The sequence below is a fragment of the Theropithecus gelada genome, chromosome 9 (genome assembly GCF_003255815.1).
Source record: "Theropithecus gelada isolate Dixy chromosome 9, Tgel_1.0, whole genome shotgun sequence".
NCBI classification, from domain to species: domain Eukaryota; kingdom Metazoa; phylum Chordata; class Mammalia; order Primates; family Cercopithecidae; genus Theropithecus; species Theropithecus gelada.
The window spans coordinates 5190629-5262717 of record NC_037677.1 but is presented as its reverse complement, the minus strand read 5'-3'; the positions used below and the strand labels follow the sequence as shown (position 1 = coordinate 5262717).

The 72089-nt window shown below is 42.6% G+C and overlaps 1 protein-coding gene and 1 pseudogene across 1 annotated transcript; both read left to right on the top strand.

Moving 5' to 3' along the window:
• Window positions 1-39473: 39473 nt before the first annotated feature.
• LOC112631753 lies at window positions 39474-39934 on the top strand (annotated as a pseudogene).
• A 15759-nt stretch (window positions 39935-55693) lies between these two features.
• Window positions 55694-69573, top strand: LOC112631613 (putative aldo-keto reductase family 1 member C8). Its single transcript, XM_025397021.1, has 7 exons — window positions 55694-55780; window positions 58154-58321; window positions 59244-59360; window positions 60395-60472; window positions 61291-61413; window positions 67504-67669; window positions 69542-69573. The coding sequence occupies exons 1-6, from the start codon at window positions 55694-55696 to the stop codon at window positions 67516-67518; spliced, it is 588 nt and encodes a 195-aa protein (XP_025252806.1). The 3' UTR covers window positions 67519-67669; window positions 69542-69573.
• Window positions 69574-72089: the final 2516 nt, after the last annotated feature.

Here is a 72089-nt window from a genome sequence, read left to right as displayed (position 1 = left end):
ATGTTTAAGAATCTAAGGTGTGCTCAGAAATTTTTGTTTTTCAGATCAGATTAAGCTTGTTAAGTGTAAGTTAAATTGGATTTTCTTTTTTTTTGACAGCCGGGAACTGAAGGCTGGAAAGGATGGCTCTGTGTGTGTGGGGGGGGGGGGGGCTGGGCCATGCAGGGCCTGCTTGAGCTGAGGCCCGGCAGTGGCAGCTCCCTGCTGCGATGTGTCCTCTCCCACGCTGGGCCTCACTCACCTTTCTGTTCTCATCCCCTTCTTCTCCATCTTTATTCTCTCTCCTTCCTGCCCACCACCCACTTTTTTTTTTTTTTTTAATTCTTATAGCTTCTTTCCCCTATTAGTACAATTTTTAAAACATTTAGATCCAGGGGGTAGATGTGTAGGTTTTATTACCTGGGTATACTGCGTGATGCTGAGGCTTGGGCTTCTAATAATCCTGTCACCCAAATAGTGAACACAGTACCCGATAGGAATTTTTTAGTTTTCAACCTTTGCTCCCCTCTTTCCCCATATTTGGAGTCCCCCATGTCTATTGTTCTCGTCTTTATTGGGTCCATTGTACCCAATGTTTAGCTCCAACTTATACCTGAGGATATGCATTATTTGGTTTTCTGTTTCTGTGTTAATTCACTTAGGATAAAGCCCTCCAGTTGCTTCCATATTGCTGCAAAAGTCATGATGTCATTTTTTCATGGCCATGTTATAATCCATGCCACCACGCACATTCAACCTGGTGAATTTTGTTTGTTTGTTTCTTGGGTAGAGGAGACCCTCATTTTGACTCTTTATGATTTTCCTAAGCCTTGGTTTTATTTCCTCTATTCTCTTTTATGTTTGGGTCTCTAGAAACCAAAGCCAGGAGGAAGACTTCTTGTTTATCTGCCTAACCCATCCCTCCCTAGAGTTTACTGCTAGCCCAACTGATGGGAAAGCAGATGAGGAGAGAAAAGTGACATCATGATATTATCGCTCTGCACACATTATGGAGATATGGGAGGGCAAGACCTTTGCTCAGGAGTCTCTGTCGCTCACTTGCTTAATTTGCAGAGGGATTAACTTCCTTATGGTTATAAGTGTGGTAAATAAAAATGTACCGTAATTCATATACAGGATATTGATTATTTGAACGGTAGACTGAAAGTAATAAGGGGAAAATTATCCCAGGAGCAGGAGCTTTTTCTAGACTATCCTAACCCTCATCCTCTAGTGGAGCAGGCCTCATGCCTGTGCCTCCCACGGAAAGGAACCCTCCATCGAAGAATTAGGAACTACTGCTGCAGTAAGTGAAGAAACCCGTGAGGGGCTCCATTTTCCATCTGAAAGATGAACTCAGAAACATACTGCAAAGGTCAAAATCGATATTTGCAAATGTATCCTCAGGAGATAGGATGCTTGATACTTTCCTTTGTAAAGTTTTTCTATTGCAAAAGTTTTCAAGTCTGGTGTCCTCATTAAGAGGGGGAAAGAAGAGCTCTAGATCACAGAATAATGAAAAATACAAGGCTCATTTATTTTAGCATGCTGTGAAGCATGTACGTATTCAGAGCATGGTTTGCATGTGTGTATGTGTGTATGTGTGTGTGTGTGTGTGTGTGTGTATGTGTGATCTATTTGAAATGATGTTGATAAACGAGCTTGATTCAAAAAGACAGAATAAGATGATGAAGGACCTGAAAATATATCACAGTGGCTAAGTAAACTGGAGAGATCTGTCTGAACAAGAGAGGATAGAGGAGAGAAATGTTAGCCCATATTGGAAGCGCTTCATTTGAAAGAGGTAGTACTTTTTTTAAAAATGTGATTCCACTTGATAGAAATTGGTTTAATAAATAAGAATTACCAAGGAACAAAATTTTTTTTAGAATGGAACCTTTAGATTCCTCCTCCCTCACCAAAAAAAGTGCAACGTGTCTGTCCCTGTCACTGAAAGTGAACAGTGACCCAGTGACCATCTACCAGGATACCGAAGCTTTCTAAGTGGGGTTGGGTGGGAGTGGAAGCGAGGGGGTGTCGAGGAGGTGGACTTTCAGGTTGCCTTCACGCTATAATCAAGATGTCGACTTTTCTCTGTTTTATATACTGGGGCTTTGCACAAAATTTTATTTGGAACTAGGCTTTTATTACTATGTCAAATTAAATGAAATAAACCCAAACCAAAATGAAACAAGCAACCCTTCCAAGCCACCAGTCTGAAAAAGCAGATGCTGGAAAGAGAATTGGGTCAATGTGAGCAGTGCCATGGTGGGTGCTAGAGGTGGTTTCGTGTCTGTGTGTGCGCATGTGTGCATGTGTGTGCATGCAGCTGTCATTGAATATCAGTCACACTGGGAGTCCATTGTGGACTATGAAAGGGATGCAAGTCTCTTGGTTGCTAGACCTGTGTGCTAGATATTTTCGTCTGTTTACTCTGTAAAATCTAGAATGAGATAGAACTAGCAAAATTATGCACAGCTGACCCTTGAACAACACAAATTTGAACTGCATAGCTTCACTCACTCTCACACTTTTTTCTTTCTCTGCCACCCCCGAGATAGCAAGATCCACCCCTACCCTTTCTTCTACTCATCAACCTGCTCATTGTGGAGATGAGTGGGATAAAGACTTTTATGATGATCCATTTCTATTTAATGAATAGTAAATATGTTTTCTCTTCCTTCTGATTTTCTTAATAACATTTTCTTTTCTCTAGCTTGCTTTATTGTAAAAATGCAGTGTATTATACATATAACATGCAAAATGCATGTGAATCAATTGTTTGTGTTATTAGTAAGGCTTCTGGTCAATAGTAGGGTATTAGTAGGTAAGTTTTTGGGAGGTAAAAGTTATACAAAGATTTTGGACAGCACGATGGGTAGGCACCCCTCACCCCCACATTGTTCAAAAGTCAACTGTGTATGTTAGTTGCAATCACATGTACCTGAACAGATACTCTTCTGATATTTTACATGTTTTTGTTTTTTGTTAACTTTTCTAGAATCATAGAATGTTTAGCCTAATAGGGACCTCATCATCTAGTTCAGTCTCTTCATTTTTCAGAAGAGGACACTGAGGCCCAGATGCGTTAAATCACTTGGATGGCGCTGCAGTCAGGCTATGGTCACAGTACAGGGCTCCTGACATCAGCATGTCTGAGGGTCATGCCTTTTGCTGGATGACTGCGTTTCTGACTGCAAGGAGAGAACAGAACTCTACGGCAAGAGTGAGTGATTATTTTAGACATGGAGACTGTAATTGAAGATAACATTATAGAAATGAAATAAAAATGAGATTATTAGATATTTATTAAGAAAGACAAGTATGGGGAGCCAGATGATACTGAGATTATATTTTATCTCTAACAACCGAGGGAGGCTGAAGGATGTGCGTTTTGTTCTATGAAGATCCAGGGCTAGGTTAAAAGGTAGCAGCACCACTAATAGTTTGCTTTCAATAGTGCAAAACCATGAAAAATTAATTTTCATTGTAAAAGCAGAAGGAGCAATTTAAATGGAAAGGATTATGCTTGTGTGTGTGTATGTGTGTGCATGTGTTCCAACAGGGAGAGTAAGGAAGGGTAAAGAATGACTAAATCTGCAATTTTTGCCAGTAATATTTTTTTTTTTTGAGATAGAGCCTCACTCTGTCGCCCAGGTTGGAGTGCAATGGTACAATCTCGGCTCACTGCAACCTCTGCCTCTTGGGTTCAAGTGATTCTCCTGCCTGAGCCTCCCAAGTAGCTGGGTCTACAGGCATGTGCCACCATGCCTGGCTAATTTTTGTATTTTTAGTAGAGATGGGGTTTCACCATGTTGCCTAGGTTTGTCTTGAAATCCTGACCTCAAGTGATCTGCTGGCCTTGGCCTCCCAAAGTGCTGGGATTACAGGGGTGAGCCACTGCACCGGGTCTTTGCCAGTAATTATATTATGAGGATAGGGAGAGAAGCTGCTGTAAGTTGGGAAAACAGGCTCCTAGGATACCACAACCCCAGGCGGAACAGACAGCCCTCAACTACTGATGTTCTGCCTGGCTTTCCTCCATACCCCTTTGCTAGTTGTGCTTCCAGCCAGCAATGCTCCAGTCTCATAACTCCAAGGAAAAAGCAGAACATGAGTAGGATGGAAAGCAGATATCTTGACAAGGCTTTTCTTCTTTATTCTACCATTGTAGAAACTTTCAATAAATTGAGGCATCCCTTCAAAACACGTTTATTAAATATCTACTATGTATGAGAAGTGTAGGTACTAAATACGCTAGTATTTAGTCCTAAGTATTCCAGGATCTGGCTACTCAAAGTGTGGTCCATGGACCAGCATCATCAGCATCACTGGAAACGTGTTAGAAGGTCCCACTGCAGACCTACGGAGTCTTAATCTGTATTCTGTCAAAAACCTTAGGCAAGAAGTGCAGCTATAGGAAGCACTGACCAGTGGCTTTATTATAGGACTGTTTTTGAAGACTGACTTGAGAATCACACAATATAATGAGAAATGAGCCCTCAAGAAGATTAGAAATGGTCAGCTTTTTAATTCTTCATGGAACTCAGCTTGACTTCACTCCAGTAAAAACGAGTGAGAATAATACCACTTTGGTCAGCTTTTTAATTCTTCATGGAACTCAGCTTGACTTCACCCCAGTAAAAACGGATGAGGATAATATCACTTTGATCCATTAGGGTGTGTGGTTTTGGAAAGGACATCCGAAGTATGGAAGTGGGAGGACGCAGCAGTGCTGCTTAGCAGCTCATGTAAGACTTCCCCAGAAATACAGGAGTCCCAAGTTATTGAGGCGAGGGCAGGAGCAAAAGGAACTTTTAGCCTGAGGATGCTTGGGTTCCATGCATTTGTAGCCATAGCACAGCTATTATTTGATATTCTGCCTTTTATTTTCATCCACACTGCATTTTCAAACATTAAAAAAGTCGACTCTTTTTGCTCACTTGAGACCGATTTTCCCATTCGGTATCGTGTGAGTAATTGCATTACTGTTCTCATTTCACACTCTGCGTGTCAGGTGGATGGCCCACGGCGCCTCCGGGGCTCCTCAAACTCCCTGCAGCAAAGGCGCTTGAACACTCATCTTGGTTAGCAGTGGGCATGCGGGCAGGTCCTGGTGTTTGCGGAAAGTTCACTGACATCAAGCCCACATGAAACGCAGAGAAATCTGGGCTGAACCCGAGCTGCAAATGAGAACATCACTGCTTTCTAGATTCTCTCTCTGCAGCTCAGGAGTGAAAATGAGATTTCCTAAAACAAGCATTCATTGTCCATTCCCGACTTGCTTATCTTTCTCTCCTAGGCTTATTTTCAAACATTCACATTTTGTTATGAAGAGAGACTAAACCCGTCTCCATTCTTTTAACATTGTCTTTTGAAAGATAGAAGTTCTACATTTTGTCTAGGCACGGTGGCTCATGCCTGTAGTCCCAGCACTTTGGAAGGCTGAGGCAGGCAGATCACCTAAGGTCAGGAGTTCAACACCAGCCTGGTCAACATGGTGAAACCCCGTCTCCACTAAAAATAAAACAATTAGCCAGGTGCAGTGGTGGGTGCCTGTAGTCCCAGCTACTTAGGAGGCTGAGGCAGGACAATGGCTTGAATCCGGGAGGCGGAGGTTGCAGTGAGCTGAGATTGTACCATTGCACTCTAGCCTGGGCAACAGAGAAAGGCTCGATCTTGGAAAAAAAAAAAAAAAATTCCCAGTTTTAATGTTGATTATGGTAAGTATTGATAGATATAGCCCCCATAAACAAGAGCTCTTTGGGGTCCTCTTCAGAGTGTAAAGGGGTCCTGAGACCAAAAGTTCCAGAACCACTGCTATCAACAGTGGATATTATAGGACGTGAGCACCAGCATTTTCTATAATTGTATGAGTCAAGTGCTCTGTGGGGAAAGATCCTTGTGCAAGTTAAGGAAAGGTTGTTTTAAGATCAGTTTGGCTTTAATTAAATACTTGGGTTGAGTCAGGCTTTCCAATGGACACTAACGACAATTTCTCCCTGTTGGGTACCATTATTTATTAGACTCACAGGCAATGCCACTTATTCCAGCAGGTGCTTTAGACCCACTTTATTCTGGAGTGGTACTCAGTGAGAGGAAGGTGAGCCTTGCCAGATGAGTCGGGAATACCCCCAAGGCTCTGGTTTCTGGCTGGTTGATGAGTGTCATTGGGTGCTCACTGGTTCAGGTGCCACTTTATTATTTTTTGAACTTGGTTTGTGTCCATGGATCTGGAGTCCCAGACTAAAAACCTGTTTTCTTTGTCACCAGTCATGGGGATCGTTCTTTGCTGAGTGCTAAAGCAGACCTCTGATTCCTTTACTTCTCTTTTCCTGCTGAGGAATTGCTGACGGAAGCTCTGTTCTCACCTGGCTCTGTGGTTGTCAGTCATGGCTCCTCTTCCCTAACCTTTCCTAGCACTCCTCCAGAGAGTGTGGTCAGGGGAGCATTAGATGCAAATGAGGATACCTCAATCTCTGAAATAGACTTTGTGCAGAAATATTTGCAAGGGGGGGAGCAGGTGGGAAAAAAGCCTAAATGTCAGTAATAAATACGTTGTAGTTTTCAACAAAGGACGGGGTTCAGAGATGTCCGGTGTGGTCGTTTGCATTTCAAAATTACAGGGCTGGTTAATTGTCCCACTTGAAAGAAGAATATGATGGGTTTTCTAAAAGTGGATTTTACGTAACAAAAGAAGTCTGAGTTCTTGGTAAGGTCACTTATTTGCATAAATATTGATTGAGTGGCTGTGGGTGTGAGAGGCAGCCCTGACCTCTGGGGATTGAGACAGTCTTCACGGTCAAGATGCTTGCTCCCAGAAGAGCATCTCTCAGAATAATCTAGAAATTTATTTCCTGTTGAAATGGATAATTTCTATTCATTTCTTAGTCCTCACATTACATGTCAGGTTATGTGTCTAAGAACTGTTGGATCAAGGTAGCTATACTTTGATACTTTATAAAACTAATGTAATATTTAATGAAGATTGCCAGTTTTCCCTCTTCAGTGGTTGTGCCAATTTACAGTGCAGGCAGCACTAACAAGACCACGATTTAAGATCCATTGAATCCAATCTTTGGGAAGACAGCTGGTGGGACAGTGAGGAGACTGCCCGCAGCTATGGAGGGGAGCCCACCTGCTAGGAGGATGTCCAGGAGGGGCCCCTATCCAGTCTTGGGGCCAGGGAGAGATTCTTGGACACCTAGGCTGGTATTTAATATGATAATTGGAGGAGGATTATCCATTTCCAATGGGAAAGAAGTTCATCGTTTACTTGGAGCAGTGCTGCTGTCTTCTTGTCTCAAATTCCTTTCTCTTAATATCTGTTATCTGTTTTTATTGATGCCTGATAATTGGGGTACATGCACTATGTACCCGTAAGTAGCAATGGGGTTTCGATACACGCATACACTGTGCAATGATCAAATCATAGTATTTAGGATATCCATCAGCTCAAGCATGTATCATTTCTTTGTGTTGGGAACATGTAGAATGTTTTCTTCTGGCTACTTGGAAATATACTGTAAGTTGTTGTTAACGCTAGTCACCCTACTGTGCTATAGAACACTAGACCTTATTCTTTCTATTTAACTGTGTTTCTGTGCCCATTAACCAATCTCTCTTTAACCCCCACTCCTTCACAGCCTCTGGTGACCATTAACTACTGTCCTTTCTATACAAGTGCTTCTATATTTAATACTTCCTTCCAGAGAAGAAGGCAGGGAAAAGGATTGTGAAAGCTTGGTAAACTGAAAGATGTGTTACTTGTTGTATCATTGACAGAGGTAATATGCAATCTAAAATTATTTACTTGAATAAGTAACTCATCTGTATGTTTAAAAATATGAGAGGTATACAAAGGCACCCTGTGAAAAATCTACCTTCCACCCTTGTCCCCTGGCTGCCTAGTTCTCTCCTGGGAGGAAATCAGACTTACATATTTCTTGTGCTTTCTTCTGGAGACACTAAAAAATAACATATATATAATATGTATATATACATGTATATTCTTTTGCCTCCCCTTTTCCCACAATGATAAAAAACACTTCCTGAATCTTTCATACTCCAACTTAAGATGTCTCATAATTAATTAAAGCAGTCCCATGTTGTCGGTCATTTGAGATGTTTCCAATCCTTTGCAATTACAAGTAAGGTTCTGCATATGTATATCTGTAGGATAAGTTCCTAGGAGAGGAATGACTATATCAAAGGATCTGTACTTTTTACAATTTTGAAAACTATTGCCAGATCTCCCCCATGGATTATGCCAATTTATACTCTTCAATGGGAATATATGAAAATGCAACCCAAGGCCCACAGAGTAGAATTCTGGGGATAAAGACAGGAGGCAATAATTATGCAGTAGCAGCAGCAGCTGCTTGGCCTCCTGGTAAGCCTGACACAGCACTGGACAACCATTCCCATGTGGCTGAGCCCGAGAGGTACCTGCCGGCGCCAGCCCAGTACGGATGTTATGGCCACCACAGAATCTTCATGAGAGCCAACCCTGTAGTTATGTGATCATGACACTCAGAGAACAAAGGACAAGTACGATGCAAATTTTGTAATAAAGTTATATTTGTATATCATTATAATCAAAGATTTCAGGCTTACCAGCTGGGGGAGTTTAGATGGATTCCCATTAATATTAATACAAAATTCTCACTTCCCATAAGCTCCCATCCAACTGAAAAAAGTGGGTCTTTTACAGGCCGCCTCCCCAAATATTTCTGGGCTTCTGCTGGGGTGTGTGCATGTGGTAACCAATCACTCCTGCCCACTGCTCACGGCTTCTCTTGCCAGCCGTGACTCTGGGCCATGACTTATAGAATCCGCAGAGGAGCTCTGCTGCTCCAGGATGGTGTCCTATTCATGCCACAGGTCTGCCGGTCCGGGAACACCACTAACAATTTACACACCGTGAAAACCACTAACGAGTTCTCAGTCTTGGCTGCCCATTGAAATCATCATCTAGAGAGACTTAAAAAATAGTCCTCCCTGGCTCCACCAGCTCAGAATCTCATTTAAAAAGTTTGGAGTGCATCCTCAGATATCAGGGTTTCTTAAGAGTTACACAGGTGATTATAATGTGTAGCCAAGGCTGAAAATCACGGAACCAACCCCCCTAAAATCCTTCTCCAAATTTCCCCCTACAGGCTCTGTGCTCCAAATTCATAATCCCTAAGTGGACCATGTCTTCGCCCAGCTATGTTTGCCCTTGACCTCTCCATTAGGACACCCCAGCTAAACCTTCCGAGTTTACTTCCACCAGCAAATTCATGGGCACTCTCACTTTCTGCGGGGCTCATACCCGGCCACACCTCCATCCTAGCTTGCACTGTGATCGTTGGTTTCCTTATTCCATTTCCTATATATAATAATGTTTTGTGATCCTAAATGTCTCGAAATGGAGTCACTTCTGACAAGTGACTCAACTGTGAAAAGAAAATAAATCTCAGGACCCCAAAATCACTAAGCCAAAGGGCAAATCAAGCTAGGAACTGCGTCAGGCAAACGTGCCTCCAATGGTATTCCTAAATAAGATAGCTACGAAGATAAAAAAAGCTACATGCTTCTCTTGCAGTTTTCCCACTAGGAAATGCCTTGTGGGCCCCAAGATCGTTACCCAAAAATCGTTCAGTTGAATTTTACCTTGACAATGTAAATGATAGCTTCTATTCACAGGCACAGGACAAAGAATGGAACTCAAAGTTAGCCCTCTGCTCAGCTGAGACAAGGGTGCATCTGACTGCCTCCTCTGATGTAAAAATGCAGATTCGCTGAGCTAGAGAAAGGCCTAGGTGGGTGTTACTCTACCCTTCTTTCACATGTAAATTGTATTTTGGTGAATGGAATCATCTGTCTTTTATCTACCTACATCTTTAAAACATTTCTTCCTCTTTCTCCAACATCTGCCCTTTCCCCTTTAAATTTTGAATCCCTCAACATCATCTTTGGAGAAAGGCACCTGCCTCCCGGGTGTGCATCCTGAACCTTGGCCAAATAAGCTTTCTAAATTGATTGAGAACTGTCTCTGATACTTTTTGGTTGACATGGCCCACCGTGAATTGCTGACCCCTGAAAGTGACAAGCATGTGTGTGGTGGACTGAGATGATGACACCTGCTGTGGCCACTTGCCCCGGAGACCTGACAGGAAAGTGAAGCTAAAACGTGGCTGAGTTAATGACCATGGACTCTCCTGTGGAGGCCAAAAAACAGCAAAGAGACTGACCCTGGCCAAGATGCCTGCAGAAGCTCTGCCCCTGAGAATTCTGAGGCCTTCTCTTGATGGGATTTTGGAGGGAAATTTGGACCTGCCTGTCTGGTCAGTTAGTGTGCTGGTTTCCCCACCTACTTACTGCCACGGTTTGTTCCCCCTCTCTCTTATCACTGCCTGTCTATTGAATATATTTGCACGATTGTTGATGTGTGAAAGTCTCACAATAAACTGAAAACATCTAATTGGACACTGAGTCATTACAATGCCCCTTAGACTCCCATCAGAGTTAGCAGAACTAGGCTGATTTGAACCTGACGTGATAGTTTCTCAACCAGAGAAGGATCTGTGTCTTGTTCATCTCTGTGTCATAGTGCATGGAAAGTAATAGGTATTTAAAAACGGTTTGTTAAATGAATAGTTCTTTATGCAGCTGTTACATTGCAGGTGAGATGCCTGAATGGAAAAGGCATCATGTCGTGAAGAGAGAACTGAACTAAGAACCAAAGGGTTTTGGTTGTAGCCTTGGCTGATGCCTTAGGACTTTGGGGCTAGTTTTGAGGGGGTTGTTTTCATTCATTAATTCACTCCTCCCTACAACCCTACAGGGCAGATATTATCCATCTCAAAGATAAAGAGAATTGAATGATAGTTTTTCCAGTATGTTTTCTCCAAATATTTCCTTACTTAATCTCTTGTCACTTGCCCCTTATAAGTGATCTCTTGGCTCTGGGGTGCTGGTCTCTCCTGGTTCTCCAATTTCTCTGGCAGGTCCTTTGCGGTCTTAATTATTTTACTCACAGCCAAGCTTGTCTTGTCATACAGATTCTTCTGGGGAGAATTCCAACTAAACTGCAGCTTCTTCCTCTAGGTGGTGACTCCCTATATAAATTTATACCCCAGACAGGTCTCCATGTGGGGCCACTCCACTGTACATCACCTGCATATCCAACTGCTGACTAGATAGCACGCTCCGACGTTCTACAAGCAGGTCAAGCTCAACGTTTCCAAACCGCAGCCCAGTGTCTTCCCCCAAGAAGATTTACTGTTACTTCTGTGATTCCTCGCTCTATTCCTGCCACCACCTTGGCCTCTTAGTTGCCCAAACATTGGGAGAAATCCTAGATTCCACTTTTTTCCTAGCTCTTAAGTATTTTTAGTAGAGACGGGGTTTCACCATGTTGGCCTGGTTGGTCTCAAACTCCTGACATCAGGTGTTCCAACAGCCTCGGCCTCCCAAAGTGCTGGGATTACAGGCATGAGCCACCATGCCCAGCCTTGCAGTCATTCTTTTTTGCCCTAAAATCTTCCAATGGGTTGAAAAAAATCTCCATAGCTAATGCTGGCATTCCTCTCAGGGCAGAAACTGTCTTTATTTAGAAAAATACCTTGAGGTTTCAGAATAGAATGGGAGAGCCCATGGGTATGAACTTCAGGAGACACATTTTACTCGATTGCATTGGCATTAGAAATGGAGATTGCTTTTGAGATAGGGTGGAAGAAACAGAAGAAGAGAAAAGAAAAAGAAAGAGGTTAGAAAGGACACAGTGGGCCAGGCCCCAGCATGGAGGACAAACTATGGAACCTCCACTGGCAGAAGAGCTGAAAGGCTTTTTGGGAATTGAGATGTTTTAGGAACTGGCCTGGGCCCCAGTTTTTACAAACAGCTTTATTAAGATATATTTTACATACTATATAATTAATCCTAAAAATACATAATTAATTAAAATATAAATATGTGTGATTTATAGCCACAGATATGTGCAACCATTGCCACAGCCGATTTTAGGATATTTTTCTTTTATTTTTTTGAGACAGAGTGCAGTGGCACAATCTTGGCTCACTGCAATCTCTGCCTCTGAGTTCAAGCGATTCTCCTGTCTCAGCCACCTGAGTAGCTGGGATTACAGGCATGCACTAACACGCCTGGCTAATTTTTGTATTTTTTTGTAGCGATGGGGTTTCACCATGTTGGCCACGGTGGTCTCGAACTCCTGACCTCAGGCAATCCACCTGCCTCGGCCTCCCAAAGTGCTGGGATTACAGGCATGAGACACTGCATCTGGCCAACGTTAGGATATTCTCATCATCTCAAAAAGAAATGTGTACCATTCAACTATCACCACGTTATCCCCCAACCTCCCAGCCCTAAGCAACCACTGGTCTACTTTCTGAATAGGCAAAAATAGATTTGCCTGTTCTGAAGATTTCATATAAATGGAGTCACGTAATATGTGGTCTTTTGTGTACAATTCAGTGGCATTTAGTATACTCACAATGTGTGCTGGGATCACCTATGCCTCATTCTAAAACATTTCATCACCCCCACAGAAAACCCTTTTTCAATTGAGCAGTTATTCCCTATTCCCCTCAACCTCCCTGCCCTTGCCAACTACCGGTCTGCTTTCTATCTCCATGGATTTACTTATTCTGGATATTTCATATAAATGAAATTGTACACTAAGTGACTTTTTGTGATTGATGTCTTTTGCTTAGCATTTGGGGTTCATACAGGTTGAAGTATGTATTAGTGTGTCATTGCTTTTCATGGCTAAATAATGTTCTGTGATATAGACCTATGACATTTTGTTTATTCATACATCAGTTGAGGGACATACAGGCTGTATGTCCTGTATGAATAACGCTGTTATAAACATTCGTGTACAAGTTTTTGTGTGGACGTGTTTTTATTTCTCTTGGATATACATCCAGGTGTGGGATTGTTGGATCACAGGATAACTTAATTGCTAGAGGAACTGCCTGACTCTTTTCATCCCCACTAGCAGTGAATGGCCATGCTGACCTTCTGATAAGTGACATCTTAGTGAGTATAAAGTGGTGGCTCATTGTGGTTTTGATTTTCAGTTCCTGATGACTAATGATGTTGAACATCTTTTCAAATGGTATGTGCTTATTGACCATTTGTGCACCTTCCTTAGGGAAATATCTATTCAGATCCTTTGCCCATTAAAAAATTGGGCTATTTGTCCTTTTATTATTGAATTATAAATTCTTTATCATATGTACAATTTGTAAATATTTTTACCTGTTCTGTAGGCTATGTTTTCACTTTGTTGATAGTGTTTATTAAAGCACAAAAGTTTTAAATTCAGATGACATAGAATTTCTTTGTGTTTTCTTTTATTGCTTAGGCTTCTGGTGTCACATCTAAGAATTCAGGAGCAAATCGTGGCCACCAGGGCTTCATTTGGCCTTCTACCAGCCAGCTCCTCCCATGGGATAGTCTGTGGATTCCTATCTGAATCTACAGCCCCCATGTCTAGACCTTGGACTTGTCTGCCGAAGGGCACCAAGCATGCTTCCTCCGGGTCTTATTTCCTCTGGGTCTGCCCTTTGAGGACGAACCCTTAGGTGGAGGGGTGGCATGGGCAGCTATTTGTGGAGGTGCAGATCAGAAACTTCCTAGGGGCAAGTATCTATCAGCAAAAGAAGCCATGAATGACATGGGCTTGTACCACTGACCACAGACTTCCTAGAAAGTACTTGGAAGTTATTGGTTGGAGCAAAAAGGGATGGTGATGAGGAGGTTGCAGGGACAGAATGGGGTAAGATGGTATCAGTTGTCTCAGTGAGGAGGGAGGATGAACACCCTCCTGGGACATAGCACAGTGCCACAAACGCCAAAGGGCTCCAGACATCATGTGCAATGAATCAATGTGAGCTCCCTAGGTGGGGAGCTGGAGAGAGGTGGCCTGGAGAATGTGCCCAGTCATCAGGATGCTGGCGTGGGCACAAAATGTATTAGAAGGAATGAAAGAAGGTGGGAGAGGAGGGAGGGAAGGAAAGAAGGAAGGAAGAAAGGAAGGAGGGAGGGAGGGAGGGAAGGAAAGAAGGAAAGAAGGAGAGAAGGAAGGAGGAAAGGAAAGAGAGGAGGAAGGAAGGAAAGAAGTTTCAGAAACAAAGAAAGGAGGGAAGGAAGGAAGGAGTGAAGCAGGGAAGGAAGGAGTTGGGAAGCAGGAAAGGAAGGAGTTGGGAAACAGGGTCCCTAGTTCCCTTACACAGAAAGGAAGTTCACTTATGAAGAAATAAAGAAGGGTTTTATAAAATATTAAAAGCTTCTGATTGACTGATCATCAACATAACTAAAAGTTGGTTGGATTTGAAGGCAAGGAAAGGGACCTCCTACCCGAAACGGCTTACTTACTATGTACCACGTTGCCCCCGCGTGCCCATGAGAGAAGATTTCTTTCCATCTCACCACCCATTTGCGAGTCAGTTGGAATGGGCCTCAAGATTGCTTTCCTTGGATGGAAACAGGGAGCATCAGGAAGGTACTTGGTTCTGGAAGGAGAGTGATGTGAGACGGAGGCAGGGAAAGAAAAGCGCCACACAGAAGGCCGGGAGATTTCCCACAGTTTTCCTAGGACCAGCCTGGACTTTCTCTCCACATGTCAGATGGGGCTGACTCTGTGGTGCCCCCCTCCTGTGGCTTTCACAGGCTTGACAACTGTTCTCAGTATTTTATCTTGGTCATTGCACACACTTTGCAGGAAGATAAAGTCCCCATTGCCGCTTGGTCTTCCCAGCCACACTTAGGCTCCCGTGGGCCGAAGCATCTTTCCATCTTGGACTTGACCTGGAACATCTAATTCCTTCTTAGGGCTTCAGCCTTTCCAGACGCCTTCACTAGGTGCTCTGCCCGGGGCTCCATGGGACTAAGCAGAGCAGAGAAGAGGAAAATCACATACTTGGGCTGACTAGTAATTATTCACTCCCTTTTTGGGTCCCCCAGGTCCCTGGCTGTGCTCCAAACCCACCTCTCCTCTCCTCTCCTCTCCTCTCCTCTCCTTTCTCCTTTCTCTTTTCTTTTACTTTAAGTTTTGGGATACGAGTGCAGAATGTGCAGGTTTGCCACATAGGTACATGTCTGCCGTGGTGGTGTGCTCTCAGCAAATGCTAACTGAATGAGAATGAATGAATGTTAAAGGGGGACATATTTTTTTGGGGGCAACTTAAATGATGGCGACAGGAATGTCAGTGAGAGATACCCATGGAGGAGGCAGACAGTGGGAAGAAAGAGTCAAGAAAACACATTCAATCCATTCTCCCTTTCTTACCTTGGGCTTCTTTCTACCCACCACTTTTCTATTCAAACCTGAGCAGATTTTAAGCTAATTTTTTTTTTTTTTTTTTTAAATCAGAGTCCATTTCCCTTTCAAAAAACTGAAGGAGCTTTGCTGGTTGCACACAAAAACCATGCTTCCCGCATGATGCAGCCAAACTCCTTTGCCCATTATGGAAGGAAGATTTAGATCTTTGTGGTCTGAAATGAGGAAGGAGGTAGAGTTGGGGAATTAGGACAGCTACCAAGTAAAATGGATGGAGCTCACCTGGTTTAGTCATCGAGGAGATCTTGGGCAGAATTCATCTGGACCAAACTTTGTTATTGGAAGCAGGTAAGGCTTCATGATCCCTGTTTCACTAAAGATGTAATTGGGGCCCAATGTTAAGAGGTGGAGTGGTTTACCCAAGTCCATAGAGCTAGTAAGAACCCAGATCTTCTGATTGCTAAGGCAAGCCTCTTTTCAGGAACTCTCTGAAACTACTTGAGCAGTTAAATGAAGGGAACAGCTCGGGGTTTCTCCAGGGAGTCAACTTCCCCACAATTTCCCATTGACCCCTAAATGCCTTTCTTCTTTATCAGAAGCCATCTTAGACATGAACACAGCAGGTGATAAAGGTGAAGGGAAGGGGATATGAGACCCTCAGTGTTAAAGCAACTTCCTGCCAGCCCAACCCCCCTTCCATAGGAGGACAGTACTTGGGGTAGTGCCCTGCACCCTCAGTGGGGCTGATCACCTCAAATCTCATCAGGGCTCTAGAGAAATGACTTCCTTACTGTTTAACTTTGCTAAGATCAACTAATTCTGTTTCTTTTTGCTACAGACTCCATGGCAAACCCATTAGTAGCTTATTAGCCTGGACTGTTGGAGCTGAGCTGATTCTAATTAAGGAAATTTAGTTTGTAGAGCTTAAACCAATCCTGGAAGTGATCCGTGCCCAGCCTAACAAGAGCTTGATAAATGCCACGGCACAATTGGCGAATGCCGGCAATCAGAAGCAATGAAACCGTTAATGGCTTTCAATAATTCAGTCAAAGAAGGTCACACGTTAGTCAGGGATGGGATGAGCAGAGGGAGGATGTAGGAGTTGAACAGTAATCTCATCAGGAATCTAATAAATTTGCCAGGTTTGGGGAAAGGAAACAAAGCAATGTTGAAGACAGGACTCCAGGGCAACTGTGTGTTGAATGGATCCTTTTAAATATTAAAGTATATTAGGTTCTGGTAACTTTTATGACTTTGGGTTTCTACTTTTTAGGATAGAAATCATTGGTAAGTTTGGATGCACAGATGTAAAAAGAATGCTTCTCATTTGTAAAGCTCAATTTTTTTATTATTATACTCTAAGTTCTGGGGTACATGTGCAGAACATGCAGGTATACACGTGCCATGGTGGTTTGCTGCACCCATCAACCTGTCATCTACATTGGGTATTTCTCCTAGTGCTATCCCTCCCCTAGCTCCCCATCCCCCAACAGGCCCCGGTGTGTGTGTGATGTTCCCCTCCCTGTGTCCACGTGTTCTCATTGTTCAACTCACACTTATGAGTGAGAACATATGGTGTTTGGTTTTCTGTTCTTGTGTTAGTTTGCTGAGGATGATGGTTTCTACCTTCATCCATGTCCCTGCAAAGGACATAAAGTCGTCCTTTTTTATGGTTGCATAGTATTCCATGGTGTATATGTGCCACATTTTCTTTATCCAGTCTGTCATTGATGGACATTTGGGTTGGTACCAAAGGCTCAATATTTTTCTTAACCATTGTGTTTCTTGTTTGATTCTCTAAATAATTCTGTGAGATAGTTAAGGCAGTTATGTCTACAGTGGCTTAGGGTGTGGTGCTACTTAAAGGCAGGACAATGAATGGACTATTAGGTGATTGTGCAGTCTTTGAGGGTCACTTCTGGTCTTCAGTCTTGATGCTATAAATTTAGACCCAAGAACCTATGGAACAAGAGGAACTTGCCTTTGGCTCAGACTTCACGTCATTTAATATGAGTAATAAGTAGAAGCCCATCATCATAGCCATCCCATTTTATAAATACCTGCACCTTCCATTTTACTTGAAGAGATCATTTCCTCTCTTCATGCTGGTTGGTATCTTTGTAAAACACCGAAGGCAGAAGTTTGAGACGGAGGCAGCATGATTCACAATGGCCATGATATGGCTAAGTGTCCATCAACAGATAAATGGATAAAGAAAATGTGGCATATTTACACAATGGGATACCATTCCGCCATAAAAAGAATGAAATCCTCTCATTTGAGCAATATGGATAAGCTAGGAGGACATTACTCTAAGTGAAATAAGCCAGGCACAGAAAGACAAATACTCCTTGATTGTACTCATCTGTAGAATCAGAAAATGTTGATCTCATAGAAGTAGAAAGTGGAATGGTGGTTACCAGAGGCTGGGGAGGGTAGGGAGAAGGAGGGAATGAGGAGAGACTGGTCAATGGGTGCAGAGCTACAGTTAGATGGGAGGAATAAGTTCTAGTGTTCCACTGCACAGTCAGGTGACTAGAGTTAATAGTAACGTATTGTATATTTCAAAATAGCCGGAAGGGAGGATTTTGAATGTTCTCACCACAAATAAATATTAAATCTTTGAGGCTCTAGATATGTTAATACCCCAATGTGGTCATTTTATATTGTATACATGTATTGAAACATCACACTGTACCCCACAAATATGTACAATTATTATGTGCCAGTGAAAAATAAAATAAAAATATTTTAAAGTTACATACAGTAAAATTGGTGTTTGTGTGTGTGTGTCCACGCACATGTTCCATTTCAGATCTGCCTGGCCAAATTGTAAAATTTCCATCACATTTTACAGATACAGTAGACTCTTGAGGACAACCTGTCAGACAAAATCGATACTACCAGAAAAAACTGTATGTGTGGTGAGGAATATTACGGAAGCCTAGAACAAAAAGACCTGCTGAACAACAACATATAATAGATACTCTGTTTGTATGAGCACTTATTTCCTTCTAAGCAAAAGAAGGGAAAACATTTTGCAAATAATTTTGAGATTTACTTACTCCTGTATATATAGAGGTCCTTAAGAATGTTTCAATGTCCACGAATGCTGATGGCTTCCAAATTAATATGTTCATATCTTCGGCCAGTACTTGTCTTCTCAGTCTCTACTGCATGTATCCAAATACCTGGTCCACATCTCCATTTCATACCTAACAGGCATCTTATATTCTATATGTACAAATCTGAGCTAATTCTGAAGACTCCTTTCTCCCGCTGAAAACAAAACCTTCTCCTTATAGCATTCCCTATTTTGGATAAATGGCAATCTTATTTGCTCACTTGTCTAGGCCAAAACTTTTGGCACTGTATTTGACTTTTTTTCTCCTTCCTTCCTTCCTTCCTTCCTTCCTTCCTTCCTTCCTTCCTTCCTTCCCTTCCTTTCTTTTGGAGTTTTGCTCTTGTTGCCCAGGCTGAAGTGCAATGGTGAGATCTTGGCTCACCACAACCTCCACCTCCCCGGTTCAAGTGATTCTCCTTCCTCAGCCTCCCAAGTAGCTGGGATTACAGGCACCCACTACCACGCCTGGCTATTTTTTTTTTTTTTTTTAAGTAGAGATGATGTTTCACCATGTTGACCAGGCTGATCTCAAACTCCTGATCTCAGGTGATCCACCCGCCTTGGCCTCCCAAAGTGCTGAGATTACAGGCATGAGCCAGCATGCCTGGCCTAACTTCTCTTTTTCTTTCATGACGCACATCTGATCTGTCAGCAGGTCCTGTAGATTCAGGGTCTTTTAAAAATATATATTTGGAATCTTTAACAAAATTTATAAACATAATTCATCACAAGGACTGATAGAAAAATAAAAATGATACATTTATCTCAATAGCTACAGGAAAAGCATTTCACAGAGTTTAACGTAAATGCTGATCAAAAAATGTTTGTTAAATTTAGAAAGGAATTTTTTTTTTACTGAATAAAAGATAAAAAGTTACATTAATGGCAAAAACCACAATTACTTTTGCACCAACCCAATAAAACTCATCCACCTAAATTGAGAAATATTAGAAGATTTCTCATTAACATCAGGAGCAAGGCAAGAATGGTTATTATCATCACTTTTATTCAATGTAATACTGGAGGTCCTAGTCAGTGCCATGGTACAAAAAAGAAAAAGAAAGAAAGAAGATGGTCGTACTGTTTTTCTTGCCTATTCTTTATGCAAATGTCTTCTCACCTAGGGTGTTTTTGCGCCTCTCCTCTCCTGTAATGGTCTTCCTCATACATTATGAACACAGTAACTGTTAAATGGATTAACAGATGAGAAATGTCAGCTTCATGCAGGCAAGATTTTAGTCTGTTTTGTTCACTGCTGTATCTCTAGCTCTTAGGAGTGTGTCTACAGGGGCAAAACTAGCTACATAATTTGCAAAATGAAAACGTGGGGTTCTTCTTAATGATATTCTTACGATTTTGAAGGTAGTGGCTGTAGAGCATTGAACCAAGCACAGGGAACGCTCTGCACCTGCTCAGGTACTGTGCCTGTAAGGTCAGCCCCACCTAGAAATTACAGAGGAGGCACTCAAAAAATAATTGCTGAATGATGAACACGTGAATAATCTCACCTCATCATCTCTAGGTCCATGAGGGAGTGGGCACAAATGAAGCACAGACAACTAAATGACTTGCCCACTTTTACAGAGTGTGCTCTCCCTTGGCCAAATCCACCTGGAAGTCTGGGCCGAGTCACCTGCTGTGTAGTCCATTCAGATCAACCCTGGGACCTGGGCAGAGTGAAGAGTGGAGTGTGTGATGGGCAGAGAGGATTACCCAGCACGTCAGTGGACTTGTGTGACAGCCCCAGATACTAGCCACAGGGTAGGTGCATCCCCAGTGAGTCTCCGATAGGTACTTGATGAATAAATGAACAAATGCATTGATGAGAAAAGAGATGAGTGTGGAGAAGGTGTAGTCCAGGTCACCGTAGGTGAAGGAACGGAAGCCTAGTGAGTTTGTCTAACAGATGAGGCCCACTTCACAGATGTGTAGGAAGTGAACTGCAGTTTACTCCTAGAAGGCGAGTTTGGCGTGCCCAGCCTGCCCCTGTGTCTTACTTCAGCTTTCTGTGTGCTGCTGACAGGACTCTGGGGGCGGGAGAATGGGAGGGTTGGTCGGCTAACTTATTCTACCTCCATGCTGAATTTCCTTTCCCCACAGCTTCTCTCTCTTTCCCCTGCCCTCCCTTTTCCCTGTTGCCATTGACATAATTGGGGATGGGGCTGGGTGCAGTCAGAGGAAGGGGAAAGGGGTTGGGTTACCTTGATAATGAGGGGTTGAAAAAGAGTCCAGATTGAATTTATTAAGGGAGTAAATTGATGTTACAAGACCCCCAGGTCCATTTTCTGAAACTCTTAATCAGCCCCTCCCACCTCCAACCTGAACGTTCTCCCAGGCCTTTCACAGATAGTTACGTCGACAAAGCGTCTAATGCCATTGACTGCTGGTGACTGTAGAAAAAAATTTGTTTTTACCTTGAAGAACTTTACCTTTCTTACCTTGAAGAACTGGTTTGCTCTTCTCTAAAAGATGATTATAATTTTGTTAATGGATTTTTTTCTTTTGCCTTGAACTTCAGGAAGCCTCAGGCTAAATTTGAGGCCCAAATTCAAATATCATGGAAGCAATGATGTTAGTCATCTAAACCTTTTTCCTTTTTAATTCTAACATTTTGTTTTTGGGTTTCAGATTTGGTAGCTTTACGCCATACTTTAAAAAATGACACCTTTAAAAAAACATTTCTGGAATATGGTGACGTATAGATGGTCAACAAAACAAATTTTGCTATCCAAACTTGTCTGTTTCCATTTCCAGGCCCAAATCCCACAGGGAAACTCACAGAAGATGAGTGGAATTAAGTGTATTAGTTTGTTAGGACCACAATAACGAAATACCAGGTAGTTTAAACAACAGAAATTAATTTTTTTCACAGTTCTGGGGGCTGGAACTTGTAGGTGCCAGCAGAGTGGGTTTCTCTTGAGACCTCTCTCCTTGGCTTGCTGGGTCCTCATGTGGCCTTGCCTCTGAACACACACCTCTGGTGTCTCTTTCTTCCTTAGAAGGACACCAGTCTTACTGGATTAGGGCCCACTCTTATGATCTCATTTAACCTTAATTATCCCTTTTAAATCCTATCTTCAAATACAGTCACATTGGAGGTTATGGCGTCAGTGTATGAATTTTGGGAGGACACGACTCTGCCTAAAACATCAAGTCTAACTGAATTCTTAGGAAATAATTAAAAGGGCCAAGAAATAGAAAACCATCCAGGGGCCATGATTTTGCTTTCTGCACGGCCAGGAATGAGGTACGAGCTTGTTAAAGGAATCTGCCCACTGTCTGACTTTGGTGGTCTCTCCCACTGTCCGACTACCTGCGGAAAGAGAGGGCTGTCTGTCCCAGGAGCTCTTCCTAGTCTTCTCATTTCTGTATGGTTGTGCTTCTGTACAATTCTCCTTCAACAAAGCTTTATCCATGGAACTTACAGCTCATCCAACCAACCATCCTCTACACTGGCTTGGAATCCAGCTGCAGGTGCCATGTTTTGGCTGTGCAACCTCAGGACTTCCTGCCTTGCCATGCACCTGAGCAGGAGTTTTTGCCAGTTCCCTGCTTTAATGTCTCTGAGATGAGAAGCTTGGCATATAGTGCTATGATTTGAATATTTGACCCTCCAAATCTCATGTTGAAATTTGATCCCCAAGGTTGCAGGTGAGCTTTCTTGCTGATGTTGCAAGAAAATGTTCCAAAGAGCTAAGAGAGACATGTAGAGGAGAGCTAAGCTGCCTGGTCAACAGTCAGTGGCAGATTTCTAACTGAACCCAGCAGTGGCCAGAAGAGTCATTTGCCTAAATCATTGACCCCCAGAATTGAGACAGAAGTTGCCCCACAGTGTGATCGAGCATTGTTCCTGGCAGCCTAGAGTAGAGGCTAGCTCTGTGGACCATCATGATTCTCCTACTTACAATCCTTAAATAAATTCCTTTTCAGTTTAAACTCTTGTGTTAGTCCACTTTGCATTGCTACAAGGGAATACTTGAGGCTGTGTAATTTATAAAGAAAAGAGCTTTATTTGGCTCCTGGTTCTGCAGGCTCAGGAAGCATTTCCTCATGGCAGGAGACAGAGGGGGAGCTGGTGTGTCACATGGCAAGAGAGGGAGCAAAGGAGAGGGGAGGAGGAGGTGTCAGAGTCTTTTAAACAACCAGCTCACAGGAACTAACAGTGAGAACTCACTCATTACCACAGGGAAGGCACCAGGCCACTCACGCGGGATCCACCCCCATGACCCAAACATCTCCCACTATGCTCCATCTTCAACACTGGGGATCCCATGCCAACATGAGACTTGAATGGGACAAATATCCAAATGCAGAATCCACTATGCAGAGTTTGCAACTAAGAACATTGACCGACATCATGGTAAAAGACAAAGCAAAAGAAAACAGATGAAGCCCACAGAGTCCTGCATCTCATCCTTCATGCCAACCCCCAGAGTAGCCTGGGTGGTGCAGTGGCCTCGGTGAAGGTCACTGAGCTCATAAGGAATCCTATCCTAGCTGTGGAGTTTGGCCAAAATACGGATGGAAGTGGGCTAGAAGGAGGCAGAGACTGAGATTTTAGGGAAAGATGGCTAAGGGCCCCATGGTGGTCTGAGTGGGCACTTATTCAGGGTCACATGGGCTGTCCTCAGTTGAGATAAAAGAAACTGAGAGACAGGAATTACTGAGATTCGGTAGTGAACCTGGACAGAAAGAGGAGGGAGACAGGTAGCCAAAGTCTGAGGCCAAACGAAGCTGGGGATGCACTGGAGTGGAGGTGGGGGAACAGCTTCAGGCTGGCAGCTCTGGGAGGCCTGGAAACTGAAATAGTTGCCTCTGCTCTGTAGTGTTTCTGGGGGAGGCATGAATTGATCTCCCTGTGGGGCTGTGGTTTCGAGTGCAGGCAGGAAGAAAGGCAGCTCTGGACATCATCTTGTTCTCCCTTCTGGGATGACCATACGAACTTACGCAGTCTTTGCTCTGCCTCACTGGTTTCTGCTTCCCCTGTCCTCAGCCCCCACATTCTCTGCTGTCAGAATGTGGACAGGAGACAAGGTCTTCAATTCTATTAAGCCCAGCACAATGACTGATCTGTGTTCTCTGCATCTGAAATCAAATCAGAGTCAAATCTGATCACTGAGGAACAGAGAAACTCATTTCAGCCGAGGGCTTTGCTGGTCATCTCCATCAAAGTGGGAAGGAAAGGGCCCTGGTTCAGTGAGCCTGGGGCGGGGATGAGGTCGTGTGAGGTGGCCTACAGTAAATCTTGGAGGGGACTGGGACAGCTTCTCCTTCCCACCCACATGCAGGCTGGCAAAGAGCACTCCTGTGTTAGGTCCCTGCAGCACCTGTGCCTCTGTCTTGTGTCCCCTCTCTTGAGTCTTGGGAGGAGGCAGTGCCCATTCCTCAGTGAAGAGCATAGCTCAGCCCTTCCTCCTACTGCACTGTCACGGAGTCTGCAATCACAGTGGCAGAGGCTTTCTGCTTTGAGGCTTGTCAGCCTTCAAGAAACTCAGATTTAGCTCCAAATGCCATGGAAGGAGGAATTTCTTTAGAGGCAGGGGGCCTTGGTCAAGCCACAAGGCAATGGAACAAAGTACAGGTGGGGAGAGGAAGGAGGAGGCGTAGACGAGGGGCTAAGAATCAACCAAACACCATTCAGGCCAGTTTCCGGTCTTGTCCAGGGCTGGCTCTCATTCCAAGCACTGTTAGGATTACAATTTTCTTTCTTTCTTTTTTTTCGAGACAGAGTCTCGCTCTGTCATCCAGACTGGAGTGCAGAGGTATCATCTCCTCTCACTGCAACCTCTGCCTGCCTGGTTCAAGCGATTCTCCTGCCTCAGCCTCCCCACTAGTTGGGATTACAGGCACCCACCACCATGCCGCCTAATTTTTGTATTTTTAGTAGTGACCAGTTTTCACCATGTTGGCCAGGCTGGTCTCGAACTCCTGATCTCAAGTGATCCACCTGCCTCGGCCTCCCAAAAGAATTATGGTTTTCTAAAGCTGGTGTATGGACAACGAGAAAAGTAAACCACTCGCTGGAACCTCCTGTCTGTGGAAGTTCACACTCTAAGACTTAGAAATTTTGTGGGAAGACATTCCCGTCTTTTCTTTGCTGATTGTGGACCTCTTTTTAAAATGATTTTTTTCAACTCTGAAAATATAAACTCCATGCAATAGGGAAAGGTGCATGTCTTAACACTGCGTCCCTGACACAGAGTAGATGCTCAATAAACATGTAAGCCACATGGATGAACTGTTGTGTTTTCCCATCGATAACACCTTGAAGGAAAACAAGTTCCAAAGACCAATGACCCACTGTGCAAAGTAACACTTCCTTTGTCTTGTTCTTAAAGAAGAAATCAGTATTTCAAGCTCGGAAGAGTAAGTGATTGCATTGTCAGTGGTTTTCAGCATCTGTCTTCTTTTTGATTTTTAAAGCAGTGAAATTGTTTTATTAAATCTAATTTTACCTGGAACTTCTTGTCATCACGGGCCTGGCCTCCCCTTTCTTTCCCCCATGCGGCGGCTCAGAGGGCACCAGAATCCCAGTACCCCTTGGTGTGGGAAAACCCCTGGACCTTCCAACTTCAGAGTTCTCTGCTGTGAATACCCACTTCACAAAACATCCCGTGGGTGTTGAGAGATGCTGAGTTCAGCTTCTTCTGTCACCCAGGCTGGAGTGCAGTGGTGCGGTCACAGCTCAGTGCAGCCTCAACCTTCTGGGATGAAACGATCCTTCTGCTTTAGCCTCCCCAGTAGCTGGAACTACAGGTATGTGCCGTCATGCCCAGCTAATTTTTGTATTTTTTTGTAGAAGAGGGGTTTTGCCATGTTGCTCAGGCTGGTCTTGAACTTCTGCTCAAGAAATTCTCCTGTCTTGGCCTCCTGAAGGGTTGGGATTACAGGTGTGAGCCACCAAGCCCCGCCAATGCCAATTTTTAAACAGTCTTTGGCATTAGGGTAATAATGGTCTCACAAAATGAGTAGGAATAGGGATGTGTTAGCTCTCCTTCTATTTTCTGAAAGTCTGTGTAGAAATGATATTATTATTTTTTTAATGAGGGCCATTTTTTACAGCAGAATATTTGGTAGATTTTCTAATGAAGCTAAGCTATGCAAGCTTGAAGTTGTATTCATGGGAAGATTTTTTTTTTTTTGAGACAGTCTTGCTCTGTCACCCAGACTGGAGTGCAGTGGAATGATCTTGGCTCACTGCAACCTCTGCCTCCTGGGTTCCAGTGAGAACGTCTGGCTAATTTTTATATTTTTAGTAGAGATGGGGTTTCACCAAGTTGGCCAGGCTTGTCTTGAACTCCTGAGTTCAAGGTGATCCACCTGCCATGGCCTCCCAAAGGGCTGGGATTACAGGTGTGAGCCACCATGCCCAGCCATCCATGGGAAGATTTTAAACAAAATATTCAATTTCATTCACAAATATAAGGGTTATTCACATTATCTGTTTCTTCTTGAGTGAGGCCACAGTGGCCGAGACAGATTTTCCAAAATGATAACTTTCTCTTGAAAGCTGAAATTTTGTCATTGGCAACAAATAGTGTCAGTTGTTTTCCTTGAAATGAGAAAATGTCTGCTATTCACCCAGGTTTGAATGACCAATCGTGAATTGTCTGTCAATTGTTCTCTCCAGTAAAAATAAGGCTCTATTGAAAAAGTGACTTGTTCAGCTTGAGATTCAAACAATTGTCTAAATGCCTTTCCTTGACCTTTCCTTGAAACCGCAGTACTTTGGTGTAATAAAAGAAAAACTTCAGCCGAATTAATTTAAAGGAGTTTAATTGAGCCATGAACAATTCACAGATCAGGCAGCCTCCCAAGCCAGGGTAGGCTCAGAGACTCTGGCACAGACACAAGGTGGACGATTTATGAACAGAGGAAGGAAAGTGACGTACAGAAAAGAAAGTGAGGCCCAGAAACCGTCGGATTGGTTATAGCTCGGCATTTGCCTCATTTGAACAAGGTTCAAACAGTTTGTTACATCTAATTGGCCAAAACTCGGTGATTGGCACGAGTATAGGCTGCAGTCTGGTTACACCTCCACTTATTATAGCTCACAATGTAAAGAGAAATCATTAGTCCAAAAGTAAAATATGTCAGTTTGTAAGGAGGCAGCTTTAGGCTGAACTTGATTTAACAGGTGCGCAGCAGAGTACACTTCCCATCTGGTCACATGGAGTACTAAGAAGATGTGTAGTCGAGGCTTGAGCCGGTTGAGACCTAGTAATAATCTGTAACCTTAGCAAGGGCATTCTCACATGAACCTGGAAGTCCTGTTATCCAATGTCTGAAATCAGTTTCATGCATTTTGGCTGGTGTTCCAGTTGCTTAAGGCAGGATGGTAAACGCAGTCCCTGTTAGTCCACTATAATGTTTTTCTCTGCTTCTGGAAATCCTGTTCCTCCACTGCGAGGTCTCCCGGAGCTGTCCTTCAAGGGTCTTCTCTTTCCCCCTGACTTTCATCTCCATTTTTTTCTCTGTACTTTGGCACATTTTTTTACATTTGGTCTATATGTACTACATTTTAAAATCCAAAACATGTTTTCTGGTAAGCCCCTGGAGTCTTTTTTATGCTTTTTTGGGGTCTCCTTGCCTATTCTATTTTTTTTTTTTGGAGATGGGGTCTCACTCTGTTGCCGAAGCTGGAGTGCAGTGGTGCAATCTTGGCTCACTGCAGCCTCTGCCTTCCAGGTTCCAGTGAATCTCCTACCTCAGCCTCCCAGGTAGCTGGGATTACAGGCACGTGTCACTACCACCTGGCTAATTGTTTTTTTTTTTTTTGTATTTTTAGTAGAGACAGGGTTTCACCATGTTGGCCGGGCTGGTCTTGAACTCCTGACCTCAGGTGATCCACCCGCCTCAGTCTCCCAAAATGGTAGGATTACAGGCATGAGCCACCACATCCAGCCAACTATTCTTATTATCTTCTATTACAGGGGTTCATCTTTCTTCTTCAGGGACAGTCATATGCCTCATAATAATTTTTGGCCAATGATAGATGGCGTATACTACAGTGGTCCCATAAGATTTTAATACCGTGTTTCGACTGTACTCTGTTTATGGATATTTAGATACACAAATGTTTACCATTACCATTGTATTATAACTTCCTATAGTATTCATAATATGCTGTATAGGTAGCCCAGGAATGATAGTCTAGCCTAGGTGTGTAGTAGGCTATCCCATCTAGGTTTGTGTAAGCACATAAAGTTTGCACAATGAGGAAATCACCTAACAACACGTTTCTCAGAATGTATCCGCATCGTTAAGCAATGCATGGCTGTATTTTACTGGGTGTGTGTTGTGAATGTTTTGTCAGTTCTTTCTCTCTCTGGTTGCTGGGCCCTTTTAGAAATGCTATAACTTTTTATTTGTTGGCTCACCGGGGTTCGTGTAACAGGAATGGTGATGCCTAGGGGATCCTGAAAATGCATTTTTTACACTAGATTATGAAATATTTCTTTTTAGATGTTGGATATGTGTTAACCCTTTGGGGAAATAAAGGCTTAAGTGGGATTGGGGTCAGAGGTAATTACTCTCTTTTTGTGTGTGGAGAAAAGGAGACTGAGTAACGAAGTCCCTACCCAGCACCCATTCAGAAGTCAGGAGTGGAAATTGGGAGAGGAAACTATGTTACAGCCGTGATTATCAACCATCTGTTGAGCTTGTACCCAGACCTAGGCACTGAGATAAATGTTCTGCGTATATAATTTTAATTCCAGTTGTCAGGTTACTAACACATGACATTTGCCATGTGGTGTAGATACAATGATTATTCCCGATAACAGATAAAGAGGTTGTGTCTGAGGTCCCATAGGTAGAGAGTGGAGCAACTGGGATTTTAATTATGGCATGTCTGTCTTTGAAACCCCTGATTGATCTTTATCCCTGTGCTGTGCTGTGCGGCGCTGGCCTCCTCTTTGGACAAGAACGGGAGTTGTGCCCTCTCTCAGTGGCCCCTTAACACTTTGTTCTGTGGGTGGCTTCTGCATTTAGAAAAATCCTTTATGTTCTCTTAGTGCATGAGGTCAAGGCTGCCACCCCCTCATCTCCTATACACTCTTCCCAGCGCGGCAGCTCAGCAATTGTTATTATTTTAATTACTTTCGTATTTGGTGCTTAATTGCAGAGACAGGTGGGTTGGGTGCTGTTTCAGGTGATGGGTTACGCACTCCCTTTTGCTTTGACCTTTCCCGCCCCTTACCCTTTTGGTTCCCTGATTCACAGGCTCTTTCCTTGTTACCATGAAATCTGGGGGTAGAACAGTCTTATTTCTGGTTGCTATTAGCATTTTATTTTGAAGATCTCTGAGTGATGGGTGTGGCATACTCAAAGGTTCTCTCTAGGATTCGGGTGGGCTCTGCCGAAGGAGCCTCTGAGCACAGTCTGAGAAAGAGAAGAGGTATGAGCTGCTTGAACGAATGCTTAACCCTCATGGCACTGAGGGTTTTGGCTTTGGAATGCAGTCTGAGTTATAATAACTCTTTGAGGGAGGAGGTCAAAGGAAGAAGCTAAATAGCCTGGGTACCCAGGTGGGGGCTCCTGCAGAAGCTCAATGGCGGGAGAAGGAGGTTGGTCTCTTCCCCTGTGATGGGAACAGTCAAAGCTGGGATGCCCTCAGAGTCCAGATGGGTGGCTTTCTATCAAAAGTCATCCTCAATGGCCCCTCCTAGGCATCACTCCTATAGATTCTATTTCAGGGGATTTTGATGGGTCCTGGTATGTGTACTTTGTTAAAATATAAATACCAGGACCCATAAAAATATCCCTGGGGATTTCGATCACCCAGGAAATGACAATCATTACTATGGCTGGATCAGGGAGAGCACTGTGCCTAGTACCCAGGGAATGACAATCATTACTGTGACTGGATCAGGGAGAGCACTGTGCCTGGTACTAGAGCACTGAGCCTAGTACCCAGGGAATGACAATCATTACTGTGACTGGATCAGGGAGAGCACTATGCCTAGTACTAGAGCACTGTGTCTAGCATCCAGGGAATGACAATCATTACTGTCATTGAATCAGGAGCAGAGGGTGATCCTAGAACACAAATGGGAAGTGGGAGCAGAAACGCAGGGTGTCAGAGTCAGGCATGACAAAGAAACCCTGGAACTCAGGTTTTAAGGTTGTGGCAATAGAGAAAGGTAGACACAGGTCCTCCAGGGGTGCGAGGGACCAAGGGCCTTGAACATCTGGCTCTGCCAAGCGCCCAGTGTCTCCTCACCTTCCCCTCCTTAGCTAGTTCACTTCCATGTGTTCTACCTGACTAGCGCCCTGCCTGGTTCTGACATTGTCTCATCGGAACCCTTAGGAACTCACAGTACAGGAAGTTCGCTCACTTTGTTCTCTAGACCTGACAGCCTTTCAATTTCCTGTGTAACCAACACCTGGGGGATGTTCCTTCCCATCTGGGCCCCCATGTGTCCTTTCCAGCAACTCTGCACAGAAAAGTGAGATGAAGAATGAGTCATTTCAAGGAAGGAAGGCCAAGGAGGCCTCAGCAGTGGATGTGCAGGGACCCTGCCGTTGAGTAATGACATGCGTCTGTCTTGCCCGGCTGAGTCAACTTTCTCATTTAGCATGACTGATCCTGCCACTAAGGAATTTAATTTGCTCACTTGCCAACCTGAAATAGTTCATCCCTGAGGTTTAGAAAATGAGATAACCTGACAGCAAAGCTGTCTTCCTTGTCTGGGAGCCAGAGGAGGCAGTGGTCTTAAACATCACCGAGGAGGGATGCAGTGGGGACCCTTGGGTTGACCTCTCTCTGCACCTTGCTCTTGCACCTGGCTCTGACTGTGCCCTTCTCTGGCCCCACTTGTGGGCTGAGATATCATGAGATTCCAACATCCTTTCCCACCCAGGCTCCTGCGCTGACATTTCATCTCTAACTTTTTGGTCAACATGATTCTCTTTACTACAAGAACAAGTCATTTATTCATTTGCTTAAAGAGGAAAGTGAGAATTTGGGAATTCAGCTTCAATAGATTTTGCTGCTTTGCTGTTCAGTGTGATGGTACCCATTTTTACTTTCACCAGCTAGTTGTGAATGTACGAGGTCCACATTCTCCATGTCATCAAACATGAACATTTTGCCAGGTAGATGAGTATGAAGTGTTTCATTTTACTTTAATTGGCATTTCCCTGGTCACAAGTGAGGTTGATCTACTTTTCACATGTTAATTGAGTATTTTCATTTCCTCTTCTTTGAATTGCTTGCCCTTTGTCAACTTTTAATTTTTTTTGTCTTTTTATATTGATTTTAGAAGTTCTTTATCTTGCATGGCTACGAGTTCTTCATTAGATATTTGTAACATTCCTCCTGGACTATCTCTTGAATTTTAACTTTATTTTGGGCCTCTATTATAAAACAGAAATTTTAAATTCTAACATAGTCAAATTTATCATTCCTTTTCCCTTTGGCTTTGTGTGTGTGTGTGTGTGTGTGTGTGTGTGTGTGTGTGCTTTGGGTAGGAAGGCTCCTATCTTCCTAGCTATGTAGGACTGTATTTTCTCCTAATGCTTTATAAATATTGCCTAATATTGATTGCCATTTTTATTGAGGTTACTCATCTCTCAGTTTTGGGGAGGAAATGGTGTGAAGTAGGGATTTAACTTAATTCCCCCACCGATTTACAGTCAGTAGTGCCAATATCATTACTGAGTGGTCCCCCTCAACCCCACCCAACTACCACTGGTTAAAATGATGTCTTTATCATGTGCTACACTCCATGTATAGTTATTGGTCTGTTTCTGGACCTCATGCTCTGTTTCATCAATATGTTTGTAATTACTGTTCTACTAACACACTATTTTGATTACAATACCTCTAGAATATTTGGAATCTGAAGAACTAGTTCCACATCTTGTTCCTTTTCAAAATTTTCTTGGCTCTTCTGGTGTGCATGGATTTTAGAATCAGCATTGATTCTAAAATCTTGATGATTGTTCTTTTCTTTGCTTGTTTCCATCCCGTTCCCAGTTTCAATTTTCACTATTTTGTTCTTTTTTTTTCTAGTTTATCTCTTTAGTTTCTCTAGTTTGTCCCCTGTCATCTTTTTTTTTTCTTCTTTTCCTCTATTTTTCTTAGGGAGGTGAGTAGAAACCGGGAATGGAAATCAGAACAAGTTTTAATCTGTGTCCCATCATGAGTCATCTGTGTGACCCTGGGCACAGCATCACTCTTCTCCGGGTTTTTGTTTCGTTTTCTCTAAAATGAAGGAGTGGTCCAGGTGAATTCTGAGATGACTTCTAACATTTGCTCTTCTTCCTTTACACAACAGCTTTCAGCCTTTATTCTCTAGTCTTCCATTGCATTTAGCTGTGCTCGTCAATGTCCGTGTCACAGTAAGAGCAGTCCTTTCTCTCCACCTTTCTGACCTTACTTCGCTTCCCCCCACCCAACCACACACCCCAGACCCTGCAGTCCAGGCGCTGCAGATGTGTGGCCGGGAACCAACATGCCCGGACTCTGTGTTTTCAGCCTGCTCCTCAGCAAAACAAAGAAACAGCCTTTGGTGGCTGCCTTGGTTTAGTTTCCCATCTCCCTTTCACGGAGTCCTGCTTTAAGACACAGAGGGCCTATTAGCCTTGCTCACCTGGGCAGGATTAGCGACAACTTGCTGCCCAGGTAACTACCACCTGGGCAATCTTCAGCCTTAGCAATGGCCAGCGTGTATTTGCTTTGTTCAGCTGCTGTGTTTGCTTTTCTAACTGCTAATGGCCCACAGTTAGAGGGTTAATGAGGCAATAGGTGCTCTTCTGGCTAATTAAACTCTCAGCAAATGTGAAGCATTAGGTCAGATGATCTGAGTTCTCATTTGTCCGGAGGGATATGTTAACAGGAAAACTCTTTCCCTTTACTCATTTGAATATTCTAAGGGCACGGGGAGAAGGTGTAGCTCATGGGAGAGGGAGTATGCGCCCACATCATTTAAGGGGAAAGGATGTGGCCATCAATGTGGCTTGATGAGTTTTGTTTATAGTTCTAGAGATTCTCAGGATGGCAGGATGGTTCACAGCTGGGCCCCTCATTGGGCAGGAAACAGCCTCACCCAAGGTCACTATCCACGTCTGACTGGGGTGGTTCACTGCCAATGACTGCTGATGCAGGCATCTGAAGTGCCAGCCCCTTGCCTCAATTTGAGACAACATAGAAGGATTATCCACAATCTAGAGCTCTCTGCAGGTACAGCCAAGGCCTCCGTTGCAGCTGCTTCCTGGGCCCAATCTTATCTTCTCATTTCCTCATAGGAGAATCTCCTGGGAACACTCCCTCAAGACCTTCTGCATGTAGCAGTCTGTGTCAGTCTTTCTACGGGTCCTAGCTTGGGATACACACATATTGCATCATCTCTTCAGCAGGAGCTCCCATCTGCACCTCCCCAATGTAGTGTCTGATGCAGAATGCTCATTTGGCGTTTATTGAATGAGCGGATGAACGAGTGAAGACAAATCTTGGTTGATGGGGTGGGAGAAGTTGCGAATTGTGCTTTGGCCTTGAGTTGAGCTCTGCATTCTAACAGATGGGGTTTCATTGTGTTAACCAGGATGGTCTTGATCTCCTGACCTCATGATCCACCCGCCTCGGCCTCCCAAAGTGCTGGAATTACAGGTGTGAGCCACCACACCTGGCCTCTAACATGCTCTTTTGAACTCACTCCCATGTTGCTTTTTCTTTCAAGGACACCAGTAACATTCTCGAGGACATCAGCAACCTTGATTCTTCTCAAGGACACCAGCGACATCCATGTTGTCAAACCAAACAATACACTTTCCCTTCTTGTGTTACTTGACCTGTCAGCACCACTGACATGCTGGGCACCTGCACAGATTCCCACATGCAGTGGGTTGGGAACAATGAGCCTGGAGAGTTCATGGCTTTAGAGCAAGTGGAGGGAAGCCTGCCCTTTGCCTAGGGAGAGTTATTACTTCCTCCCTGAAGGCTGCTTGCTATAAGCACAACCCTGAGACACAGCCCAGGCAAGGAGCAATCAGGACCATGCAGTCGGGGCATAGCTGGCAAGAAAATGCAGTGACGTGCAGGGTCAGGTGGAAGGCCTCTTCCAAAAGTGTGTGTTCCAAAGGCAATCATTCTCAAATTCCTGAACCCTGGTTCTCCAGCATCAGTCAAGGTTAGTCTTACTATTAACTAATTATCAGAAAATATCCCCGTATTAACACACACCTAATAATGATTATGAGGATAACTCACATGTATTGAGCGTCTACCATGCGGTGAGCCTGACTATGGCCTCATTTAATCTCCACAACCTCTCAGTAAGGAAAATATTGTTTGGCTCATATAGATTAAGCAATTCAATAGAGAACAGTAAGTAGTGAAACTGATATTCAAACCCACATATGCTTGGCTGGGCATGGTTGCTCATGCTTGTAATCCCAGAATTTTGGGATACCAAGGTGGGAGGATCCCTTGACAACAAGAGTTTGAGATTAGCTGGGGCAACACAGTGAGACCCAGTCTCTACAAAAAAATTAAAAAATTAGACAGGCGTGATAGCACACACCCATAGTCTCAGCTACTCGGGAGGCTGAGGTGGATCACTTGAGCCCAGGAAGTTAAGGGGGCAGTGAGCAATGATTGCACCACCGCATTGTAGCCTGGGTGACACAGTGAGACCCTGTCTCTAAAAAAACACACAAACTGAACCAACACACACAGAAAACCTATATTTGCTTGATTCCAAATCTGTCCTCTTTATGTCTCATCACCCTTCCTGATAGGATTACATGTGCAGCATTGCATGACTTACACATATAAGAGAGTAAAGAAGGAAGGAAGAGGACCAAGAATCATGTTTTAAGAAATACTTGAAGAAGCCAAATGGTGAATTTTTAGAAAGAGGGGTGGTGAACAATAATGTATGGAAGCTCAGGCAGATGAGGTCTGAGGACAGAGCAGTGCTTGGCCGCTTGTGTAGAAAAAGGGCTTTGGGTGGGAGCATGTTTATCCTCTTCTGTCTGTTGGTCATGAGTTAGAGTGGGTTTTCAGGTTAGCTGATTAACAGCTTATACATTTTGTAAGATACAAGAACTCAAGACAATGTAAATCCAAGGGTGGAGTGGAGGTAAGGGCCGATGGAGCAACTCACAGCACCAGCCAGCTGCAGATGCAGATGTGAGAGGCAGCAGGCAGGATGACTGATGGTGGAGCCCGTGGGCTTTGGTGTAAGACTTGGCTTCAAACCCCTGGACATCATTTTTAGCTCTTTGGAGAGTTAGGTCTTAGGAAAATCTTTTTGTATCAGATTCTGAATTAATTGAATGTAATCAATAGCTATTTAGAAAGGAAGATGAAAAATACACAGTCTTCATTGTGAAATAGATAAATCCCATGCGTAGGAAAAGCTTTTAATTTGAAATTTTACATAGAGTTTTTGTTTAGCGTTTTTTTTTTTTGTTTTGTTTTTTGTTTTTTTTTAACTTGTAAACGGCACACATCATCATTTTCCTCAGCTGAGTAATATCCAACCCTGGTGAATAGTAGAGAAGTAATTATTTCATTTACTTTATCTCTGTCATTTTTTCCAAGGGAGAGTGGGTCTGTGAAATTTTCAGAAGCTCAATGTATCTGACTTGCAAATTAGCAGAGCTGAAAGGTGGAGAGGCTACCTTACTGTGTCGTCTTGGAGAGACACCCGATTGCAGAAGAAAATAAAGGTATTTAAATGGCACTTAGAGAATGTTTTCTACCCTGGACTCTGTTTCCTCATTCATTCATCCCACAAATGTTTGTCAAACACTCTCTATGCCAACCATTGTTTTGAGGGTTTAATCAGAATTAAAGCTAGAAGAAAACACATGAGCCCTTTGTTGATCAAAACTATCCAATAGCTTTCTTCTTCCATTCTATCAATCTTATATTCATCTGATTACTCTTAAATCCCAATATTCCAATACACAAAGTCTCCTTTCTCTCCAGCCAACTGGTCAACTCTTTGCACCTAACTCACCACCCCATCTTGTTCATGTTGTCGCCATTCTACATGCCGGGAACGTTCACTCCTCTTCAGTGTATAATTTTTTTTCCCGTCGGATCCTAATTCAAGTCCCACTACTTTCATGAAGCCCTCCTCAGCTGCTTTAACCTGTAAGACTCCTGGAATCCTTCTAACAGCTCTCATCCCTGGATGACTTTTTCTGATTATAAAAATGTTGCAGGATGAGTAAGGAAAACTTGAAAGAGAAGGAAATATATCATCTTAGTTCTTCTTTGCAGAGAATATTATACTTAGCATCTTGTAAATTTTTTATATGGACTTAAAAAAGAACTGATGTAATAATGCATATAAAATTTTATATCATTTCTTCTACTTAATGTTATGTAATTACTATTTCTCCAAGTTATTAAAAACTTTCGGTTATTATTTGTAACATTTGCCTGATTTTCCATTTGAAGTGTGTACCATAATTTACTCAATAATTCCCCTGTCATGAAAAATGTAGTTTGAATTTAGTTTTTTCCTATTATAAATAACCCTGAGATAAACATAAAATTTTCTCCATGTTATAAATTATTTACTTAATTAAAAATCTTAGAATCGGAATTACTATATCAAATGATGTAAACATGTTGATATATATTGCAAAATTGTTGTACAAAAGGTTAATATTAATTTTCATTCTTGAGTAGAGAGTTATTTCACCATAGCCTCATTAGCACTAAGTCTTCTTTAATAAAAACAAAACAAAAAACTTTGCTAACTTGTGTCATCTCTTTGTCATTTGGCATATGCAGCACTGATCTTTCCCAAATACATTAGTCACCACACTCCCAAATCAGAGTCAGGTTATAATTTAGATTGTACTATTGATTTGAATATCCACTTAGAGCTCTCGAACCTCCCACCTCACGTGTTGAAAAGTTACTGTGCCCTCTACAAAGTAGGCTGCGGTGACAATGAGGATTGACAGCTCCTTCTCCCCTAGGATGGTCCTCTTCTGTTGGGATGCAGCCTCAGGGGTCCCTGTGTTCCTTCTGCCTTTCTTCGTACTGGCCCCTTCTTCTTTGGGCAACTTGTAATGTTCCAGGAGCTTTGGTGGCTTTAAGCAACAGCTTCTTGCTGTTTCCTCAGTTGGCAGTGTGGAGTTACACGTTTTCCCCCCAGCATTTGTCAGTGTTGAACATATTTTTCTCATAACTGCTCCCCTCTACTGCGATGTGAGATCCTATCAATATCGTTCTAGTGGATCTGCCTTTCCTTCATTTCCTGTGTGGATTCTGCCGACGCCAACATGTGGGTTCTCCAATTGACTTCCTGGCCTCTCATTCTACGGTCTTCCTGGGCAACTCCACCTGCCTCCAAGGCAGACCTATCTCGGTGTAACAACTAGGATTTTAAAATTATATTTTATATTATATTACATAATTATATTGGATACTTTTGTTACATATTTTTATTTAATTAATTTATTCAGTTATTTAACTTATTTAATTTTATTACATAATTCATTACATAGTAACTATGACAATTTTCAAAATTACATTAAATGTATCTTGGTGCAAAATCTGTAACTGAAATCTGCCCCTGCTCCTGAGCTTCAGCCTAATATTCCAACACCTACTAAGTATTTCCATCCGGCTGTCTTCTGAGGTTGTAACGAAAAGTTCTCTGGGAAGGAAATCGGAGGAAAGAGACTTTATTCCAGCAAACAGCTGACAAACGAGGGAGATGCAGCCTCTGGTGCAAACAAAGATGTGTTCCAGAGAACAAAGGGAGGGTTTGGTGTTTTTTAAAATTTTATTTTATTTTTATTTTTTATTTGAGGGAGGGAGTCTTGCTGTCACCCAAGCTAGAGTGCAGTGGCATGATCTCGTCTCACCGCAACCTCCACCTCCTGGGTTCAAGTGAGTCTCCTGCCTCAGTTTCCCAAGTAGCTGAGGCTAGGTTTTATAGCATACGTTTCTGCCCAATCAGGTTCAATTATGCAAATGAAAATTCGAACTGATTGGTCAACACACCTGAGCCCTGATTGGTTGATACAGCTGAACTCTGATTGGTTGGTTCAGATGAAAGCTTGCCTTTGTTGGTTTAGGTGAGCTCTAATTGGTTGATTCAGGTAAGCTCTGATTGGTTGGTTCAAGTGAGCTCTGAAAGTTCCAAAGTTAAACAGAGGTGTGTGTTTTGGGCAACTCAGGTGCTTGTGTGACCTCCAGTCAACAAATGCCTACTTGGCTGTATTTAAAATTTGTGCCAGGTTAGCTGCATGGGGTCCATCTTGAAGGATTGGCTGTCAGGTTCACATCTGTGTATACCACCTTCAAGGTCAGCATGTCCATACAGTGATTGTTCCTCTGGCCTCACAACCCTTTCTCCTTCTCCTGTAGCCCGATGATACCATCTTCCCATTAGTTCTGTGATATGGTTTGGCTGTGTCCCCACCCAAATCTCATCTTGAATTCCCACGTCTGTGGGAGGGACCTGGTGGGAGGTAATTGAACCATGGGGGTGGGTCTTTCCTGTGCTGTTCTCCTGATAGTGAATAAGTCTCATGAGATCTGATGGTTTTATAAGTGGGACTCTCCCTGCACAAGCTCTTTCTCTTTGCCTGCCTCCATTCACAGATGTGGCTTGCTCCTCTCTGCCTTCCGCCATGATTGTGAGGCCTCCCCAGCCAGGTGAAACTGTAAGTCCAATTAAACCTCTTTCTGTTGTAAATTGCCCAGTCTCCAGTATGTTTGTTTTATCAGCGGCATGAAAACGGACTAATACACTCTGTAAACTAGAAAAGTAGGGGTCCTGCAGTCCTCATTGTTGGTACCCTGGACTGCCAAAGTAAAGCTTTGCTGGTCTTCCTGTCTCCAGACCCGCCCTATACCCTTGAGTCGGAGTGACCTTCTTCAATTTGCTTAGAGGCCTTTAATAGCTGGTCATCATCAGGATTAAGTTAGAAATCCTGAGTTTAGTACACAAACCCGCACAGCACTGGTCTCTGCTACCTCTCCAGCTTTTCTGGTATAATATTCGAATTGTCTCTTACAAGGACCTGGGCTGCATGAATTCTGGTTGCTTCTTAATTGAGCTAGGTCAGAATCCTTTCTCGTTTTCTGTAACAGATTCCTATGGGCAGTGTCATGCTTTGCAGTTTGTGAATTTTCAGAAAGCCTAACGGGTGAGGCACCAACCCTAGAGCCCTGTGGTCACATCTCACATGGCCTGTCTGGGGAAAGACAGCAATTTTGTGTTCTAACTCCTTCTGACGGTCATTCGCTGTGTGATCTTGCGAGAAACACCTGAGTTTTTGGGCTTCAGTTTGCTCATCGGTGGAATGAGCTAGTCAAAGGGAACCTGGAAATGATTGCTAAAGTCTCCTTAGATGACCTCATTTGTGTCTGTTTTTGGTCAAAACCCTGAGCTGATGTAATATCAGAGCCAGGCATTAGAGGGCAGCATTAACTAAAATTTGCTGGGAAGTCCACATATGCTGGACCTCATCTTGGAAGTTGGTTTTGTTTTGTTGCAGCAAATATTGACGATAAAATACAAAGTGAGCATACAGAGGTATACACATTATGCGATCTTATGTGGATCATGTTAAGCATTTGGTTCTTTTCCTAAAAGTAATGGGAATACTTCCGATTTTCATGAAGATTCCCAAAATAAGACGTACTAAAGATTCACATGAAGATTCACAAAGTGAGAGATACTGCTAAGACAAATCTAATCACTTCTGTTCACCTTTCCAATTATTATAGGAGAATTTTTTTAAATACTGAGGCAGAATATTCATAGAATCAGTCAGTCACAAAGTAAGAGAAACTGATTAGTCTTAGGCAATTGGCATGAACATTGTAAAAATATATAATAGTTTCTCCTGAAATTGATCAAATAATTCTGAGTCTTTGAAAAATTACAGTGAGTTAATATTAATCTTTATAAATTGGTATGTTTTTGTAATCTGAATATTTCTGTGCATGTGAGGGTGAGATGCTAATATTTAATGCTGCACAGTTCTCTTCTACAATATGCCAGGCTATGTAGTTTAAACGTTTGAGTTCAAAAAAGACATTAATAACCAGTGGGGCCCTTTGTGGCCATCACTGAAGTGGGAGTGGCCGAAATGAAGTTCAATGTCTTTGTGACTTCTGACTGAAGCAGTAACTGCAAAAGGCATTTCAATGCGCCTTCCTACATTCACAGAACTGTTATGTCCTCCCCTCTTTCCAAAGAGCTGAGACAGAAGTACAGCATTTGATCCATGCCCATCTGAAAGGATGATGAAGTTCAGGTTGAGTGAGGGCACCATAAAGGTCAGCAAATTGGCAAAGTAGTCCAGATTTACAGAGAGAAACGTGTCATCTACATTGAATGCAGCAGGAAAAGGCTAACGACACAACTGTCTGTGTAGACTTTCCCCCCAGCAAGGGGGTTATCAGTAGACTAAAACTGGACAAAGACCGCAGAAAGATCCTTGCACGGAAAGCCAAATCTCACCAAGCAGGAAAGGAAAAGGGCAAATACAAGGAGAAAACAATTGAGAAGATGCAGAATAAAGTAATCTTATATACAAGCTTTCGTTAAAAGTTGAAAAAAAAACTGGTGGGGATAATGCAACACAGATGTAGTATAGGAAGAGGTTAAAAGTGTCTGCATGCATACGTGTGTGTGTGTGCTTGTACGTGTTCATGTGGGTATGCATGGGTGCATGAATGTGTTCTTGTGGTATGTGTGCATGCCTGTGTGTGCATGTATGTAGGCTTGTACTGGTTCTCCTTGACTTTTTTGTTTTAATCAGAGGAAAGTGAGCAATAGGTGAAAAGAGAGAGGGTCTATTTTGATTTAAAAGTAGTGTGGTGGCTGGGAGGGTTAGAATTGCCCCTGGGGAAGGTAATGTTCTTGATTGTAAATCCTACGGCAGGTAAATAAGCCCTTCCATAATCAGAAAAAGCAGCTCGCCGTTCTCTAAGGAAGGGAAGGGTCTCCCAGGCAGCACCTGCTCTTGAATTGTGCAAATGTGAAGGAAAAGATTTAAAAAAAATTAGAGTGATCATGGCTGTCTCAGTCTGTTTATGCTTCTTTAACAAAAATGCCATGCACTGGGTGACTTATAAACAGCAGAAATTTATTTCTCAATATTCTGGAGGCTGGGAAGTCCAAGATCAAGGCTAAGGCAGGTTTGGTGTCAGGTTAGGGTCTGTTTCCTGGTTCTCGCTCTGTCCTCACATGGCAGAAGGGGCAAACAAGCTCCTTTGGGCCTCTTTTCTAAGAGCACTAATCCCATTCATGAGGGCCCCATCCTCATGACCTCATCAACTCCAAAGCCCCACTTCTTAATACCATCACCTTGAGGGTAGGATTCAACATATGAATTTTGGAGGGACACAAACATTCAAAACATAGCAATGGCCAAACACACATTGCTAGGGAAGCTAAACAAGCTCATGCTTTCATACTTGAAACCAAAAATGGCTTTAACATATTTTATAAAAACCAGCACAGTTGAGAGAAAATGGAGATTTAAAATTTCACATAAAGTAAATGGTGATACATCAAAGCCTAATCTGCCATCCGTTTTCCTTTCATCTTCAATATTTTCATCAATATTTGGTTTTAAGACAATATTCATCAATATTATTTTATTTGATTCAATAATATAATTTATTTGGTTCAAAACCAATATTATTTTACAATATTGTCACAATATGACCACAAATTCAATTCTATACAGGAGGCCCTGAATATACGTCAAAGAAAATAATTGGTCTTAAAACAGTAATTTGGTTTTAAAAAGGGCAGGGGAAAGGAAATTAGGAGATAAACTAGATGACATGATTGTAAAGCAGACTTCGAGTTCAAAAAATGTACTTATCCTTTGGTTCAGGTTAGAAATCCAGTCAATGTTGACTGAAATGAATAGAAGTTGTTCCAGGTCCTAAGCTGGGGAGAAGTTGCTGAACCGTGGTCAGTGATCCTTAGAGAATCATGAGTAGAATAAGACTGGTGGACAAATGTACATTCATTGTTTGTTGACATATCAGTTTAATAAAGTGAATTCTGCACACTACAGTTCTAGAAAATTGACATCAACATTGGACAATACTTTTAATTTGTGTGTGTGTGTTTGTGTGTGTGTGTGAGACAGGGTCTTGCTCTGTTTTTCAGGTTGGAGTGCAGTAGCACGATCTCAGCTCACTGCAGTCTTGACCTCAAGGGCTCAGGGCTCCTAGCTGCTCAGAAGGCTGAGGCAGGAGAATCACTTGAACCTGGGAGGCAGAGGTTTCAGTAAGCTGAGATTGCACCACTGCATTCCAGCCTAGGCAACAGAGCGAGACTCCATCTCAAAGAAAAAAAAAAAAAAAGAAAATAGGGCAGCTAGGCGTGGTGGTATACTCCTATAGTCCCAGCCATGTGGGAGGCTGAGGTGGAAGGATGATTTAAGCCCAAGAGTTTGAGTCTAGCCTGGGTAACACAGTGAGACCCCATCTCTAAAAACTAAATAAATAAATAAAAACTGGGCAGCTCCTTGATTAATATGTGACATATTTATTATAGAGACAGTTTGGCTTTTAAAATCACAGACAATATTGCTTTGTCTCTGAAGGGACGGCAGACATTTCCAGACCAACTCCCGAAAATGACTAATGGGAGCAAGAGTACCCAAAAGACTACAAACGCTTTCACCAAATCAGGGGTCAGTAAACTGTCCTACATGATTCTGCAAGGAAACTGAAAGATCTATGAGATGTTTGAACAGAGACATTTTAGAGGATTTCCTTTAAATGATGAGAGGATTGAAGGAAATGAGGGTAAATTCTATTAGAGTGTAGCCAATATCTGGAATTGGCAAGGAAGTAAAGATATCCCAATTTTGTTTGGATGGTAGAGATGGTTTATAGAAGGTGGTCATTGCTAGGTTACTAAATTTGTTACTTTCCAGAAAAATCAAAGGAGAATTAAAGACATCAAATACTACACAAATATAATATGACAGTTGCCCATGAGCTTTTGAAACACTAACAACAAATTTAGTTGAGTTTCTAGATTTTAGTTTTGAAGTTTCAGTTGGTCCAACATGTTCTCAAAAGGATGTAGCCTTTACTGGATCTGATTAGGCATTATATGCATAAAATGTAACATCTTGAATTTCTACTGTAATTATTACCACCTGAGGAATTTCATAGTCCTAGTGATAAGAACAATCCGAATTATGGATTAAATTTTTTCTATGACATATATTCAGGGTCTTCTGTATAGAAATGAATTTGTGGTCATATTGTGACAATATTGTAAAATAATATTGATTTCTGCAAGGTCAAATGCAGCAGACAACAAGGCTTGCCAGCTGTCTTGCTCTACAACTTTCCATAAGAAAAGCAATCTCATGTAGAGACAACACCAGGGATTTTAAAAGAAGAGAGCTATGATTTGGATTCTAGAGAGCATGCTTTCAATGAATGAGTTCATGTTTTTGAGAATGGTTTGTACACTTTAAAATGTTCTATAAATGTGCATTCAACTTAAGTGAAATTGTCTGTGATACTCAGGACCCATTACAATTCAGATGAATGGATTTGGTAGCACCGGAAAGAGTGTAATTGAACTTTATAGGTTTCTTTGGTAAGAAAGCATCCTGTTCTCAATGACTCAGGGGTAGGTACACAATGTTCTGAACCAGTAGGGTTTGTTAGGACACTTTCCAGTGATGAGTAGGATTTCTCTGAGGAGTACACGACTGTCACTCAGAGCAATTGATAAGGTAAGCAGGAGTTATGGCTTTGATATTTGCTGTATTTGCTTCCATCACTGCCTGCTTTTGTGCAATTGCCCTGAATGTGGGATGGATGCAAAGAAGACTGTATTTAACTTACTGGCAAAAGGATGAGGAGGTGGGCGTCTATCAAGATAATGGTAAAGAGAAAACGTCACCAAAATGCAGGAAGAAGACACACACAGACTAACAGGAGCAAAGGATGAATGAGACTTGCACTCATTGGCACAGCAATAGAATGAGGAATAAAATAAAATATCTTCCAGGGTAATCAAAAGCTAGCATATTTTATAGATCATGATAGGTTAACGTCGTCAGATTTTCTGTAATCTACAAAACCTCATGATTGTTTCAGATAATTTACAATCTTGCATACTGCTATGCCTGTCAGGACTTGTTAAATTTCCACAAAATACAAAAGTTAATGACACTGTGAACCCTGAAGAGATACAACTATTATTCACGGCCAGGCATAATGGCTCATGCCTCTAATCCCAGCATTTTGGGAGGCTGAGGCGGAAGGATCACTTGAGCTCAGGATTTAGGCCAGCCTGTGCAACACTGTGAGACCTCATCTCTACTAAAAATTTTAAAAAATCAGCCAGGCATGGTGGTGCATGACTGTATTCCTAGCTAGTCAGGAGCCTGAGGTGGGAGGATTGCTTGAGCCCAGGAGATTGGGGCTGCAGTGAGCTATAATCATGCCAATGTACTTCAGCCTGGGCAACAGAATGAGACCCTGTCTCAGAAAAACTCCAACAACATTAACAAAAAAACAAACAAACAATTGTTAGTCATGTGGAGTGATACCGCAAACTTAAACACGTTCCAAGCTATTCTTGCCTTGATCACTCTGTGTTAGCAGAGAAAGGGGACCTTGTTTAAAATATTAAATGGCCAGAACAATAGAGGGACAGTCTACTTGGACTTTCTGAGGAAATTGTTTTCCAAAAACAGCCCAAGAACAGCCCAAGAGAGCTGATTTGTTATAGTTCTAATTGAGGAAGAGAGAAATTATCTATCTCGAGAACTTGGGTGAGAGGCTTGCTTTCTTCTCAGGGAGATTGTGGTGAAGAGACAGAAGACAGATCTGTACATAAACATGAGACAGTGACACAGATGTTTAAGAATTCTCTAACAATAGTCGAAACTCTGGCCTGTCACACAATGCATGTTCATGGTGAACCTAAATCATTTGTAGACAACCTACTTCAGGGTCAGGGCTTTATACGTAGCAGAGCAGCTCCCTTGCTGTGATCTACTGAAAGTCAGTTCTTGATTTGTAAAAAGTATAAATAAAACAGAAAAAAAAAAAAACTAAAAAAAAACTCCAAAGGAAATAACAACAAAAGCTAGTCTCTAAACCTTCTTTGGCAAGGAGAGCTGAAATACTTACAGACAAGTAATAAACCCACTGTTTTGCTTTAATCTCTTTGAAGGAATAAATTGTTGGCTTATCGAGGGTGCAGCAAAAGGACTGATCACCATCTGATTGATGAGTTTGTGAAGGAGTTCCCACAACTGAGCAGACGTGTTTTGTGCCTGGGCAGTGGTGCTGCCTGTGGTCTCTGAGCAGTGGCCTACGAACGCTGGAGAACTGCAGGGAACAGAAGAGAGTAGGCATTTGTAGGCAGGTGAATGCCACTCTAGGGCACGTGTTAGTCAGGGTTCGCCAGAGAAACAGAACCAACAGGAGACCTAGTTACACGTGTAGAAAGAGAGTTACTATGAGAGATTGGCTCACAGGATTAGGGGTGCTGAGAATTCCTGCGAATTGCCATCTGTGGGTGGGAGAAGCAGGAAAGCTGGTGGTGCAATGTGATCCAAACCCAGGCCTGTGGGCCAGGAGAGTTGCCAGTGTGAGTCCTGGTCCATATGAAGGTCGGAGAACCAGGAGTGCCAGCAGCCAAAGGCTGGAGAAGGTGGGTATCCTGCTCCCAGAAGAGAGCGAGTCAGCCCCTCTTCTGCCTTTTTTTTCCTATGTGGGCCCTTGAAGCATTGGATGATGCCCTTCCAGATCGTTGAGGGTGATTTTTTTCTACTCAGTTTATGGATTCAAAATTTGGTTCAGTCAATTCAACTAAAGTACTAATGTCTCTGGAAACACCCTCACAGACATACCCAGAAATAATGTTTTACCAGCTATCCGGGCATCCTTTAGCCTGGTCAAGTTGACATTTAAAATTAACTATTGGACGGGCATGGTGGCTCATGCCTGTAATCCCAGCACTTTGGGAGGCTGAGGTGGGCTGATCACCTGAGGTCGGGAGTTTGAGACCAGCCTGACCAATGTGGAGAAACCCTGTGTCTACTAAAAATACAAAATTAGCCGAGCGTGGTGGCGCATGCCTGTAATCCCGGCTACTCCGGAGGCTGAGGCAGGAAAATTGCTTGAATCTGTGAGGCGAAGGTTGTTGTGAGCTGAGATGGCATCATTGCACTTCAGCCTGGGCAACAAGAGTGAAACTCTCTCTCAAAAAAAAAAAAAAAAAAAAAATTAACTATCACAGTGTGTATAAGTGTATGTGTGTGTATATGCATGCATGTGTATATGTGTATATGTGTGTGCATGTATGTATATGTGTGTTTGAGTGTATGTATGTATGTGCATATATGTATGTGTATGTGTATATGGGTGTATATGTATGCATGTGTGTGCATATGTGTACGTGTGCATGTGTGTATGTTAAAGATCTCTCCTATAAACCTCAAGAAAGAAGCTGACAAGTTTCTAGAGCAGATTATTAACCCAGCTGGTCACGCCTTCACTGTGCAGCTCCTGGGACCCACAGTCTAAGAATATCTTTTGCCTTTGCATGCCTGGGATGCCTCCTTCCCCTAACCTCTTTCCTGGTCCTCTTTTTTGTGGCTGCAGGACTGACCTGGCAGAACCATAGTCCAGTATACATGTTGAGGTTGTGAAAGACGGCTTCATCCACAAATATTAAATCTGCAGACTAAAATGCCTGTGATATTCATGTGTCTTTCGGGTGAGGTATGTCTCCCACAAATATTGAAAAGAAAGAAAGATAAGCTTGAGTGAAGAGCCCTGGAATCTCCGGAATCTGCAGCCAGTATGTCTTCAACTGTGCTCCATTGCCCATCATTGATGACTTTCTTCCTGGTTGATTTTCCAGCAATGATGAACCTGTTGTCCTGTGAGTGTCGCGTTTGGTAGGAACAGCCTTCTGCTTCTTCCCAATTACTCCCCCCTTCCTTTCTTTGTCAGCCTGATGCCTCCCTGTGGCTTGGCTTTGAACCTGGTGGAACATTTGGGGTTGCCCTCTGAGGCCTCCCTCCCTCCCAGTGAAGGCAGCTGGGGTCAGGCCTGCCTTGCTATCTCTTGAAAAGCACAGGCTGTCCTCATGATGGAGCCCTTGTCCACACCCATTCCACTCTTGGTTGCCTCATGCCGGCCACACTAAATTTGTCTCAGTGTTTCGAAAACACCAGTTATTTCACATCCTGTTGCTTCGTTCACAGTAATCTCTCTCTGGCATAATCTTTCCTGCCTACCTCATGTACACTTATATCAGTTTCCTAGAACTGCTATAACACATTGACCAAAACTGGGTGGCTTAAAACTATGGAAACTTATTCTCTCACAGTTCTGAAGTCTGAAATTGAGGTGTTGGCAGAGCTACATTCCCTCTTGGGTATGTGGGTTCTTCAAATATAAGATGCTGACAATTGTAAGATGCATTATTATTTTATACACTACCTAAGAAAGAAAAAACTCTGCCAACTAACTTCTGTCATGCTATCAACTTTAAGATGCATCCTGATTTCATTTTATGTGAAAAAATGTGCAATTAATGAAATACAGTATAACCTATAGAAAGTCAAATGAATTCCATTCTCTGGAATCACGAGATTAGGATATATCAAACTGAATAAACAAATAAAGGCACATTGGCAAAATTGGCCAAGCACAAAGAGGTTAAGACAGTGTAGAAAGACGTTGCAAATACGACTTCTATATGCTTATTAGGTTCTGCAATTTTGAAGCACTCACACAAGACTTGGAAGGCAGAAAGAAGCAACAGCCACAGTCCTAGGGCATTTGGTGTTTTCTGCTGGCAGTGAAAGCAAAAGAGGTGGCAGGCACAGCCTCTGGCTTCCAAGGTGACCACAGGTAGATGTGGGGTGGCTACACTCACCACACCACCTGCTGTGCAGTGGTTACTGGGCTCCTATGTCCAGGGCACTGTGTGGCTCGGGCTTCCCGATTCTGGCCATCATAGCTGTAGATGGAGGTATGTTCTTGAATGCAAGGATTTCCAAGGCAGCCTTCCTGATGGGGCAGGTGCAGACTCTCCTGTGTGGGGTCAGGTATGCACAGTTCTTGGAGCAGTTCCTAGAGATCATGTTAAGCTTCCATTTCCAGGCCTTACCAGTGTTTTCTAAGCAACCAAAATTCTTTGTCTCATTTCTACTTAAAAGGCATAGAACAGTTTCTGTTTCTGGCACTGAGCTCCAGCTAATACAGTGTTTGAAACCAAACATGGTTGCAGGCAACTGAGTCAAGGTTGGAGTATTTGGATAGATTAAATTACGCTGAAGCAACAACTTCCAAATCTCACCAGCTTAACAAAATGAACTTCTGTCTGTCATTCATAGTGTCCAGGGCTTTGCTCTAGGTGGACATTCTGGGACTTGGGCTGATATGTTATTTTGGTATGCCAACCTGAGGCTCTGCGACAGGAGAAGGGAGCTGGAGAATTAGGTGCTGCATGCCAAATCAACATACAAAACTCAGTTGCATTTCCATATGCCAATAACAAATTGGTTGAAAAAGAAACAATATAATATTCCATGGTATATATATATAACATGTTTTCTTTATGCATTTATCTGTTCATCAACACTTAGGTTGGTCCCATATCTTGGCTCCTGTGGAGGGCAGATACCGCTCTGACATGCTGATTTCATTTCTTTGGATACATACCCAGTAGTGGCATTGCTGGATCAAGCGGTAGTTTTATTTTTAGCTCTTTGAGGAACCTCCAACAATTCTTCCTAATGGCCGTTACTCCCGACTGCTCTCTTGGATGCTGGGTGTCTCCTCTTTTCCTGCAGTTCACGCATGTAGAGCATCCAAGGTTGGGAGAAAACTCGGGGTGCTGACGGCAGTGAGCTTTTCAGTATTAAAGGGCAGCTGTGTTCTCTGAAGTTGGAGTGTCTTCAGCTGTGGCTTATCCCCCGTCAGCAAGCACAGGTCCCTTGGCATGGATTCTGAGGAAGACCTTGGTGAAGAATGCACACTCCTAGCTCAGGCCAAACTCTGCAACCTTAGCAAACTATTCAATCTGTTATGTTCTTCTGATCATGTGTTACAACCTACAAATGGCAGAGCCGTTGGCACTCAAACACCTGATGTTTTTCCCTGGTGTAATCCATGCCCCAGACAGGAAATTCTCCCTTGGTCTTCTAGGCTAGTTTGGGAAGGTGTTTACCCCTGGGACCAGGGTCTTCACAATTCAGCAGTAATTACTGATATAATTTCGATATTTGTGCGTTCCAAATCCCAGGCAGAAATGTCATCCCCAGTGCTGGAGGCAGGGCCTGGTGGAAGGTGATTGGATCATGGATGGGATCCCTCATTAATGGTTCAGCGCCATCCCCTTGTGATGAGTTAGTTCTCACTGTGAGTTTCTGGGAGATCCAGTTGTGTCAAGTGTGTGGCATTGCCCCCCTTGCTCTCTCTTGCTCCCACTCTTGTGATGTGAGACACGGGCTCCTCCCTTACCTTCTGCTATCACTGTAAGCTCCCTGTGGCCCTCCCCAGAAGCAGATGCCACAACCATGCTTCATGTCCAGCCTGCAGACCATGGGCCAATTGAACCCTTTTTCTTTATCAATTACCCAGTCTCTGGTATTCTTTCATCATGATGCAATTGCCCTAATACCATCACTCCCATGTCCTAGTTTCAAGGAAAGCTGTTGTTTTAACCCCAGCCCAGGGAAACGTGAAGATATAGCCTCACAAAATTGAATGTGGAACTCTTGGACTTATTCTTAACATGCCTGACTTAAAAAACAAACAAACAAACAAACAAACACTAGGAACAGTTACACGTAAAAGACACTCAGTAAATATTTCTGGAACTGAATTTCAGGTAGGCTATCTAGCCCCACCTGTTAATCCTAACATCTGGGAAAGGTGGCTTCAGTTTTGTGAATGCTTAAGAAGCCTTAATGAGATTTAAGAATTTTTCCCAGGAACAAATAAGTTTTCATGTTATCCACCTCAGTGAACACTGTGACACTTTACATAACCCAGTATTCCTGCCCCATCAGCCTCAACTACCGGAGAAGGCGGCATTTCATTGATATCCCATTGAGGAGGCAGGGCCACGGTCAGCCTGATTGACTGACACTCCTGTCTGCTCAGTGCCCCTCCTCCTCCCTCTCCTGCTCTGCTGTAGAGCCCAGGAGGGCAGCCTCTTTAGTCCTGGGTACTGCCTTCTCTGCCTGCTGCCTTCCAGCTGGGCTTGGCCACTGTGAGGCACTGCTGAGAGCAGAAAGGGAAGCCGGAGTCCCAGTGTCACACCTCCCTTCTGTGGGGGACACAGCAGCGTCCATCCCCCTAGTCATCCTGGCTGCCTCCCTCAGGCCCTCCGTGGTTGCTGCTGCTTCCAGGGTGCCCAGGCTCTGCCCCCAGCACTGCCTCTGCTTCTCTAGCCTAGGAGGGTAGCGGCTTCCTGGGTTTAAAAGCCTCTGGGTTGCTTGTTTCCTGACTGGCTTCTTTGTAGATACTCCCATCGTCTGATGACACATCTTCTGTTCAAATAAGAAGCATGGATTTTTCTATCCTGGTTCGTGACTGATGCTGTTCCCTCAAGATGTCCCTGGTCACCTCTGAACCTCCTCAGGGCTGCCACCCTGCACCTGTCCACAAGCGGCCAAGCGTGAACTCTCCCTGTGGCCACCATGCCGGCCTGCTGTGCTGCTGTGTTCTGTGACTATGGCATTTGTCACTCAGCTGGGCACAGCTGTACTCTGCTGAGGAAGGCTCTGCTGTTAGTCCCAGCCCCAAGGGGAGGGATGACGATTGCTTTGCTGCTCTGTTTGAGTGCAACGTGGGCCTCTCAGTTTCCCACTGCAAAAAACAGTGTTGGATGCAACCTTTAATAAGGATTTAGAAACAGTTTGGAGATCGCAGAAAATAAGAACAGAGCACAGAACAACCTAAAAACCCCACTGTTCCTATGCTTAGAGCTCAATTTCATTCATTCCACAAATATTTATTGAGCACTGACCACGTACTAGGGAGCTCTTCTAGGTGTGGTGATTAGCGTTGGAGAAGTCGGTCAATAAATATGAAAACACACCACAAAATGAGTGAATAATTCAGGCAATTGCTCTGGTCACAATTGTTCTGAAGAAACTAAAACAGAGGAGTGAGATGGAGAGACAGTGGGGGACTGGGGAGCTACTTTGATTAGAGTGACACAGGGACAAAGACATCACCAAGAAGGTGAGACTGAAGCCAAAACCCAGTGATGAGAGAGGGGGTGACAGGAGGCTCTGGACAACCTCTACACAGGTAGGTACAAGTCTCTATGTGACTCCCACATTTTCCTAGAGAAGAGCTTGACAAGGACATGGCCATGTTGTTACAGGGACAGGGAGTGAGCCTCAGGAGATCTCAGTTGAGTCTGCACCTTTACTTGGGATGCAGGACCTGGGAGAGGTGGCTCAGAGCAGCATGAAGGCCTTGGCCTGGGGGGGCGGGGGCAGGCCTGGAAGTGAGGGGCAGTGAGCAGCCCCAGAACACTGACTATTATGAGAATGACCCGCTGCTATGGCCTCCCTTTGCCCCACGCAATGGATGGAATCTTTCTATCCCCATCAAAGCTATATATGAAGCCTTAACCCCCAAGGTAATGCTGTTTGGTGGTGGGTCCTGTGGATGTGACTGGGTCGTGAGGGTGAAACCCTCATGAATGGGATTAGAGCCCCTCTTAGTCCATTTATTGTTGCTATAAAGGAGAACTTGAAGCTGGGTAATTTCTAGAGAAAAGTGTATTCCGCTCACAGTTCTGCTGGCTGGAAGTTTCAGGTTTGGGCTTCTGGTGAGGGCCTCAGGCTGCTTCGAAGCATGGAAGGTGGTGAAGGGGAGCTGGTGTGTGCAGAGATGGCCTGGTGAGAGGGGAAGCAGGAAGGAGGGGAGGGGCCAGGTTCTGTTTAACAACCAGCTCTCTTGGGAACTAATAGAGTAAGACCTTACCCCTCCCCAGAGAGGGCATTCATGTATTCATGAGGGGCCAACCCCATGACCCCAAACCTCCCATTAGACTCCACCTCCAACAATGCGGCTCATACCTCAACATGGGATTTGGAAGGGACAAACGTCCAAACTACACCAGTGCTTTTGATAAAATAGCCCCCAGAGAGATCTCATGCCCATTTCGCCATATGAGGACAGTGAAAGGACAGCTGTCCGTGACGCAGGACGCAGGCCCCTGCCAGACCCTGAGTCTGCCAGCACCTTGATTTTGGACTTTTAGCTTTCAGATCTGTGAGATATCTATGTCTTTTGTTTATAACCCACCCAGTGTACAGTACTTTGTCACAGCAGCCTTAACGAACCAGACTCCTAGTCAGAAGGCATGGTCTGAACCAGACTTTTCAGAGGGCATTTTGAGAACTCTGAAAGGTGATCTCTTTGGCTCCCTGCTTGTGTGGGGTGGTAAAGGAGGGGTGAGGTGTGTTTTTCCAGTGAGTCGGGCTGCATTTCTCTTTGTTGCTTGACAATGGACTCCCTTTTATTCAGAGAGGATTATATGGGTGTGTCTTAGTCTGTTTCCTGTTGCTGTAACAGAATAGCTGAGATTGAGTGACTCATAAAAAATAGAAAGTTATTTGGCTCAGTCTTGGAGGCCTGAAAGTCCCAGATCACAGGACCCACATCTGGTGAGGACATCTGTGCTGTGTCATCCCATGGCAGAAGGCAGGGAGTGCGAAAGCAGGGGTGAGAGGATGACAGAACAAGAGAGGGCTGAAATGACTTTTACAGTAACCCAATGTCATGATAATGGACCCATTTTCGCAATAATGAGGTCAGTTCTTCGTGAGAGCAGGGCCGTTATGACCTGGTGACCTCTTAGAGGGCACATCTCTTTACACTCTGCATTGGGGATTATACTTTCAACACATGGACACATTCAAACCACAGTGAGGTGTTTGGCGTTTTATCGCCATGCCATGTTCACATTTCTCTCGCAACCCTGGGTTACCATTTCCTCGTGAATTGCAGCATGCTTGCTGAACTCTTGTTCTGTATGGTTAAATCTCCTATCAGAGTTTTGGGACTCTATCCAACTCTTTGTCGTTTTGCTGTAAATAATGACTTTTCTTGCCGTCCAGCAAAATGTTTTAAAACAAGATGATACTTGATATGGAAGGGCTCAAACATCCTTTATTGCTCTGATAAATAACTCACTTGGTGTGGGAAAGAAGAAATTTTTATCCCCTCATCATCCTATCTGGTGGTCCCCACTAGAGAAAACCCACCAGGATTTCCTTCAGTGCAGCTAAAAGGGTGGTGCTGATAGCTGAGACTTGCTCTGAGGGGAGAACAAACTTGCTCAGTTCTTGAAGGCCTCAGTTTTTAGCTGGCTTGTGGGCTGAGGCCAGCCTCAGTTCCTCTCCATGTGTGCCTCTCCAACAAAGCCACTCATTTTATCAAAGCCTGCAAGCTGAGAAGACTGCTGAGTTGGTTAGCGTGATTGAAGTGGCAATCCTGTCTTTCCTAACGATGGAAAGAGTACTTTTTTTGGAGTTACAGTATTCTATTGGTTAGAATAAAGACACAAGTACCAGCCATACTCAAGAAGAGAGGTTTACCCAAGGGCATGAGTACCAGGAGGCAGGGATCTAGTGGAACGTCTTGCCATCTGCCCACTTCCTGTCTCATGAACAATGAGCTCCCTCGGTTCATGAGACAAGGAGCTCCATCCTGTCTCGTTAGTAGTCTTCTAGAAATATTAGAAAATAAAAAAGTGCTGGGAAACCAGAGACAATCATCTTTCCAATTACAAAGGGAAGATGGATTCTGAAAACGATATACCATAAGGCATGACATCAAATCTAGCAATGTTTTAGGATAATGTTTAATGCAAGTGTAATGAGAATAGGGCCAGGGAGCACGAAGTCCTGCTATGGCTTCACTAAGAATGAAACTGGCCCATTTTCTTTCACTACTAAGTTCATAGATTCCTGAATCAGAAGTAGGGGAGAAACAGTGTTTTTTTACATTAGCCAAGCATTTAGTGCAAAATACAGATAAATATTGGAGGAATGTTAGACAAATTTTTTAGCCTGTTGAATTGTGGACTCCAGAGAGTTCACATCAATGAAGACAGAATTTTCTTGTGACTTGATACAGAACATCTCTGTTTAGTGCAAAAGCTTTAGCAATGGAATATAAAAGGATATTCTCATCAAATTTATGGCAAACACGATGTTGAGATAAATGCAACCAATTGGACTCATGGAATCAGACAGAGTCCTGACCTTGACCAGCCAGAGGATGAGTTGAAAGTAAGATAAATTATAATTGTATGTTTCACAATTGGCTGTAAAATACCAATGGCACAAATACAGGTTGCAAGAAGCACAACATAATAGAAGCATTAAAGAAAACATGAGTTAGGGGTTTTATCTAGCAGAAGTTCCTTATTAGTTGAGAATGTAATTTGAATGATGTGGTTTCTTGGTCTGGATGGTAGAAGCTATAATAATAAAGGGTATGCAGAGAAGGGTATCAACTTCATCTAGGGAGGTCATAGAAGGAGTCATAAAGGATGTGTGGTTGGAGGAGGTGCATTTTGGATAAGTAAGAAGTCATTAAACTGCTGAAAACTAGGTGGGTTAGAGAAAGCTGTTCCAGAAAGTGGCAATGGCTGAAGGAAAGGCAAGAATACAGACATTTATCCATGATTTCAGACAAGTTTTTCACACCAAAAGGATTCAAGAAAACAAGACAATGAGAATCAAAACATGAAATGGGCCTTGGTACAGAAGACAAAGATAATGAAAGTAGGAGTAAGTCTTCCTAAGAAATGTTGTTACATGTGTGCTTGGGACCAGGTGTCAGGCTTTGTTCAAGAAATTTTCAGCGAAGTATTGTTATGGGATTTATGATGAAAGGAATGGTGAGGAAGTTAACTTAGGTCCTCTGGGAAAATCAGTGTTTAGAATCACTAGCCTGATGATAGTTTTATACCTTGTAAAATAAGTCTGGTGCAATTATCAAAGACATATTTGCATGCTTTTTAAAAAACTTTTATTTTAAGTTCAGGGGTACATGTTCAGGATGTCCAGGTTTGTTACATATGTAAACCTGTGTCATGGGGGTTTGTTGTACTAATTAGTTCATCACCCAAGTATTAAGCCCAGTACCCATTAGTTATTTTTCCTGATCTTCTCCCTCCTCCCACCCTCCACCTTCTAATAGGCCCCAGTGTGTGTTGTTCCCCTGTATGTGTTCTCATCATTTAGCTCCCACTTATAAGTGAGAACATACAGTATTTGGTTTTCTGTTCCTGCATTAGTTTGCTAAGGATAACAGCTACTATCTCCATCCATATTCCTGCAAAGTGTGTGTTCTAATTCTTTTTTATGGCTGCATAGTATTCCATGGTGTATGTGCACCACATCCTGTTTATCCAGCCCATTGTTGATGGGCATTTGGGTTGATTTCATGTCCTTGCTATTGTGAATAGTGCTGCAATGAACATACACACGCATGCATCTTTATAACATAAAAATTTTTATTCCTTTGGGTATATGCCCACTAATGGGATTGCTAGGTTGAATGGTACTTCTGACTTTAGGTCTTTGAGGAATCACCACACTGTCTTTCACAATGGCTGATCTAATCTATACTCCCACCAACCGTATATAAGCGTTCACTCCTCTCCACAACTTTGCCAGCATCTGTCATTTTTTTTGACTTTTTAATAATAGCCATTGTGACTGGTGTGAGTTGGTGTCTCATTGTGGTTTTGATTCGCATTTCTCTAATGATCTGTGATGTTGAGCATTTTTCATGTTTGTTAGCTGCATGTTTGCCTCCTCTTGAGAAGTGTCCATTCATGTCCTTTGCCCACTTTTTATTGGGGTTGTTTGTTTCATTCATGTAAATTTGTTTAAGTTCCTTATAGATGCTGGATATTAGACCTTTGTCAGATGCATAGTTTGCAAAAATCTCCCATTTCATAGGTTGTCTATTTACTCTGTTGATAGTTTCTTTCAGCATGTTTAATTTTTTAACTTAGAAATCAAGTGTGTACAATGCTGAAGAGAAAATTCAAACTCTTCTAGCATGCAAATATTTCTGTACGATTTTCCTGTAAGACAGGCCTGTAGAGACACGGAAGAATCAGAACAAAGTCAATGGATTGATTTCAACTTCATTTTGAAATTATAGGCAGCTGTAATCTCCGCCCCGCCCATCTTGTATTTGATGGAAATAAAGAACGCGGCAGCCTTGTCTCCTACTGGGCTCTCAGTGAGGATACGGAAGGAAAGGCAGAGTCAGATTAGCTGGGCTGTGGGTGGTGATGGAGCTGAAGCAAAGCCATTCTGTGAGGCTGAATGATGGACACCTCATGCCGACGCTGGGATTTGGCACTTATGCTCCTGATCATGTAAGTGGACCTCTGGAGGTTGAGGTCCACTAAGACCTCCTTTTTTTGCACTAAGAGGATGATAAGCTGTTGACTCTGAGAGTTCAGAGGTTGAACTCCACTCTTGCTTAGAAATGTGAAGGGCCACACTCTTGGCTCCACTCTTGGTTAGAAATGTGAAGGGCCACACTCTTGGCTCCACTCTTGCTTAGAAATGTGAAGGGCCAAGGGCCCGGGGGAAGCAGAAGCCAGCATGAATGCTTGCTGGCAGCTTTGCTGTGAGGTTGTTGGGGCTGGAAGTATTTGCCAGGGAGTTTCAACCATCCAAACCTTTTGTCATGTAAGAAGATACTGTGATTTGAAACGTTAGGTAATTCGATGGGAAGACTTAGGGGGTACAACATCACAGTAAGGACTGAATTGTGTTTCTCACCAAACACACCATACAGTCATCCACTCAGTTCACACCATACAGTCATCCACTCAGTTCACACCATACAGCCACCCACTCAGTTCATGGCAGAGAACTTGAAGTGTCACACTCTGGTCACAGCAATGTAAGGGCAGCTTTGGGGTTGCTTTGGAGGGATTACCCCCAAAATGAGAGACCAATGGATGGGCTCAATCTTGGTAGAACTCTGTCATGAGATATCACTAGATAACAGCTGCCAGAAAGGGTCAGTAGGTTTCCAATGGCATAATTATCCATTTCATCCATTAGGCATAATGTGTGTCTTATATATGTTTTATGTAATGTTTATTACTCTTAGAAAAGACAGAAAAGTGCTGTAGAGAATAGAACAAAATTCCCCATAACCCCCTTGTTTACCGTAATAAATTGTACTACATGCATATGCTTAATATTCAGACGTTTTAAATGCACTAAGTGAAAAAGAAGCTTCCTTAATTCTCTAATTGGTGTTTTTACCTTAAGTCGCTGCAGGAATGAGAAGTTTTTTTCCTGCATGTGTGTTCTCTGTCTTTTGTCCTGCTGTTCTAGGAAGCTTGCTAGGGCAGAATCTCAGATTTAGCCATTAAACTATCCCCTGTTTGAAATTTGAGGCAGAGCGTGTACATATTATTGTCCAAACGTTGCAACGCCAGCTTGGTGAGGTGACATCTGCGTCCTGGGTGAAACCAGACCAACTATTGACTGAAACCCTTACTAATAACACAAACATATTTTGCATGTTATATGTATGATAGACTGTATTCTTCTAATACAGTAAGCTAGAGAAAAGTAAGCTAGAGAAAAGAAACTCTTATTAAGAAACTCATAAGGAAGAGATGATATATTTGCTATTCATTAAGTGGAAGTAGCTTGTTACAAAGGTCTTCATCCTGGTCATCTGCACACTGTGTAGGCTGAGGAGGAGGAGGAAGAGGAAGGGTTGGGGTTGCTATCTCTGGGGTGGCAGAGGCAGAAGAGGTGAAGGAGCGGGAAGGGAGGCAGGAGAAGCAGGCACACTTTGTACTTTTGATTGAAAAAAAATCATGTATAAGTGGGACTGTGCAGTTTAAACCTGTGTTGTTCAAGGGTCAGCTGTATATATGTGTTTTGTGTGTGTGTGTGTGTGTGTGTGTGCATCAATTGACCTGTCCTTCCTATGGAGTGACTTAGAAAATTTCTCCCAGTATCAGAAGTTTTCCTGTTGGTTGTTCTTGTACAATTGATTCCTATGGAATGAGACGTGATTTTTCCATGCTCCCGGGTGAAGCCCATTCCACTAATTTATTTGGGAGTAGAAACTTACAGGAGGTTAGTTGCTGTCCTCGGAGAGTGCAGGTCTATCATGGAAACCCACGTGATCCAAAGGGGAGCAGGAGGCCAGCAGATAGTGAAGATGCTATTGGGTAGCAAAGACATGGGCTCAACCTAAATGCCCGTCCATGGTAGACCAGATAAAGAAAATGTGGTACATAAACACCATAGAATACTGTGAAGCCACAAAAAAGAACTAGATCATGTCCTTTGCAGCAACATGGATGAAGTTTGAGGCCCTTATCCTAAGCAAACTAACACAGAAACAGAAAACCAAATACTGCACGTTCTCACTTACAGGTGGGAGCTGAACAACACCCAGGGATACTGGGAGGGGAATGACAGACACCGGAGCCTATTTGAAGTTGGAGGGTGGGTGGAAGGAGGGAATCAGAAAAAATATTTATCAGGTACTATGCTTATTACCCAGCTGACAAAATAATCTGTATACCAAACCCCTGTGACACACAGTTTATCCATATAACAAAGCTGCACGTGTGCCCTGAACCCAAAGTAAAAGATCAAAAAAATAAATAAATAAATAAAAAAGAAAAAGAAAATGCCACTGTGGAAATCTATTGATTTTCTCTGAGTCAGGCAGATCATTGACTCCTCTTACTCCTATTTTATAGACCCCCAAGAGCAAGGCTGGTGAAGCCACCAAAGTGGCTATTGATGTAGGCTTCCGTGACATTGATGCAGCGTTCTTCTACCAAAACGAGGAGGAGGTCGGAAAGGCCATTCGAGAGAAGATTGCTGATGGCACTGTGAAGAGAGAGGACATTTTCTACACTACCAAGGTGACAGTTCTGTGTGTGCAGTGGCCAGAGGCCACCGTCAGTTCAGATGCATTATTTAGAAAACAATGTGGTCTCAGTTTGAACAATGTATTTCCCTAATATTGTGAAGGCACATTATCAAAACATAGGAACAATGTATTTATTATCTAATATTGTGAAGGCACATCATCAAAATATAGAAGAGGCTGTAGTTTTGCTCTGAAATGTGTGAAAGGTGGGACACAGTTCTTCAATGTCTCTGAGCAGTAGATATTATTCCGATATAAAATGATATTGATAATACTTAAGTCATTGTTATACGATTACCCAAGGCACTCTGGAGCCACCCCATTAATTCTTCAGTAATTGTTCTCAGGACGTATCAAGTGAGGTTGGGATATTGTTCAGAAAAAGGAGCCAGACTAGGAAATACTTTTTTCTTTTTCAACTCGGCATTGAGTTTCCTGAATGTTATAACATTTTCCTAGTGTGGAAAACCTTTCTTCCAATGTAAACAAAGCTTTGGTTTCTGGTGATATATCCTATGCCTGTTTACACTGATGACAACCTGTTGTTAGGATGCATCTCTCAGCAGAATTGTTTTGAGGAATTCATTATACAGGACAGTAGATTCCATTCCCCCGGTCCTGACATTTCTTGACTGCTCTCAGAGGATGATGCCGTTAACCCTTGATGCATTAAAGTTGATTTTCCTGCTCCATCTAAGTTTTATTCACAGTTTTCTTACATTGCAGTCTTTCAAGTAAATCTCAGCATTTCATCAAGGATGTAATTTACCCTGAATAACACAAACGTAGTCCCAGCTCTTTTAGTTTTAGACCACGGTGTTTTGTTACTCACGTGTCAATTTCTAACTGTTACGTTTAATTTTGGTCCCCACATATGTGAAATCATACGCTACTTTTTCTTTTGTTCACTGCAGCTTTGGACAACTTTCTTTAGGCCAGAATTAGTTCGCCCAGCCTTGGAAAGGTCACTGAAGAAACTTCAGTTGGACTATGTTGATCTCTTCATTATCCACAATCCATTGGCTATGAAGGTCAGCTTTTGTTTTTCCCTTCTTATGCCCCAGACAGTTTTATCACTGTTATTAGCACCTCCATTGTCTCATTCCAGCTTGATTTCCTGGGTTCATTCTGAGAGAGGTAGGTTTGAGTGAATTGCATAGAATTGCTAAATCATTCACAAGTCTCCTTCACAGCCGAGTGACATTGAAATTTTCTGTCTGTGCTCATCCCCCAGCCTTAAGCGAGATGCAGGTTCGATGATCTCACTTCCTCTGTGCTAGAAAGGTGAGGGCACTGCCCTGCGTTTCTTAATGATTATATTCCTGAGTGTAGGTTCTGAGCTATTAGGTTACTACAGACTACAGAGATACAACGTGAAATCTCCACCTCTTTATGGTGAGGGTTTCTCCCATATGTACCCCTCAGCCCCCAGGAGAGAGAGGTACCCGGGGTGGCACATGTGGCACAACTGGACTCCTTTGGGCTTCACTGATCCAACCTCTCATCACAGTGGACATTGACTAAGCACATCTGATGTCCTCATTATCTGAGTTTATGCTCATAAACTGAGGCTAAACACACTGATCAATAGTTACGGTAAGCTCTGTCCTCCACACCAGCCTGTCCTTCGGAAATGAAATAAATTTCAACTGCAGGGACAGTATTCTTAGTGAAGTGTGGGGGTGTATGGAGGAACGAGCCTGCAGACAACTGTGGAGAAAAAGTGTTTTGCTACAGTCGGAGTGTTCTCATCTTTCTTTTTTCCCATGTCTTCTCTTACCGACCTGCTTCACACACACACACGCGCATCCACACCTATCCTTATCTACACACATGCACTCATGCATACACACATATGCACACAGGCACACACACATGCACGTGTGCATACACACATCTGCGCATGCAGACACACAAGCACACGCATCCACACACATGCACACATGCATGATCAGATTAATAACCACAGCCTCCTGAAAGTGGTGTGGTTAAGCTCCTTAAGCACCAGAAAATGAATTCTCATACAAAACCTTCTTCTTTATCCTCTGTTTTCTCTGTTTTCCAGTCTGGGGAGGAATTGCTGCCTAGGGATGCCAGTGGAAACATTATTTTTGACACTGTGGACCTTCATGACACATGGGAGGTATGTTCTGCTGCAGACACCAGGCGGCACTGTGTGGTGAGGTTGGAATCACAGAAGGAGGGGTCAGAAGAGATGCGGTTTTCACTCCAGCAGTTCTCTGACCTCAGACATGGAACTTCTCTGTGCCTCCGAGTTCTCATCGGTGAAGTGAGGGAGTGGAATCAGATGACCCTATGGTCCATGTTTAATTTTAACTTCTATGGCTCCTCATAGACACATAGACATGGAAGCAGCTTTACCCTTGAGATCAGGTTGAGGACATGAGCCCTAAAGAGGAGTCAGTATAGAGAAGCACAAAAGGAGTCAGCACTTTATCCCAGGACAGAAACACATCACAGAGGAGAACAGCTGTGGCCTGACTCAGCAGGAGGGTGGAAGGAGGAGGACAGTGAACCTGCCCTTGCAGCACCTATACCATTCATTTATTTTTATCATTGTAGAAAGAGGCAGCAACAGACCCTTTACTACAGGAAAGGTTGAGAGTTTCTTTTGCCCTTGACTGTGGTGTAGTTTGTTAACTATTGCATCCTAACAGCAAAATAGGTACCATAGAAGTGAGTGGGACAGGTAGGAGGAAATGGAAAAGCAGCTTTATGTTTATTTGGTGTCCCGAGTGTGCATGTAATACAATTAAGGAGACAAATATGTATACAGAACAAGAAAGCGCATTCAAAATTAATTTATTCAAGTGATAAAACTGTTTGATTCATTATAATTGTAATATATCATAAGTCAGATTTTCAGTTTATAAAAAGTCAGTGACAAATGAAATGGACAAACTACAGCAAAGGTCTACCATCCATTTCCTTCCTTCCCAGGCCCTGGAGAAGTGCAAAGACGCAGGACTAACCAAGTCCATTGGGGTGTCTAATTTCAATCGCAAGCTGCTGGAACTCATCCTCAACAAGCCGGGGCTCAAGTATAAGCCCACCTGCAACCAGGTGAGCCCTTAGCCCACAGGGCCTTCTCTGACTTTGTGTTCTTCACACACTTGCCACTTAATCATGCTGCCAAGTTTCTGGCTTTATATCACCTGTGTAGATGACCGTTCCTTTCACAGAAAGAGAAAATACTAGAGAAAAAGCAGTTTGAGTGGAGCAGAAGAGCCTGACTTCAGTTCTTTGGGGCTGGCTGTGAAGTTCCTATGAGACAGCCAACTGGAGGCAGAGTTGGGAGGTGGTCGCTTTGGTCTGGAGCTCAGGGGGTGGTCTAGGTGGAGATACAGATGTTTGGAATCATTGCTTTATAGATGGTAACAACTCACAGACAAGGATTAGCTCTCCTAGGGAAAGTTCATGGAATGAAAAGGAATAGGCAGGAAAGTTCACAGCAGAGGGTGAGGCAGAGAGGCACTGGCAAGGAGATTGAACAGGAGCTGCCAGACAGGTGGAGACAACCAGGAGACTGTGGCATCAGGGGCCAAAGAAAGAGCATTGAAGTGGCTTGAGTCAGACATAGGTGGATCCTACTGTGAGCAAATACTCCAAGAGGGAAGGATAAAGGGGGCTGGATTTGGTGGCATAGAGGTTATGGGAAGCCATGCAGGGCCTGCTTCAGAGTGGTGAGCACTGAAGCCAGATCAGAGGAAAGGAATGAGAAAGAGGAGGTATATAAATTATAATTAAAACATGATTTTTTTTTTTTTTGAGACGTAATCTCGCTCTGTCGCCCAGGCTGGGGTGCAGTGGCCGGATCTCAGCTCACTGCAAGCTCCGCCTCCCGGGTTCCCGCCGTTCTCCTGCCTCAGCCTCCCGAGTAGCTGGGACTACAGGCGCCGCCACCTCGCCCGGCTACTTTTTTGTATTTTTTTAGTAGAGACGGGGTTTCACTGTGTTAGCCAGGATGGTCTCGATCTCCTGACCTCGTGATCCACCCGTCTCGGCCTCCCAAAGTGCTGGGATTGCAGGCTTGAGCCACCGCGCCCGGCCTAAAACATGATTTTTAAAGAAACATCCTATACAGCCAAATATCAAACATGATTTATGACATTGTTAAGTAAAGCTTTGTGTAGACCATTTTGATAATTATACAAAAAGCAGTTCAAAAATGTATACTCTTTGTCTTAGTTTTATATTTCTGGGGATATTTGTAGACAATCAAAATGTGTTAAAAACTCCCATCTATATTATATAGTAATTTAATATATATTAACATATATATAATTTCTAAAACCAAATGCTTAGAATTTTGAATTTCCACAAATGAGGAAATAAAGTTCTGATGGCTTCATAGAGATCTTTGAGAGGATATTGTGAAGACTAATAGCAAAGAGGGAAAGCTTGTAATACTATATCAAAAGCGTATCAGAGAATTATATGCTATTCTGTTTTTCAGGATGCTTTTAAGCCAAAAGAAACAGAAAACTCAATTCAAACAGGCTTAAAGTTGATTCACTTATAGAAAGTTTGGGTCTTGGTTGTTGTAGAAGCTGTAAGATGCTTTCTTGAAATGAACATATTTTGTCTGTGCTCCACGTTTTATAGCTTCGGAATGGCTCCTCGTGGCAGGTAGGGGATAGGTCTCCTTATTCATGTTCAGCACAGCAGAGAAGATTTTCTGGGGCTGTTTCTAAAGACAGAAGAATAATTTTCACAGAAGTTTTCTACCAATTTTTTCCTCATGTGTCATTGGCTTGAACACCGTAATGTACCTTTCATAAACCAATTAATGTAAGAGAAGGTAAGTTCATGACACAAAAGTGTAACTGGCTTCTTCTGGGGCACAGAAGCTGAATATGGAGGAAGGGAGAATAAATGAATAAAATCAGGATTCTTATAAAATATGTTAATCTATACTATTCAGTATATATGTTAATTTTAAATTATTTAACATCTTAAGAACAACAAAAATGACTAAAATTAAGCATACAAAATGATTAGAGGTTGCTACATGGTTCTGGTAAAATTGTAGGTGATCTGGTATTTTTTCCTATATCTAACATGAAAATATTTCTTTTATTACTTTTAAAAGTTTTTATTTTTGTAAAATTTTAAAAAAGATATAGAGAATATGAGTTCAAAAAGTTCATGGAAAAATGGAATTAAAAGATGTTAATAAAGATATCAACTATTTTTCAACACAAGCTTTACCAAATTCAGTATAGTTTTTAAAGCATAACTATATGCTTATGAGTATATGAACTAAGTATATGAACTAAGTATGTGAACTAATAGCAAATAGTAGCCATTTAGTTCATCTCTAAATAACTGAGAGTCCCGGTAATTTAATCATGTCAATGTATTCTTTATTTTTTACATTATTAACCGTAAAAAAAAGTCTCTGTTAAAGATTCTTAAAGATTCAGACACAAAAAGAACTCAGAAAGAGCCAAATCAGGACTGTAATGTGGATGACTAATGATTTTTCTGTCAGAATTCTTGCAAAATTGCCCTTGCTTGATGAAAAAAATGAGTAGGAGCATTGGTATGGTGAAAAATAATCTTTGGTGAAGCTTTTTTGTTTTGTTTTGTTTTGTTTTGAGATGGAGTCTTGCTCTGTCACCCAGGCTGGAGTGCAGTGGTGCGATCTCGGCTCACTGCAACCTCCAACTTCTGGGTTCAAGCCATTCTCCTGCCTCAGCCTCCCAAGTAGCTGGGATTACAGGCGACCACCACCACGTCCTGCTAATTTTGTGTATTTTTAGTAGAGACAGGGTTTCACCGTGTTAGCCACGATGGTCTTGATCTCCTGACTTGTGATCAGCCCACCTTGGCCTCCCAAAGTTCTGGGATTACAGGCGTGAGCCACCGCGCCTGGCCCTGGTGAAGATTTTTGTGGGTATTTTCATACTAAAACTGCCTAATTTTCTCACAACAGTTGTTATTCTTCTTTAGCCCTCTGGAGAGTCAATAAGCAAAATGCCCCAAGCATCCCAAAAAACTTGCTATAACCTTTTTTCTTGACCAATCTCCTTTTGCTTTGGCTGGACCATTTCCACATCTTGGTAGCAATTGCTTTGATTTTGCTTTGTCTTCAGGATTGTACTGGCAAAGCCATGTTTCACCTCATTTTACAATTCTTTGAAGATGCTTCAGGATCTTGATCTCACTTACCTAAAATTTCCTTGGAAAGCTTTGCTCCTGTCTGTAACTGATCTGGCCACAACAGTTTCATCACCCATGAATTGGAAAGTTCACTCAACTTAAATATTTCAGTCACTATCGTGTAAACTGAACCAGTTGAGATATCTATGGTGTTGGTTATCATTTCTGCTGTTAATCATTGGTCTTCTTTAATTAGGGCACTAGTAAGATACATTTTTTTTCCTGAAAATTGATGTGAATGGTATGCCATTGTGGGCTTCATCTTCAACATCATCTTGTTCCTTCTTAAAATCAATTATTCATTTGTGAACTTCTGATTTCTTTAGGGGATTTTGCCCATAAATTTTGTGTAAAGAGTCAATAATTTCACCATTCTTCCACCCATGCTTCACAATAAATTTGATTTTTGTTCTTCAATTTAACAGAATTCATGTTTCTCTGATAGGGGAGTTGTCTTATCTTTCTCAATACCTCAAACTAGATCCTGTTTAGACATGTCATAACAAGTTAGTACAAGTTTATTTTGGTACATTTTTTTTGAAATCCATGTATAGTTTCTATATAATGCACATTTTCAATCAATTTTTTGAATATCCCCTCACGTTATAATCATTTTCTTTTTATGTACCCATCCTCACACTTAAGCAATAATTATCTCACAACCAAACATATTACATAGATAATTCTACCTCCGTATTATTTTGAAGCAGACATTATATCATTTTATCTGAAAATATTTAAAAAAATCTCTAAATCTTTAAAAATTGCCAGAATCTTTTTATACCACTTGAAATGGTAGCAATAATTTCTTGTTATTACTAAATATCATGAGTGCTGAAATATAATTTTATCATATTTTTACAGTTGATTCATTTAAATTGGTGTGGAAATAAGGCCCATACATTGCAATTGGATGATATGTCTCATAAATCACTCTTTTTTTTTTTTTGAGACCTAGTTTCACTCTGTCTTCCAGGCTGGAGTGCAGTGGCATGATCTCAGCTCACTGCAACCTCCACCTCCCAGGTTCAAGCAATTCTCCTACCTCAGCCTCCTGAGTAGCTGGGATTACAGGCATATACCGCTACGCCTGGCTAATTTTTGTATTTTTAGTAGAGATGGGGTTTCACCATGTTGGTCAGGCTGGTCTCAAACTCCTGACCTCATAGTCTGCCCGCTTTGGCCTCCTAATGTGCTGGGATTACAGGTCTGAGCCACTGAGGCCGGCCAAATCACTCTATTAATAAGTTTGCTCTTTTTTTTTTTTTTTTTTTTACTTCCCTCCTCCTCTTCCTCTTCTCCCTCCTCTGTCTTCTTCTGTTTCTTCTCTTCCTCCTTCTCCTCCTGCTCTTCTACTTTCTCCTCCTCCTCTTCTTCCGTGGCTCTCATTCTCACTCTGCCTCTTTCTTTCCTTCAATTTACTAATGAAAACTTAAGGCTTTATTCCTGTAAAGTTTTCCTCAGTATAGGATATACTGGTTGATCCAGTGATGTGATACAATTTAACATGTTCCTTTTGTACTTTCTGTAAATTGAAAGTTAGAGCTAAAGATTTGATCACATTTGGTTAATGTCATTTGAACTCGTGAATTTTAACAAATATGTCATTTTCCCAACCATTGTAGTTACTATTCTTTTTGATGCTCACCTTGCCATCATTTTGACCAGCAGGAGACTTTTCAAATGAGCTTCTTGGTCCTTTGACTTGCCTCATTTTTTTTATGTTCTTTGCCATTTAGAATGTAAGCTGTTCTAGGCTGAACTTGTAGCTTCCCCAGTCAGAAATGGAATTAGCCATTTTTCTAAGAAATCTTGGTTTCTCTGAGTAGAAATGTCATGTAGAGACTATAATTTGGGCACAAGAGATTTTAATCATTTAAAAACACTAATTAAAAAAGAATACGTAAGTTATCGTATTAGTACGACCGCTGATGGAATTTGAAGGCATTTCAGAAGGTGCATGGGGAAAATGACCAATCTGAAATACATGGTACATATATTAATATAGTGCTAGATATTCCTTCAAAGCATTTTAAAATTTACATGTGGTTATTGGCTCATGTATTCTGACACCTTTTGGTCTTGAAAAATTACAGGTGGAATGTCACCCTTACCTCAACCAGAGCAAACTCCTGGAGTTCTGCAAGTCCAAGAACATTGTTCTAGTTGCCTACAGTGCCATGGCATCTCACAGAGACCCAAACTGGTAATAAGAGTATCAAAGAGTTAATTTATATCAGCAACTCTATCGATTAAGAAACTTTTAGCATTTCATTATAGATAAAGTCAAACATAGAACAGTGAACACAACAGTGTAGTGAATTCCCATGTAACACCACTGAGCTTCAATGTCACCAACATTCCTTCCCTGCTGTTTCATTTGTATATCTGCCTTCTCCCAACCCCACTCCAATTTCAAAGTGATTTGAAGGTGAAATTTACATAGACTGTAATGCATATATGTTAGCTGTACACTTTTGATAAATGAATGTAGCTTGTAATCCACATTATTGTCATGATATAGAAACTTTCTCCCAAAAATGTTAATTTGTGTTCCTTCTAAGACAATTCCTCCCCACCTCTAGGCAACTATGTTCGTAATGTTTTCAGTCTTAGATTACTTTTGTCTGCTGTAGTACTTTATGTAAAGAAGTCATATATATTCTTTTGTGTAGCTTCTTTTGCTCAACCTGTCTGTGAGATTCATTCCTGTAGTTGCATGTGTCTGTTCTTTCCATTTTACTGCTGTAAAATATTCCATTGTATGGACATGCACACCACAAGTTGTTTATCCATTCACCTATTGATGGGTAGTTTAGTTGTTTCCAGTTTGCCACAATTGCAAATGAATCTCTATGAATATTTATGAGACACTTCGAAACATACTATATTGTATCTTCTCCTCTCGTTGTCTGGGGCTTTGGGCAAAAGGGGTAGCACACTCTAGAGTTTTCATCTACACTCTTCATATCTGTTGTTTTTCTCTAGGATGGACCCAGATAGCCCATATCTCTTGGAGGAGCCAACCTTGAAATCCATTGCCAAGAAACACAGTAGAAGCCCAGGCCAGGTTGCCCTGCGCTACCAGCTGCAGCGGGGCGTGGTGGTCCTGGCCAAGAGCTTCTCTGAGAAGAGAATCAAAGAGAACTTCCAGGTACAGGTCAAGTGGTTTTGCTCCAAAGTGAGCCATGGTCGCTGCTCTGGGCCATCTCTCTTCCACGGGGGAATGTGCCACATGTCATTCATGCCCGTGCTTCTCTGTGTGCTAAGGGAGAGGGACAGGATGGAAGAGTGTGAAGAGAGATCACTGGATCCACAGTTCTAAAGTTTATCACCTCTAGGACTGACTTTGCCACTCACTAGTTGTGTGACACTAAGCAAATTTCAACTCCACCATTTTCATGAGTTTCAGGAGTTCTACATGGTAAATAACTTTAAGGACCTTCATTTCTCTCCTTCACCATCTCTATCTGACAAATCTCCATTTGTATTTTATGATCAAACTCAAATAGGATTTCCTGCTTTGTTACATATCATACATACATAACCATTGGAACAACGTAGCACATTTTTCACCACAATAGTGCCTGGCGTGGTTCTGTTAGTGAGTCTTTTCCCTTTTAACTTGATATTGTTTTTCTCTAAGATGTCAGTGTGCTCTCTGGACTGTGAGACCCTAAATGCAGTGACTCCTTCTGGGTCATCTTTTATCACCTTTCCCCTGGCAGTGCCCCAGGCAGGTGGGAAGCTAGGTATAATTTCATAGACCGACCAAATTATTAATAGTAAATCAATGAGTAAAGATTTTGCCTGAAGACTTCCTCATATACACTCCAATCCGTTAGATCAATCAGTGGTCTTTAATTTACTTTGTTTTGAATTCTAAAAGAATTTTTAAAGACTATGTATGCTGTTGTCCATGTAAAGATGGCAGCTGGAAAAATCAACATGAGTTTAGTTATTACAAAGGATGATATTTGAAGCATATTTTCTAGTGTATTTGCTTCACAACTTTGTAGCTCTAAATTTTTAAAGTTATACTAAAATCAAATAGGCAAATCTAAATCTTGCTACAATATAGAAAAAAATCTTACTGTATTTTATTTTTCAATTTAACTTAACATGTTAATACATATCCCTGTGACAACCATGTCACTTCTGGAGTATATTTTAGGATGAATCACTGATGGGTAAATGTATGGGTGGATAGGTAGATAATGGGCAGATATAGGTAGAGAGAGAGAGAGAGAGAGACATTAGATAGATATGTAGATCATAGATGGATGGATAGATAGGGCTCTGAGTTTTCTGTTTTCTGCATGAAATAATGAACTTAATTTTTTAAAACCAAATATCTCTTTTCTTTGCTATTAAGGGATTCTTCATCAGGGGTTATGTGTCTATATGTTTTCAAATAAAAACAACTCTTGGCTTAAGTAAGATAAATATATTCAAAAAAGTTATTTTTTTGTTGTTGTTGTAAGGAAGTAGTATTTGGTGCTATTTAGTAGTAGCTGGAAATAGTAGTTGAGGGCCTGCAATGAGCCAGTGGTATGGTGGAACAATTGATCAGGAAATGCTTTTCTAAGGCCAACAGATTCTTGGAGCAAGGTTGTCCTGTGTTCCAAGGCTTGTACAGTCAAAGACTGGGTCAAGTTCCAGGGGAAGTGAGTAAGGGAAATCCTCACCAAGTGTGGTCAAGTCAAGGGAGCAGGTATTTTGTCCAGATTTGCCTTTGTTTAGGATAAAGAATTTATTTTTTCTGTCTCAAGCAATTCTCTAGAAATGTCTAAGATTGATAAGTTGTCTTTCTTTTAGAAGTGGAGCAGAGCAGGAGGGAGGTGGGATGGAAAAGTAGCAGAACTCAGGGGGAAGAGGTCTCAGGGGGAAGAGGTCCCACCTAGAGGCCAATGAGGACAGAAATGCTTCCCATATTGCCATCCTTGCCTCTGCCCTCTGAAAGCCTTGTATTCCCAGGAAGAAGCTGCTGTCCTGGGGACAGGTTAATGTGTTTTCTTCCTTTCAGGTTTTTGACTTTGAGTTGACTCCAGAGGACATGCAAGCCATTGATGGCCTCAACAGAAATTTTCGATATGCTAAGTTACAATTGTAAGTCATGCTTGCAGATTCTTTCACAGGCTATTTTCTGTAATATGCAGGCAAACAGAGGAACACATCTTCCCTAAATCGGGAAGGCAGGCCAGATCGCAGGAATAGGTATGAAACAGGAGCTTCCCTAGAGTCCTCATTTGGCTCAATCTCTGACCCAACAGGAATGTGAGTCTGTAAGTGAAACTGCTGATGTCTGCACCATTGTGAATGCACTTCTTCTACTTTTTTGTTTTTCTTCAGAGACAAAGTCTTACTCTATTGCTTAGGCTGGAGTGCAGTGACACGATCTCAGCTCACTGCAACCTCCGCCTCCCAGGTTCAAGCAGTTCTCCTGCCTCAGCCTCCTGAGCAGCTGGGATGATAGGCGTGTGCCACCACGCCCAGCTAATTTTCATATTTTTAGTGGAGACGGGGTTTCACCATGTTGGTCAGTCTGGTCTTGAACTTCTGACCTCACGATCTGCCATTGTGCTCCAGCCTGGGCAACAGAGTGAGACTCTGTTCAAAGAAAAAAAAAAAGACCTTGTTGAAGGGTGCACATGGAGAGGAACTGAGCAGGGCCTCAGACCACCAGCCAGCGAGAAACTGAGGCTTTCATTCCAACAGCTCAGAAGCAGCTGGATTCTGCCAGGGATCCCATGACCTTGGAAGGAGCTCATTCCCCACTGAGACTTCAGGGACACCCTGCCTATGTGTTGTGCCTTCATTGCAGGGCATTGAGGATCCAAGCAGAGACATGAGCTCAGTTCTGTCTGGCTGCACACAAATCACTATAACCTTAGCAGCTTAAAACCAACACAAGGGGAGAGAGTGCAAATGGCAATTATAATACAGGATGACAGTCAAGGAGACAGAAGGACATATGCAATCCTGGAAGATGGGGTGGAAGGAGTGTCAGAAAAGATGTTACAATGGCCTCTGAGGAACATGCTACAGAATTATATGAAATATATTTCATTCAACAATAAATATGTGTTGAGCAGCTATAATGTGCAAAATATTATTGAAGGCACTAAAACCAAACAGATAAAAATCTAAGCCCTCATATAACTTACATTCCAGGAGACAGAAACAGACAATACACTAATGAGTATGTAGAATGAGGACCATGTTGCATGACAAGAAGCGCTGTGAAGGGGAAAAAAAGCAGGGAAAGGGGTAGAGTATGGAAGGAGTGTAGGGACAAATGAAATTACAAACAGTAGAAGCAGGGAATCCTCAGTGAGACAGAGACATTGAGAAAAGACCTGAAGGAGCAGAGGAAGTGAGCTTTGCTGACAGCTGAGGGGAGAGGGCATCAGGCAGAGGGATCCTGAAGGGCAGTCCCTGCAGCAAGGGCAGGCTAGGAGTGAATTGTGTATGTGTGTGTGTGTGTGTGTGTGTGTATATATATACACACACACACACACACACATACACATGTGTATATATATATATACACACACATACATATACATACAGACATACACACACACACACACGAGTAAATATACTTGCTCAGGGAAAGATTTTTCTCAACTCAATTCATAACATATTCACACAAACTCACATATTGTTTCCCAGCTACCCTCCCTAACCAGATGCTCTTACCAAACCCTGGCCTGTGTCCAGCTGTGTGCAGCTGGGGGTACACGGAAGGGAGGAAGGAAAGACAAGAGACTTGACTCTGATGGCCCTCGGTCCTGAGTAGAGATGGGTTTCTCCATGTTGGCCAGGCTGGTCTCGAACTCCTGACCTCAGGTGATCCACCCGTTTCAGCCTCTTTACCTTTCAAATAGTCATTTGCTTTTCATCCTCTCCCTTTGGCCCTTTGAAGTTTCACTGGAAACTCAACTCAAAAAAAACAGATTATTTGGAAAAATGTATTTAACATATACAAACAGAAACCTTCAGAATGAAGACCCAAAGATACAGGGGAAATTACACACCTTTATTCTTAGGTTCAACAAACTATGGACAGCTGTGTAGAAATAGGATGGGATAAGAAGGGCCTGACCTAATGCTAACGGACAGAGCGGGGCCCCCAGCAAGGCCTGACTATCTAGATTCTCCGCAGCCTCCCTGAGCAGCGCTCCCTCCTTGCTGCTGTGGGGCAGGGCCCTCTGTGGAATGGGGCTCTTATGACCTACAGTCAAAGAAGGTGGGCAAATAATTATTTAATAGACAGCATTTACACAGAAAAGCAGAGGGAAAGTTAGAGTAATATTTTTTTTGAGATGGAGTCTCGCTCTTGTTGCCCAGGCTGGGGCGCTATGGTGCAATCTTGACTCACTGCAACCTCCGCCTCCTGGGTTTAAGCAATTCTCCTGCCTCAGCCTCCGAAGTAGCTGGAATTACAGGCATGCACCACCATGCCCAGTTAATTTTGTATTTTTAGTAGAGAGGGTGTTTCACCATGTTGGTCAAAGTGGTCTCGAATTCCTGACCACTGGTGATCCACCTGCCTTGGCCTCCCAAAGTTA

What these genes read in the sequence shown, in the direction of transcription:
- LOC112631613 (XM_025397021.1), top strand. Translation starts at nt 55,694, where the DNA reads ATGGAGCTGAAGCAAAGCCATTCTGTGAGGCTGAATGATGGACACCTC. An exon ending in GCACTTATGCTCCTGATCAT is followed by an intron (nt 55,781 to 58,153) that starts GTAAGTGGACCT and finishes CCTATTTTATAG; the next exon opens with ACCCCCAAGAGCAAGGCTGG. An exon ending in ACCTTCATGACACATGGGAG is followed by an intron (nt 60,473 to 61,290) that starts GTATGTTCTGCT and finishes CTTCCTTCCCAG; the next exon opens with GCCCTGGAGAAGTGCAAAGA.